Below are 72,089 nucleotides of genomic sequence, written 5' to 3'. Positions count from 1 at the left end.
AAAAAAACTTGCATTCCAGTTTATTTTGGTCCATGATATGGGTCCAATAATGGTGTAGTTGGATGGGGCTTGAAAATACCTTTCCAACGATATATTATAAGCCCAATTCAAATAAATAATGAGGAAGTTATGGCCAAAATACTAAATTGGGCTCGAACTGGATTTTACCTACGACCCAATGATCATATGGAGGGTCCAAAGGTTTAATCCTATTCCTAAACTAAATAGGATTAATTAGAACCTTCTATAAGTTTCTAAAAGATCTTAATTATCCTTTTTGAAAAGATAAAATTAAAGAATTTGAGTTAAATAAAAACTTTCCTTTTTTAAAACTTTCCTTTTTCTTAAATCCTAATTCTATTCGAATTTAAAGACGTTCAAAGACAGTCAGATTTTATTTTCGTGCCTCATAATCTTTATCTAATTTTTATATGGTTGGATAGATGTTGAAATTATCTTTCAAATGATATATTATAATATTAAATCCGAGCTATAACGAAAAAGATATGAATGAGATACAAAACTCTATCCAAAACTGACACCGTCCTACTATTTCGGACATATCTTTTAATATACAAAATATTTTAATTTGATTCTAATCGGGTTAGAAAGTAGAGTTCAAGAGCTTTCCAACGAAATATTATATGCCTTATTTGGACTTCTAGATCAAAAGATATGATAAAAACAAAATCCGCAAAAACTGATGTCCATCGAGTTTTATTTCGATTTGAATTCGAATTCTTTTCTAATTCTTCGACTCTCTTTTTTCCTATAAATAGAGGTCATATCTCCCCTTTTACAATCACCAACTCTCATCAAGAATTTCTTGATTCTCTCCTTTCTAGCCTAACTTTTTACAAACAAAATTCCTCATACATAGGACTAGACAAACCTAGCCATGTTCGAAGTTACCTTCGCCCTAGACGTGAAGGTTTTAATTTCTGAGGATTTGGTCCCAAATCTCTATTTCAATTATTTAATTTAATTGTTTTTTATTATTTTCCTTGAAGTTACTAACGTGTGTATTTTGTTATTAGAAAGAGATACGAGGCATCCAAGTAAGTTCTTTAATTGTTTGCATTGATATTATGATATATAAATCATGTCTTGGTTGTTATTATGATTCCTATTATCATGTTTAGGGTGACAACAATAAGTTCCTAGTATCATGTTTAGGGTAAAGAATATAATGTCAATTATGATTCCTGCGATGCTTCCTATTTTCTTCCTAATATTTTTGTTAGTATCATGTTAGGGCTAAAGCTTAAATTATTTTTGTTTAGTGACATGCCAGGGTTTGTTATTAATCTTGTTTGTATCATGCCTAGGATCTTGTTATTATTATGCTTTAACATGAATATTATGATTATTTTTATAATTGTTATTCTGATTATTATGTTGCTTGATTATATTTATTGTTATTTCTTGATCACGCCTTTTATGCATGTTTAAAGGGAATTGGTACTTGTAATCACGCTTAATAAGATAATTAATAATCTTGTTTAGGGTTAATATGATTATAATTCAAGTGATCTCCAATAATAGAATTATTTGTGCATTAATATTCAACCAACATAGATTAAACAGGTTTAGAGTTAAACCTATTGATTGCCTGTTAGTCAGAAAGCGCACATGAATACGATCCGAATAAAGTAGAGGCCTATTATTAGGGCAGGTTCAATCTCTTTTAGGTTGGATTTGTACCTTCATCCCCAAACTACCAGTCATGGTTCTAGACCTATTGGAGTTGACTTGCTTATTTTAGAACGATTCTGAATCGATCAACTGTCAAGAGCCTATATTGCCTTAAGTACGTTCTTGTTAATGTGACACTGCTAAAGATGTTTGGAATACTAATCATGCCTATGATTTAACCTTTGTGAGTTTTCATGTTAGGGAAATGTTTGTTTATAATCAAACATTCTTGACTCATGGTTTAGACAACTATGTCATTCAAATAAATTTGCAACTACTACTTTTTACTTTGAATGTGAGTCTTTTCGTGTGTTAATAGATTGTTTGCTGATTATGGAACACAATAACCACTTATTTGTTCCATCCTTAGCTCAAAGGGTCTTTAAACAAAGCATATGACCCTACAACTGATATAGCTCTTCTTGCTTCATTCTAAGCTTATAAGTCATTAGCTTAGTTTATCTTCAATAGTTTAGAACTGTCCCTTTTTTCCAGTTTTTTAAGGAAAATAAAGGACTGGCAGCTGCTATATTTGGTTACCCCCGTCGCGTCGTTCGCTTTCAGCTTATAAGAAGTATATAATACTTGTGAAGATAATGACTTCGTAAGTTAGTTAGAGTAACATGAACTCTTTAGTAGAAATGGAATCTTATTCATTTTCTTTGTTCCTCATTTCCTATAATTCTTATCATACTTTATCTAATAATCTTTCATAATCATTTCTGTAATAGTCTTTGACTTTTATAATTTGTTAGGCATAATTAAGCATCTAATGCACCGTATAACAAAGTTCCATCTTTATCTTTAATTCGGTACTTGAATTAATACATTAATGAGTTGTACTCACTACTGTTTAAATCGAAAAGATATGTTGGTTGTCAGTCATTGACAATTTTGAGTTTCCAACTCAATACTTCATGTTTATAAAAAAAAAAAACTTAATATTTTGAACACATGATGTCTAACCGTCCTTTCGGACTTATTAAAGACATTTATGAGAATTGTACTTTAGAAATGCCTTTCCTTTCTTTGAGAATTAAACTATTCTCAAAGACTTCCCTTACTAATCATGGAAAACAATAAAGTTTGATTTGGAATTCTACAAATATTAGTGAAAAGTATACCCATTTATCAAGAAAATAACATAATAAGTTTGAAATTTAAAAGCATTTTGATGAGTGGCATTTATGCCACTCTTTTATTCTTTTTCTCTAAGGATTCTCCCCTCATTGGCACTTGTTTGACCCGTTTTCTAAGCAGTTTTACCTAGTTTTGTTTCCTCCTCTATTCGTTTCTCCTTTATCTTCCCTTTTCTTAGTCTTCTCGCCTTCTCTTTATTTGGATTTTCATGCTTTTGTTTTGTAGGTATTTTGTGCCGAAAGAAAGAGGATTTCAAGGAGCCAAGAAAACCATTCAGCGCGGGATGCTGTGCGGTTGTTGCGCGGGCGCGCACCCATGGCTGTTGTGCGGCTTCTGTGCTAGAGAGTTTGCGGCTTTTCTTGTGCGGCTTCTATTGTGCGACCTATTGTGCGGCTTCTGTGCGAGCAATATGCTATTCTTGATAAGGAGGGAACATACCCTATTATTGTCAATGCTACCCTAGATGGTCTTAATTTTGAAAAACTTCTTGATGTTTTGAGAAAATACAAGGATGTGATAAGGTATAGCATTGATGATATCAAAGGTATTAGCCCTTCATTATGCATGCATCGTATTCATCTTAAAGATGATCATTCCACCTCCATTGAACCTCAAAGAAGGTTGAACACCAACCTTCAAGAGCTTGTGACGAAAGAAATTTTGAAACTACGTAAGGCGGGCATCATCAATGCTATCTCCGATAGCAAATGGGTTAGCCCAGTTCATGTAGTTCCAAAGAAGGGTGGAATGACCATAATTAAGGATGAAAAGGGAGAGGAAATCTGCACCCGGATGGTGACCGGGTGGAGAATTTGCATTGATTATAGGAGATTGAACAAAAACACCAAGAAAGATCATTTTCCTCTCCCTTTCATGGACTAAATGCTTGAAAGGCTTTCTAACCATGCTTTCTTTTGTTTCTTGGATGGGTACTCCGGATTTTTCCAAATCCCTATCCATCCAAGTGATCAAGAGAAAACTACTTTCACATGTCCATATGGGACATTTGCATACCGAAGAATGTCATTCGGATTATGCAATGCTCCCTCCACTTTTCAAAGATTCATGACTTCCATTTTCTCTGAGATGCTTGAAAAAGAAATTGAAGTTTTCATGGATGATTTTTGTGTTGGTGGCTCGTCTTTTGACACTTGTCTTTTTAACCTTGAAAAAGTTTTGAAAAGATGTCAAGAGACGAGTTTGGTTTTACATTGAGAAAAGTGCCATTTTATGGTCGAGGAGGGCATTGTCTTTGGCCATAAGGTTTCAAAAAATGGCATCATTGAGGTTGATCCGACCAAAGTTTCGGTGATTGAAAAGTTGCCCCCTCCTACTTCCATCACGGGGGTACGAGCTTTTCTTGGGCATGCCGGTTTTTACCGGAGGTTTATCAAAGAAATTTCATCAATCGCCAAACCTTTGACCGAATTACTCAAAAAGGAGGTTGTTTTTAGCTTTAATGAGGCTTGCCTTGAGGCATTTCGTAAGCTCAAGGAAGCTCTCATTTCTTCTCCCGTTGTGCAAGCTCCGGATTGGAGCTTGCCTTTTGGGCTAATGTGCGATGCTAGTGACTTTGCATTAGGTGTCGTTCTTGGTCAAAAGAAAGAAGGGAAATCATTTGTCATCTACTATGCAAGTAGGACTCTAGATGAGGCTCAAAAGTATTACACAACAACTAAGAAAGAGATGCTTGCGGTAGTGTTTGCATTTGATAAGTTTTGGTCCTATCTAATATGCTCAAAAGTTATTGTGTACACGGATCACATCGCGGTGCGATATCTCATGACCAAGAAAGAAGCAAAGCCTCGCTTGATCCGTTGGGTTCTCTCTCTCCAAGACTTTCACATGGAAATGAGGGACAAAAAGGGAACGGAGAACTATGTAGCGGATCATTTGTCTAGGCTACCTTTTGAGAACAAGGAGTATGTACCGATTAATGATGAGATAGGATTTGAGGCTCTCATGGCTTTGGTGTCAACTTGTACCCCTTGGTACGCGGATATATCCAACTATCTTGCGTGTGGAGTCGTTCCCCCGGAGTATTCTTCTCAACAAAAGAAGAAGTTTTACAAGGAAGTGAGAAGCTAAGGTACTTTTGGAATGACCCATACCTATTCAAGCAATGTGGAGATGGCCTTTATCGGAAGTGTATTCCAGATAATGAAATTCAAGGAGTTCTTGAGCATTGCCACTCACTACCATGTGGAGGACATGGTGGTGTTGACAAAACAGTGGCAAAAATCTCTCAATCTTTATTGTGGTGGCCGCCAATGCATAGAGACGCCCACCAATTTGTTGTGCAATGTGATAGAAGTCAAAGAGCGAAGGCATTACCAAGAGGGATGAAATGCCCCAACAAAGTGTTTTAGAAGTTGAACCCTTCGATGTTTGGGGGGTGGATTTTATGGGGCCTTTCGTTTCTTCTTGTGGAAATCTATATATCTTGGTAGCGGTTGATTATGTGACGAAATGGATTGAAGCCATACCCTCACCTACCAATGATCACAAGGTTGTGCTTGAGCTGCTAAAGAAGATCATTTTTCCTAGGTTTGGAGTTCCGAGGGTGCTAATTAGTGATGGAGGCTCCCATTTCGCCAAAAAGCAATTTGAAGCTCTTCTCAAGAGGTATGGCATTCATCACAAGGTTATATTACCTTACCACCCTCAAACTCATGGACAAGTGGAGGTCTCGAATCATGAAATCAAAAATCTTCTTGAAAGGATGGTGGACAAAACAAGGAAAGATTGGTCTCTCAAACTTGATGACACACTATGGGCTCTTAGGACGGCGTACAAGACTCCAATCGGCACGACCCCCTAAAGGTTGGTTTATAGAAAGGCTTGTCACTTGCCGGTTGAGTTAGAATACAAGACTTGGTGGGCCATCAAAGAGCTCAATATGGATTTATTGTTGGCCGGTGAGAAGAGATTGCTTAAGCTCAATGAACTTGAAGAGCTTAGACATGATGCTTATGAGAGCTCAAGGTAATAAAAGGAGAAGACCAAAAAGTGGCATGACCAACATAGTCGAAACAAGAACTTTAAGGTTGGAGACAAGGTTTTGCTTTTCAACTCAAGGCTTCGTTTGTTTCCGGGCAAAGTCAAATCAAAGTGGTCGGGTCCTTTTGTGATATCAAAGACTACTCCTTATGGCTCCTTTTAGTTAGATGCGGATGGTAACAAGTTTATGGTTAATGGTCATCGGTTAAAGCATTACTTTTTCAAGGAAGAAGTTGGTATCATCGAATGTATAATGCTTGATGCTTTGGATCCCAAGCCTCCCACTTGAAGAATTTTCCTCATGGTCAAGCTAGTGACCTCATAAAGAAGCGCTTCCCGGGAGGCAACCCGAGTTTCTAACTCCTTTCTATATATATTTTTTAAATATTTCGATTTCACTTTCTTTTTTGAATTTGAGTTTTATTTTTACCCTTTTGGTTGATAGGTGTTTGGATGATGGAGTAAAAGGTTTTCTATATCGAAGATGAGAGGAAAAAGAAATTGAAGTTTGCTCTACGCGACCCTGTGCGCGACTACTGTGCGGGCGTGCAGTGTAAAGTGTGCGGGTGCACAGCCCTGTATGAACCCGCACACTTTTATTTGAAATTGGAGATTCGAGACAGAAGGTTTGAACGACCTATTGCGCGACCTCTGTGCGGGCGCGCAGGGAAGAGTGTGCAGGCGCGCAAGCACTGTCAGAACCCGCACACTTTTATTCAAAATTGGAGAATTGAGGCAGTGAGTCTGCGCGACCTAGTGCGCGACCCCTGTGCGGGCGCGCAGAACTCCTGTGCGGGCGTGCAGAGCTGGGAAAATCGGGTTTCAACCTCTTCTTCCCTAATTTGCCCTCATATTTTCACAAACCTTATTTCAGGCTCTCTTCTCTCTCCTCACAACTCAAACGCTAACCTTCCAATTTCACCCATTTCTCACAAATTCCATTGATTTTCCTTCAAATCCATCAAAAAATTTCACTCTACTCACAAATTTACCCACTTTCTCTCTCCAAAATACCCAAAAATCCTCCATTTTCATGGTGTGCAAGCTTAGTTGAAGGTGGTGTTCTTGGGGATTCTTAGTGGTGTGCAAGCTTCTAATAAGTGGTATAACTTGAAATTTTCTATTTTATTGCTTAGTTTCACTTGTTTATGAAAATTTTTTAGTTATTAAGCATGGATTAGCTTGAGTGAGTTGCATGTGATTTTGATTTTCTTTGCTAAGTATTTGTTGGTTGTTAGTGTGATATTTAGTGATTTTGGGACATTGTTGTTAACATTATTCATTTGGAAGCTATTTTCATGAAATTAAGTTGAGCAATTTTGTGTTAGTATTGATGATAATGCAACTATTTTCATGAAAATTGCTTATTATCATAATATATTGTGATTGAGTGCTTTGTTGTTGAATCTAGTTGTTTTTGGAGCTATATTTGTGTGGTTAGTTGTTGGTACTAACCCTTTTGCAGATTGTTAAGGCTTGGGTTGTTGTTGTTGTTGTGTTTCAATTATTGGTTGAGTTCGAAGGGAGTTCTCTTTTGGTTTGGTTGTTTGTATTTCTTGAGGCCACAATGAACAAAAGAAAGTGTAGAAAGGAGCCCAGGTTGAGGGTTGAGGAACCGAGTACTTAAACTCAACAAACTCAAGCTCAAGTACCAAATGTTCCCCCTTGATTGAAATTCTTGAACAAGGTCCATGCTACTTTCTTTAATGACCTTCAAGGACGAAAGCTAAATCCCTCGAGACACTATGATCAACGCTCCATGAGAGCTTTGGGGATTGACGATGACATAAGGTCGCTCCTTGACAACTTAGGGATGAATGAGTTCATCAAGCATCAATTTCGAACATATAAAGAGCCCACCTTCGAATTCTTGGCCTCATTTGAGAAGGAGCCTTATGGGAACAACGACTTCCATATTTCCTTCCAACTATTCAATAACCAGCACACTATGACTCTTAGTGATCTCAATACATTGTTGGATTTAAACCCTGAGGCGGACCTCCTTGCCCCTTCATAGAGCCTATTCCCAGAGTACGATGCATTTCGCTGGTGGCAAACGATTAGCGATTTTGAAGAGTTCAACACTAGGTATTCGGTGGCCAACCATATTATCCACCCTGTTCTCCGTATCCTTCATTGTATTCTGGGGTTTGCAGTGTTTAGCAAGCAAGACTTGAGTAAGCTCTCGCACGAAGAGCTCTTTACTTTATGGGTTACTACTAGGGAGGAGTTGAGAGGGCGACTCAACATGGGGTACTGGTTCGTCATGTGCTGCGAGGCAATCAAGTCGGGTCACAAGACGGGAAAAATTTCCCTTGGTGGGATGATCGCAAGGATTGCCAAGAAGCTTAACTTTGAACGCTTCTTCCCCTCATGCACTCAAATTGGGTCCGACAAGGATCTATTCATTAACATACACCAAATGAGAAGGTCGGGGTTCCTCCAAGGAACTTCAGATGCCAATAATTTTCATGCTAGGATTGTTAACCGCGAGCACCATTGTATCTTGCCTTACCCCAGCCGTACATCCTTGGAGCGGAATGTTAGGAATTTATGGAAAATTCCGCGTGACAATGGTGTGTTACCCATTGCTTTGGGTAGTGCAAGGAATATGGTAGTCGATTAGCAACAACAACAACAGCAACAACAACATCATCAACAACAACAACAACATCAGCAACAATAACAACAACAACAACATCATCAACAGCAATAACAACAACATCAAGGCATGAGTAGCCTTAAACAACAAATGATGAGCATGCAACTTGGCATGCAAAGCCTGATAGAGAACCAATAGGGTATGTTTATGCAAACCCAAGCTCTCTATGGTGCGGCCGTGGATAGGGGTTAGGTTACCCCCCAGTCAATTACCCCTATTGGCCCTCAGTGGCAGGGTTCGCAACCTACTTGGCCCTATTGGCAAGGGCCCTCCTCTCACGGTGTTTCCTGGCTAGACTACCCGACGAAAACCGGGTACGATTATCGTGGCCCAGGGGGGGAGCGATTTTAGGGGTGACCCCAACTATCCATATGTTGACCCTACCCACCCTTCCCTTCTTCAGCTTCCTGCCCCTTTCGACCCGTTGCCTCAATGGCAACAAGACTTCTTTCGAGGTCACTATGGTTGGCCTCCGGGTTTCACCGGTGGTTGGGTACCTCACGGAATCCCTCCGGACGGTTTCTCTTACGACACCGAGGATGATGGAGATGATAACGAAGCCGGCCCTAGTGGCCACTAGCCCCCCTTGTTCTTTATTTCTCCCCTTTGCCCCCCCCCAATGTTTTAATTTGGCGCACCGCGGACGGTGCATTGTTTTAGTGTGGGGGTGTGTGTAAGAAGCAAAGGGATGTTTTTTTTATAGTGTGGGGGAAGGCTTGTCATCATGCTAGTGTGGGGGGGATTTCATTGTAGGTGGTAGAGCTCTCATGGTTCGGTTGGCTTTATCATGTCTTGATGTTGATTTATCTTCTTGATTGTGATGATGATGTCTCTTGGTGATTTTGATGAGCTTTTACTAATGAATTTTCAAGTTTTTGTGTAGGTGATGGCGCTCCTATGAAGAAAAATCCAAACTCCCGATAGTTCAAATTTCCCTTAATCCAAATTTTTTTTTAGATTGTTTTATTTTATTTCTATTTCTTCATTTTGTTTAAAATATTAGTTTGCTTCTTTGATTTTTAACTTTTTAATTTATTTTTGTTTTATCTTAGTCGTTTCTTTCGTTTTGGCTCACTTTTCAAGCTTGGAAATGGAGATAGAGGAAGTTAAGGGGCAAATCGAGCCCCCTCAGTGAGATTGCATAATTTATCTTGTCTTCATTTCAAGCGGTGTTTGGTGAGACCTTTCCTCTCTTTTATTTTCTTTTTCTTTATGTGTTTAGCTTAGGTTTAGCTTAGGAAGAAGTTGAATGGTTCGAGGATGTTTGCTTTTGGTTCTATGGAACCTGGGATCGTTGATGTTGTTATCGAACGATCACTTATATGACGATTGGGATTTAATTGGATTATATACCTCGTATGTGAACCTTTTTTTATTTCTTCCTCCTTTTATTTTGGTTCCGTTTCCCCCTTTTTGTGTTACAAGCATAATTATGACAATTTGAAATGATTTTGATTTGTAATTTGCTCACTCTTTTGGATTGGTTTGCCTCTAGTGACGATGTGTCTTTGAATTCTTATCTTCCTAGTTGATGAGGGTTTACACGGTTTGAGAATGCTTTGGGTTGAATTAGACACATTGTAAGCTAAGGTATCACGGTTTAGAACTTTTGAGGACGTTTGAACCCCTAGTTCACGGGAAAGTGGTAAGATGGTGTTAGTTGCTCTTTATGGTGGATAGGATTCCCCTAGTTGGTATTTTCTATATCTCTTAGGCCCTGTTCTTTTGAGCTTCTGGGTAGAGCAGAGCAGATTTCAGCAGAGCAAAGCAAAGCAGAGCAGATTTCAGCCGAGCCGAGCAGAGCAGAGCAGATTTTTTTATTATTATTATTATTATTATTATTATTATTATTATTATTATTATTATTATTATTATTATTATTATTATTATCATTATTATTATTATTATTATTATTATTATTATTATTATTATTATTATTATTATTATTATTATTATTATTATTATTATTATTATTAATACTACTACTACTACTATTATTATTATTATTACAACAACTACTACTATTATTATTATTATTAAATATTAATTATTATTATTATTAAATATTAATTATTATTATTAATATTATTATTATTATTATTATTATTATTATTATTATTATTATTATTATTATTATTATTATTATTATTATTATTATTATTATTATTATTATTACTACTACTACTACAACTACTACTACTAATATTATCGCATTATTATTATAATCATTAAATTTTTAAAGTTAAATATTAATTATTATTATATTAATTATAATTATTATTAAATATTATTTAATTATTATTATTAAAAATTAATAATTAGTATTATATTTAAATATTAGTCATTATCTTAATATTAATTGGTATTATAAAAATCAATTATTGTTATTATAATTAATATTATTAGTTACAAATATTATTATTACTGTTATTATAATTACTATTATTATTACTATTATTATTATTATTATTAAATATTAATTATTATTGTTATTATTATTATTATTATTATTATTATTATTATTATTATTATTATTATTATTATTATTAATAATAATTATTAATAATTTATTATTATTATTATTATTATTATTAAATATTAATAATTATTTTTTATTTTTTTTATTTTTTTATTAAATGTCAATAATTAATTATTGTTATTATTATTATTAAGTATTAATTATTATTATAATTAAATATTAATTATTTATTATTATTAAATATTATTTATTTATTTATTATTATTATTATAAAATATTAATTATTATTATAAAATATTAATTATTATTATTATTAAATATTAAATATTAATTATTTATTATTATTAAATATTAATTATTATTATAATAATTTAATATTAAGTATTAATTTTAAGTGGAACAGAGCATGGCAGAGCAGAGCAGAGCAGATTGAAGCAGAGCAGATCAGATTTCAGCAAAGCAGAGCATAGCAGAGCAGAGCAAAGCAGATTTCAGCAGAGCAGAGCAGAGCAAAGCAGCTCTAAAGAACGGGGCCTTATCCCGTGTGAGCGTCATTTGTTCTAGCCTTCATCATTCTTGTGAGCGGCATTTAGGATCCTTAACTATGCATATCTTAATCTTTGTGTTGGCGTCTAGCTCCCAAGATCGTGATCATATAACTCTTGAGGAGGAAGAGGGCATTTCTTCTCATTTTTCTTCGTTTTCTTTGTGTTTTGTTACAAATTTGGTTTTCATTTTTACATTCACCCTCTTGCTAACTAATTTGAGCCTTATTTCCCCTTTCTTGACTTAGCCATATTACAAACCTATCGGCCTATGTTCTACCAACCCTTAGCTTGTAGTTAGTGAAGCATTGGCTTGTGAGGTTCGAGTTTGATAATGTTGAAATTGAGCAAGAAAGTTGCGTAATTTTGTTCAAGTAAGGTTTTGAAAGATTATTCATGAAAAGTGTATGCAAAAATGTTTGGCAAGAAAGTTGAAACTCATGAAAACCAAGCAAAAAAATTAAAAATAAAAAATAAAAAAATATGAAAAAGATTGAAGTAATGTGGTGTGGTTTGTTTTGAAGGGTTGTAAGTTTGAGAATAGGTTCAATTCTTAGGATGTTCTTGAGAGATGGCCACTCTTATGCTTCACTTAGGAATTGCCACCAAATTTTTCAAATTGTTTCCCAACCTTAACCCCTAGCCATGACTTTACAACCCTACTTAAGACCCTTGGATTTTAGAGGGGCGTGGTTAAAGAACGGTGGAGGGAGATAGATTTCAACCCTATGGAGAGAGTATGCATAGTTGAGATGTTGGGATGACCTTATGATTCCACATAAAAATTTCTTTTTCCGGTTCCCTCTAGGAATCGTGAGGAGCTAGCTAGGGGATGAATTGAAGCTAGTAGAGAGAACGCGGAACGTCTTGGTTGGGGCTAGGGCAGAGAATGAAATCATTAGTTCTTTATGCTTAGCTTAGGTTTGTCTTTTTCAACCTTAAGCATCTTGGAACGTGTTTTCCCTCTTTAAATTGAGAAAGATAAGTATTCTTTGGTGCATTTATTTGCGTGTGAGTCCAAATGGAGCATTTCATTACCTTGAGGCTTCATTGGTTTTGCTAAAACCTTGTCATGTTATGTTTGTTTTGTTTGTCTTTTTGTTCCAGTTTTCCTTGCTTAAGGACAAGCAAGAGGCAAGTGTGGGGGATTTTGATGAGTGGCATTTATGCCACTCTTTTATCCTTTTTTCTCAAAGGATTCTCCCCTCATTTGCACTTGTTTTGCCCTTTTTCTAAGCATTTTTACCTAGTTTTGTTTCCTCTTTTCGTTTCTCCTTTATCTTCCCTTTTCTTAGTCTTCTCGCTTTCTCTTTATTTGGATTTCCATGCTTTTGTTTTGTAGGTATTTTGTGCCGAAAGAAAGAGGATTTCAAGGAGCCAAGAAAAATGTTCTGCGCGGGATGTTGTGCGGCGGTTGCACGGGCGCGCACCCATCGCTGTGCGGGAGCGCAGCTATGTCAGACTCCGCGCAGCCAGGCTGAAGAAACAGAGCCAAACAAGAGAGTTTACATGACCTATTGTGCAGCTTCTGTGCGGGCGCGCATGATTTCCATGTACCCTCAAAGTTGCGGCCGCGCACTATGCTGAGAGGGCGCACACTTCTGCTGCGCGGGCGCGCACCGCTGGGTTTCTGATTTCTTTGCGCTTTGTTATTCAAGATTCTTTCTTTTGGGGGAGCCACATATATTTAGACGGGACTCTTTGTAATAAAGGACACTTAGTACTAATTCCATAGAACATTAGCCTAATCTAGAGAGAGAAAGTAGATTGTTATTCAAGAATCCTTTATTGTATTCAACTTTTCGCAAGTTTTAATCTTCAATCAATCAAGCAAGAATCCAAGTTTTTGTCTTTCATTAATCCTTTCTTTAGTAATCTCTTCTCCTTTCCTTTAGTATTATCTATTTGTTTTATTGTTGCTTATTCTTGTTAATCTTATTAGTTCATCTAGTTGTTATTGATTTAATTGATTTTAATCATGTTTTGTTTTGAGTTTCTTGAGTTTATTTCTAGTTTTGATATTATGTTTAATCTCCCTTCTCTAGGCTAAACTTTTAGCTAGGGGAATGGGGTGGAAGATATGAGTTGATATTGGATGAATGATGATGGTTGGATTGAACTTATGCCATAAATTGATGAATGACATGATTTTTATTAGCTTGAGATTATTGTTGCACTCTATTTGATGTTTTCTAGTTTAAATGCATGAAAGTGATTTGAACTAGATTAAGATCATCTCTATTTTAATGATTGCATGAGAATGAGTTATTAAAGTGGAGTTTTTTATGGATTGTGCTTCTTTATTCTCTTGATTTGATTGTGACTAATAGGATGCATGAGAATGTTCCTTATTAGTGTATACCTCTTTCATTGATTTGCCTAGACTATTGCATGAGAATTAAGTGTTTAGGTAGAATCTTGTGTTCTTTGGCATGTGTTTAATGATAATCATCATTATTCCCTTCTTTCTAATCATATTGGACACCCCCGTATCCCTAGCGTCATTTTCCCTTGATTTTAATCATCATTTTCTTGCTTATTTGTAGTTTTAGTGTTCTTACTCAACAAAAACAATCCCCTTTTCACTCCTGCATTAGTGATTATTGATGTTGAATTAGTGTGCTTCCCTAGTGGTTTGACCCTTTACTTGCCACTAACTAGTTTAGTGTAGGTTTAGGTATTATAAATGATTAATTTGATTAAGGTAGTAGCTTAACGACCTATCTAACCCTTGATCACATTTATGCAAATTTTAAATCTTATTAAGCGTCTTATCAACACATTAAATTTGTCCCCATTTGGAGAGATTAAGGTGATTCCAAGATCCAAAGAATCAATGAGTAATTAGGCATGCTTTAGCTTGTCTTAACACTCAATATTCTAAGGTATGAAACTCTTTGCAAATGGCTCCAAGCCACTCTTGGCTATATAAATTTTCTCATCTAATGTTGTCTCAACAACTTATCCATTTTTCCACGACATGTTAGGACTCCATCACTAATATCATTGAGTATAACCAAAACTAACTTGCATACCTGGTATGCCTTACGTATCAAAGGGAATAATAGTGATGCCTCACTTTAGCATATCCCATCACTACTCTCAATAGGTCGATAAGTGTTGTTTTGGAATGGAAAATTTTACTCAATATTTTAGGGACCTAGGGTTTCTATATTGGTTGATTTAAGTGAATTGAACTTAATTATTTATCGGAACATTCGAAATCCTAATCATGCATCTAACATATAATTCACATATATATAATCTTAAGTATATATCGAAAACATGAATAAATGATGCATTTGGCAACTAGAGTGACCCCTTGAGCCTTCAAGTCTTCAAGGGTCGTCTTTTGCAACTTCATGGCTTCGTCTTCCAAGAACTTCCGTCTTCAAGACATAAGCAAAATTATGCAAACACTAGTATCTACAATTAGGACTAATCTAAATATTAAGGTACAAAAATACTCAACGGTTCGCAGACTGTATTTAGATTTACAAAAATACATAACAGAACGCAGTCCGTATTTTCTATCCTAATCGGGCCCCACTAGTTGCCATTTTTAACCTGCGGAAGAATATACATTCCATTCATCCATTCACTATTTTTGAATGGCCCATGCATTTTTTACCAATAAACAAGTAACAATGCACAAACACGCTTAAACTAGTAACTAATTTAGAATGTTAATCCGATTAATGCGCCTAATTAAATCTTGTCAAAGTTGTTTAACCGTTTATGTAATTTAACACAATTAAAATTAAAGCTCCCACTAAATTCTGCATCCATCCGAACTAATCCAATTAATTAAGCATGTAAACCCAAAATTTTTCTAATGCCGCTCAGAAAAGAGGCCTAGCCTCAAAATTTAATTAAAATAATTGTAAAAAAATAAAGTAAATTAATTAGAATTATTAAAACGGCAAAACAACAAAATTAAAACCGAGATAAATAAATGTGTGTCGGGTTGGCCAAGGCTATCAGCTCCAGCTCTCGTAACCACGCGTATGATGGGAACTGCCTAGCAGCTCTAGCCATGCGAGTCGAGGAGTTGCTAGGTGCTTCTTTGTATCCCTCACATTACGGCGCGCCAAGGCTACAGCTACTATGCTGCTGCCGCACCACGACCTCTATCTCGCACACCCTCTTTCGCACCAAGTTGCGCACACATGCACTCCCTCACTCCTCGCACCACAGCACGCAGTAGCCACGCTTGAGGTGTGCGGTGCGCACCAAGCACACCAACCCCCTTGGCAGCCACATGTGGGCTGCTTGGCACCCCGACTGGCCGAGGGTGTTGTGCCTCGGTTGCGTGTCACACTCTCGGGATTAAACCCGAGTTTTTAAATGACTTTAATTAGTTTTTTCCAAATTTATTTTAGAATATATTTAATGAGAAAAAATAAAAAATTATTACAAGTCCAACTTAAATAAAATTCATCAAAGTAAACAATACTAAAATTATTCCCAAGAACTATTCATTAATAAAATTGGTTCAACTTGGTGCAATAAAATAAATAAGGGCAATACTCACTATTAATTTAATTAATTTAAATTAATCATGAGATTTGACAAAATAAAGGGGAGTTGGAATTATGAACATAAAATTCAAATAAAGATTCCAACTTGTGAATCCTTGAAAAATTATATCTTCCAATATGAAGATAAATGAAATTTCTATCACAAGGTTCAAACTTTATGATACTAATCAACTTATTACACGATTAAATCAAAAGTTCAATAAAAAATTCATGGAATTTAGCAACTCAAAGTTCCAACCACTTAAAATAATTAAAGATTGGATCTTTAGTACTTAATGCAAATTTTTCACACTTAATGCAATGGATTTGCAATTATGTGAAAATTTTAACTAATCTTTCAAGCACTAATTACTACCAAGTAACCATGCTTAAAGAGGTTCAAAATTGCAGAAACATTAAGGAAAGAACCATATACATAATCACCATAAATTTTCCATTAAGATTGAAGGTTAGAAAGAGTTAAATTTTTCATCAAAACAAAACATCTCTCGAAAAAGGTACTTCTCGTCAGATTTTAGCCTAAAACATAGGCTAAAAGGGTGAAAACATTTCCAGAATGCCTTTTTCACCCGAAATTCACTATTTTTGGACGAATATCTAGGTTATGGGCCATAATCAGCTTTAAAACGGGTTTAAAATTAATAAAAACGAGCTAGTAATCTAATTAGCAACATAAAACTAGAAAAATAAAGCCATAAAAACACCTTGAAATTTATAATTAAAAAATAAATGAGCAAGACTCTGATACCGCTATTGGGTTTTGATGAGTCCGACTCATTGCGAAAAATAAAACCCGAGCCAAGATCACACTCACAATTAATAAAATCAAAAGACATATAATTAACAAGAATTGAGGGAAGACGAAAATAGCTTTAAAGCATGCTTCGCTCGTACCCCGAGCTCTTACTTGAGAAAGCTTGAGTCTTGCAATGGGCGAAAACCTCCTACGGTATTCACCCGTAACACTACCCTGACTAGGTCTATTGCTTGGAGGTTAGCTAGCCAAGCCCGACCAAACTACTCGAGTAATTATGAGTTTAAAGGTTTACTCAATGGAGATGCCTTTTCTAACTCTTATTCAAGTGAACAACCCCAAGGTATGGATTGGCTATTTATAAGGAGTGTTTCCTTGTGAATTCCGCTCATCTTTCAATGTGGGACTTTTTCACAAAAAAATCCTACATGGATAGAATGTTGAATTCAATCCTTAGTTAAATAAACCAAAGAATAACTATGTAACAAGTGTCACATGGTTAGGTGAGGACCACTTCCTCACTTCCCCCTAAGCTACCTCACATGCATTGTGACCAAACCATGTGGCACCCAACCTTGAGCCCCAAGTTGTGTTCGGTTTGGCCGCCACCTTTTAGCCCACATCCATGACCCGTCACCCGGGTCCGCACCTTTTACAACATGGCGTTTCCACTTGGTGGCTACAACGTGGCGCGCTGCCACTTGGTGGCTTCCACCATGTGCTGCCACATGGCGCACTTCTATTTGGCGCACTTTCCTAGCCTTTCGCGCGGCTAGGATTTTTACTTGTTACTTAAAGCATTTTCCTGTGTCGCCAATTCCTAAATTTTGGCTCGACTTTTAAGATTCGGTTTCGACGCTCTAAGCTCGAAATCTAACGTCTTTGTTCACAATACTCGAGTAACTTATTTATTACTTTCGGATTAATTTGTCGAGTCGGATCATTAGTTTCTTGGGTGTGACCCAAAGGGTTCAGTCAAGATTAAGTTGTAATATTAATTACTCATTAATATTATTGATCGAAAGCGGCCTCCACCTAGCTAGGCATTTCGATCACTTGACCTCACTGAATAATTAGCTTTATAATAATTCTGAACCCTCTATCGGAATAATACACTTGTTTGAAGGACACCATTCTTATAAGAGCGGGTCAACTTTAAAGTTTGACCTTGTCAGGAAGAGAGTTTTCACCCTCCAAGAGATGCTGATGGAGGCAGAGAGTTTTATTCAAGCTACATACCTATGTTCGTCTAGCTATTAGTTAGACTTCAAAAAGTCAAACAAACAAAAAGAGGGGCGTTATGCTCAGCTGGCTCAAAAGGCAGAAGAGAGAAAAAAGAGAAATGAAGTCTGGGCGGGTTATGACTCTGATCAGCTGACCCATAAGAGAAAGAAAGAATTTAAACCGTATGTTCTACGGTACGAGTTTAATAAAGACTATTACTCCATCCTCATGGAGATAAAGGACCGACTGACTATCTAGAAGACCAATCCGATGAAGAGTTCCATCCATTCACGAAAAAAAAAACTGCCACTTTCATAAGGAAGTTGGCCATGACACCAACGACTAGTATAGCCCACTAGTAGAAAAAATGCTATTTGTAATGCCTTATTTGTCATCAATAATTTTGTATTAGTTAACTAATTAACATTAGCTATGTAAATTACAAATAGGATAGTATTTGTAACGGACAACATAATGTTGGTTACAAATACATCTTAGTTGTAACGGACAACATAATGTTGGTTACAAATACATCCTATTTGTAACGGACAACTTATAATTGGTTTCAAATAGGAAGGATAACTGCCTAAAGCCCATAACTCCCCAAAACCAAAATACCATAGATATAGTCGCCACCCCCTTTGTTTTTTTCTTATCTTTATTCTCCCTCCTTCTCCCCTCTCTTCTTTCTCTCACCTCTATTTTCTCCTCTCAAATCTCTCTATCCTCCTCCCTTCTTTCTTTCCCCTCTCTCCCACTCTTATTTCCCTTAATATCTTCACTATTATCTCCTTCACGAGCATCCACGAGCACACACCGCTACCCACAAGCCGTCCACAATCAAGCTTCACCATTTGTTTTATTTGAATTTCTAATTGAAACTATTTTTTGATGTAATGTGAATTTTAATTTATATTTTATAGATAATTTTATAATTATATATTCATTTTGAATTTTTGCAAATTTTTGTGTATTTATTTTCTATTCATTTTCGATTATTTTTGCTTAATTTTTCGACAACTATATTTAGATTTCGTATTATGTGTGTTTATTTACTTGGTATTTTATTTGTATGGTAGATATATTCTTTTTTTATGCGTTTAGTGGCGGTGTTTGGTGTGTGTTGGACTGTTGGTGTTGTTTATGGTGGTCGTAGGTGGGGAAGATGGGGTACGGTTTAGGGTGGTGGATATGTGGGTGTGTGGGGGAAGTGGGTCGGGGCCATACGTAAAACGCGATTTCTTGTATTGTGTGGCGGCCTGGTGTGGGTAACAGGGTAAGGGCTTGGCGGGGTTAGGAATTGTTATTCCCCAGAATATTCACCTATTTATTTTTATCTTTGTTTTGGTTGTTGAATTGAATAATAATAATAATAATAATAATAATAATAATAATAATAATAATAATAATAATAATAATAATAATAATAATAATAGTTACATCGACCTAGCCTTTGCTAGGTATTTTTTTAATATCGAAAATGAGCATTTGTAACCAACAATTGACATGTTTGTTACAACTAGGTACCTATTTGTAACTCACATATCAATTGTGGGTTACAAATATTTACCTGTTTTTAATGAACATATTAAATGCCTATTACAAATACATAACTATTTGTAACTAACAATTGAATTGTTAGTTACGAAAATATACCCATTTGTAAAGGACAATTTCCGTTACAAATGACAGGACTATTTGTAACCCCAATACTTGTAAGTTGTAACAACCAATGTTGGTTACAAAAAGCCGACGTTAGACCATCTGGCTGACAAGGGGGTGCTGAAATCTTACATCTTGAAGTCAAAAGCGATTGTCAAGACGAATCCTGCATAGTCATTCAAGACTGTCTAGCTTGCTAGTAACTCGGACACTAACAAAGGGCCAGTCTACATCATAGCAAGCGGATTCTCGAGTGGTGGCCCAACCATCCGGGGCACCAAGGATCATCTGAAAAAGATGATCTATATTGTTGATGAGGGGTAGGCATCTGCTAGCAGTACCTTCCCAGACGTCCTCATCACTAAGAAGGATCGGGATAAAGTTCGTCGGCCGTACGATAACCCGATCGTCATTAAATGTAAGGTCGCCAACCAAGTGGTTGGTCAGATCCTTATAGACACTAGTTTCTCCTCTAACCTCATCAGCTACAAGTGTTTGTCCACGCTAAAGTACAATCTGGACAATCTGCGCGATGTCTCCCACCCTCTTGTTGGTTTCGGGGGAGTAGTCATGCACCCAGTCGGACAAATTTACTTACCCATCCGGCTAGGGGAATTGGGAAAAGGGCAGCATATGATCGTCTTGTTTTTAGTGGTTGAAGAGCTGAGCGCCTACAACATTATTCTAGCCGTCCTATTCTGAACGGGTGCAACATCGTCATCATCCAGCTCTCATGTTGCTAAAATATGAAAAGGATGATGGCTCTATTGGCTCCCTTAACAGAGATCAGAAGACGGCAAGGGAGTGCTACCTCTAAGACGTCAAACCAACGGTTACACCAGACGGTGTGAAGGAGCCAATAGACCTTGACGATGTCAAGGACTCTGACTCAGCCCCACCATCATCCGGAAAGAAAACAAAAGCTGATTAGCTGGTGGAGGTGAAGAAAAAGGAATAGCAATCACTGATTGGGGAACGGTCAGATGAACTCCATCCCCAGCCGACTGGAAATCACATTGATATTCCTTTGAATGACATCCGTCCAGAGCAAACTGTTAAAATGGGGATGACTGCTTTTGAAAAGTTGGGTGCATACATGCACCTTTTGTTAAAGGAATTTGATATGTGGCATTTATGCCACGATAAGAGTTCATTCTTATGAGTTTTCCCCATACTTGTAGCTTGTTTGTGCCCCTTTTTCTTTTCTTTAGTTCTCCTATATTTTGTCCGTCTTCTTTCCTAGTTTTACCTCCTTTGTGTATTTTCTAGTTTGGTTTTCTTGTTTGTGATTTGTAGGAACCATGGTGTTGAAAGTAAGAAGCCTTGGGCCAAGGAGTTAATGATGCGTGCTAGCTGGAGAGGCCGCGCATGGTTAACGTGCGGGCGTGCAGAATTGTGAGAAGGCGGGAAAAGGAGGAGTTTAAAGTGCTAAACAGGGTATTTTATGCGAATGTTGCGCAGCCACTACACGAGCGAACATCAAATAACGTGCGGGCGCGCAGCCTTGTCAGAACCCGCGCAGCCAAAGTTCAAGAAGCAGAATAAAACTAGAGAGTTCTGCACGTCTGTTGTGCGACCATTGCACGGGCGCACACTCTCCTGTGCGGGCGCGCATAATTGTGTGCGAATGCGTATTTGAGGGCTTCACTTCTCCGTACCCACGAAGTTGCGGGCGCGCATTATATTGGGAGGGCGCGCATTACACCTTTGCGGGCGCACAATATTTGCGTGTGGGCGCGCACCGCTGGGTTCTTGCTTTTTATTCGCCTTGTTGCTTAAGTTTCTTTCTTTTAGAACTCCTGTATATATAGTATGTACTCTCCTTTTGTCGTAATTATATTACATAAGTTTAATTTTTTTAGATTTTTAGCTTAATTTAGAGAGATAAACACCATTAGTTTTGGAACAGAGAGAAAGTTTGGATTATTCCATTGTTGAGCTTGGATTTGAAGAAGAAGCTTAATCAACCTCTTTGTAGAACTTCAACTTCAATGAATGAGCATTTCCTTACTATTTTCTCTTTACTTTGCTATTTGATTTTGTTTTAAGATGCTTTTGTTTTGCTAATTAATCACTAATCATGCTTTTTCTTGTTAATATCAATTAAATATGTCCTTCTGTTCATACAAATTTAGGCATTTATATATGTTCCAAAAAAGTGTATTAGGCATACCCTATTCTTCCAAATAACAATTTACACTTAACAGCAATTACTCTATTTGATTTGGCATTCATATGCCTAACTGTATATTTTCTGCACAAGTGTTACACACATAAATTCTGTGAGGAAAATCAAATAATTAGGATTTTTCTATTTGAACAACTATAATCAAAAAAATAAAACATAAACACATTCATAAATTAGAATCTATTCATTCCAACAAAAAAAATCCATATACCAATTAAATTTCAATCATTTTATTCACAAAATGTAAACTTCATTAAGTTCACATAAAAATAACAATAGTAACTTGTTACAATGGCAAGCAAATCAACAACACATTGCCATTCATATCTAAGCACAAAAAACATATTGATTACCACATACTCATAATAAATAAAAATCTTAACAGTTTCTTAATCTAATTCACTAAAAAATAAATCCATTGACCCGAAGTTATCTTCGTATCCCTTCACAATTCTAGTTTCTCAGACAGTTTTAACCAATACTTTCAGCATTACTCTTTGGTTGTCTCGAAGAGGATTTTGCATTGTTTTCTTTTTTTTTGAAAGTTGAGAGTTTCACTCTCCTTTTTTTAAATCCCAGTTACTCAAACCTTAATCAAATTCCCATGAAGATTGAGACTTTCCCTTTCCTTTTTTACCATCCTAGTTACTTAGATTGTCTTCTCGAATACTTTCAGCATTACTCTTTGGTTGTCTCCAAGAGAATTTTGCATTGTTCTCGTTTTTCAGAAAATCCCAACTCCCATTTTTTTCTTCATCGACACACTCATCATTACTCTTTGGTTGTCTCCAAGAGGATTTTGCATTGTTCTCTTTTTTCTTCAAGTCCCAACTCCCATTCTTTTCATCAACATTATTATCATCTTGTTCCTCTATAGCATCTTCTACACCCTCATCAACAACATATTCCCCAACCTCATCATCAGCATCACCTTTTTTTATTTCTACGTTAGCATCGCCATTTTCCTCTTCTACATCACCGCCATCACCACCATCTTCATCCAATTCCTCCATATCATCATTTCCACCTACAGTATTATGTTCCACAAGACTTCCTCCATCACTATCGTCATCCCTACGTTCTTTTAAGTCTTGAGCAACACCAACAATTCTACCCACAACACTTCCCTTGTCATTTTGAATAATTATTTCTACAGGAAGAACATTTTCAACAATCGGCCCAATTATGCCATCTGCTATCCAAGCCCTTCTCCTATCCTTCCCTTATTGCCAATATAGCTCTGCAACACACTGCTCCCTAACCCGATGTAGTCGCGATAATAAAACCGCAGCTTTTTGTAATTTTAGCGCGTGTTCAGCTCTGATGTTGGCTAAATCTTCAACATTAGCCTGATCTTGCCTTCGGATGTCTTCCATCTCAGCACAAACAGCAAACAGCATCAAGCTGTGCTTCTAACTCTCGCAATTCCCCCCTATCATACATTTTAAATTTACACAAAAAAAGTGTAAATGAAAAAATACTAATTAAGAAAAAGAAGCGCTTAAAAGGGAACTGATGAAAAATAAAAATTGTAATTTTAAAGCATAAAACTTAGGAAGAAAATTGATGATTTACATAGAAAATTTTGTAAACAAAGTGAAATAAAAAGGCAGCCTTGATTCTTTGAACAGAAATTAAAAGTCTTAAAGCAAATAAGAGAGAGAATTAAAAGGAAAACATAAAGGAAAATAGAGGAGAGAGATAAGTGCAGAGGAGAGAGAAAATAAAGGGCTACATTATGCCGCCAAAACCATTTTCTTTACATAGAAAAAAACAACAAACTATATTAAAATACAATATAACATATAACATATATTACTCGGACATGAATTGTTAGTCACAAAGTATTTTTACAAAAAAAAAAAAAAAAATCTTTTTTTAACAAAAAAAAAATCCTAATATAATTTCATATACAATGTATCTGAAATTAAAGGATCTAATAACAAAAAAAAAAATTGTCAATCCTAATGCACATCACAACTCAACAATTTTAACATTAATTTTTCAAAAAATGTGTTCACACTTTGCTTTTTTCAAACCATATAATTCACATTGAAGACACTAACATGCTTAAAAATAAATTTTTATACCAATATATATAGTGTAAAACGACTTGAAAAATATATCATGCTATGTAGTGTACACCTAGTCCACAACAAAACACTCACCTAAGAATAGACCAATTTATTAACAAATCAAATATTAGCCATTATATTTCAACGAAGTATAAATAGCGAGAAACAATTAGAACATGTTAAATTTATATTCCAACGCAAAAAATACAATCAATTAAAAAAAAACCCCCGAATTTGTCCATTTTAACTAATAGTAATTAACGCAACCCACACCACTAAATAATATTTCACTATTGAAATAAAAGGTGTCAATATTGTTGACATTAATTTGGTAACCTTTGGCAATAAACCACTCTTACACTTGTTTGTTAATATTTAATAAAAGCATAATACATATCATACATAAGTAAGGTGAGTAAAATATTTTAATTAACCAAATTCAGAATTTTTTTTTTTTTTTTTTTTTTTTAAAAAGCAAGCCTTTTTTTTTGGAAAAATATTTTTAAATTAATTATACTTTGGGAATATGTGTAATGTAATTAAAATACCTTGGAATACCTCCTTGTATCACCCTTTAAACACAAAAATAATATGTTTGTATATTGAGATACGATCTGGTCATATTTTCATTGTAAATACGATTAACATATTATCACCTAGAATTTACCTAATTTTTCAAAAAGAAGATGAAAAAGTTTTTAAATTTCGAGTGAGTCATTTAAATTTATAAGTCTATGTAAACTTATAAGTCCTAATATTATTGTTTGGGCCAGTTTTAAAAAAAATTCTTTCATTTAATTTTAAATAAGCCTTATGAATTTTGGCTTCTTTTGTACGCATGCAACAATATTTTAAATAATCCTTATGAAATCTCAATTTGTTTTTTTTCATCTTGTATCCTTTTTTCCCCCCTTCATTTTTCAGAAATTGCATTTGGGTTTTCTCTCATCCTGTTGTTCTATCCGCGTTGGAACAGCACCATTTTCAAAGTGTGTTTTTTTGTAAGGCTTTGTTTAAAGGTGTGATCTTTACCTTTTTTCAAAATTGAATTGTTTGATTGATCATCTTTGATTTGATTTTATTCTGTTTATTTATGTTAGTATAAATTATTTTGATATTGAATTAGTGAAATTGTTTATTTGTTGTTATAATGTATATAAATTCATTGCTGTAGTTTAGTTTAGAATTTGTGCTAAGTAAGTAGAATGATTGTTAACTTTATTTTGAATTTACGTTGTTGATTTATGTTATAATTTAGGGTTTTGATATCAAACTAGTTAAATAATTATTTGCTGATAAATTGAGTTATAAGTTGATTGGCAAGGCATCTTTTTCTATTTGTTTAGTAGTGCAAATGAGGCAAAATTGATAGTAGGGACTTTTTTTTTTTTGAATCGAGACTTTTTTTTTTAAAAAATAATGTTTATAAATAAGTTAACTTTGGAAATACTTATAATTAAAACACCTTGAATTTTTAAATGAATTACTAAAACAACAAAAAATGTTGATTGTTATTAGTAATTAACTCTACAAAAGTCTAAATCATTTTAATTTGAGCATGCTCGTTTTTTGAATTGCTGGATTTTTTTTTTGTTTTTTTTTTCTTCTGTGTATTAACTTACTTGAAAGTTTGTTCAATTTTAGAATGGAAAATAAGAATATCAGGTCAGCTTCCTATTCTGCAGTGCCTACAACTGTTCCTTTGCTGGTTATGCCACTTGGATGCAGTTACATTTCTTACGTTGTCGTTTAAAAAATTTGCAGACTCGGAAGAGTGAGTTGGAGGAAGAAAAGGCAATATTGCACGAGTCGATGCTGCGGGTGGTTGAAGATATTTTGCAAACAGGTAGAAGAATGGAAGAACTTCAGGCTGTTGTTGATGCTGCTGGGATGGATGGCCAGCATTGTTGTGAAGAGGCTAAACAATCTGTGTAAGAACAAAGTTCAGAAACAGTTAATGGTCGTCCGAAATGGTATCAGGGTAGGAAGTGTTAATGGAAAGACAGATTATGGGTGAATATTTGCCTAACCTTGTTTTTTTATAGGGGGAATTGAAACTGAGTTTTTGTGTACTTCTATTGGTACAAGAATTAATAATGTAATATGTTTTAGTTTGCTGTTCTGTTGATAAGTGTAAATTTTATTAGGAGAATTCGACCTTTGGGTCAACCCGACTTTTTAGTAGGTTGAAATTTTTTAAAAACCAATAGACCAATTTAATAACAACTAAAACACCAGCCTGTGCTTTTCCAAAACCATAAAATTCATGTTCAAACACAATTATGCTAATAACATAAACCTTATGGATTAATCTGAAAGGTCTATCACACTAAAAATCCTCAACTTTCAATAACTCAATCTAATAACAAATAGGACATTTCATAAGAAGACATGTGTTCCTTGAGCTAATTGTGTTAGTGAAATCTAAGAACAAAAGATTCAGCTTCTTAGTAATCACTTCAAAATGAACATAACTAATGTGATTGACCATTTCTTTCACTATAATTTTTTGTTTCTTTTTCTTAATTACCATTACAATAAGAAATATTTATTTTAAAGTATTGCTAATACATATAAATTAAATACACATATTAATCTAATGTATGAGGACGGTTGCTCTGTTGTGGAAAAAGGAGTTTGAAGAAAAGTGCTGAACAGAGTGCAAGAAACATATGATACTGAGTTGGCTAGCTAACATATCACCCATGATGACTTAAAAAGGATGTCATACTAACAACCTAAATTTGATAACAATGTAAATAATACAACACAATCAGAAAAATCTAATAACAAATAAACTACCAGTTTCTACTTTTCCCGAACCTTATAATTCACGTCCAAGACACTATCATACTGAAAATGAATAGCATATAACAATAAGAAAAAATATATCATGCTACATATATTTCACCCAATCCACAACAATAAGCCTAAATTAACAATACACCAATTTAATATCAAATAAACCATCAACCTGTGCTTCTCCCAAACCATAAAATTCATGTTTAAGACACTATCATGCAAAAAACCTGAATTTAGCAACAATATAGATAGCATAGAAAAATCAGAAGGATCTATTATGCTTAGAACTGCACAGCCAGCCCACATCATGAACATGATTACATATACAACATGAAACAATCACAGGATCTAAATAATTTAAAGCCTTTATTCTAATAGTCTATGATTTAAGTTTCATTATTACGATAAATTAAAATTCACGTGATAGAAATGCATTAGTTTTAAATTCACCATGTTTTAAAATATGAATTCACACGATGAAAATGCATTTTCTTTAATCCGGTCCTGTTTTAAGTTTAGATTATGGATTCAAATGGTGAAAATGGATTTAATTCTAATTGGCTCTATTTCAAGTCTTGAATTTGGATTCACATAATGAAGATGCATTTTTTTTTATAATTAACTATACTTAAAGTTCAATTATATCAGTGAGTTGCACTCTTATTTCGTACCTTTTCTTTCACACGCAAATAATTGTTGTCAAATGGCAATGGATCACTGCATAACCCTATGATTTAATGGGTAGCACTCGACTTCCCTACAACTCAATGAGTGACACTTGGAATGTAGTTCCCCTTGTATTTCATTTATAAAAGGAAGTGCACTCCAAGTCTCACTTATTGAGTAATGGAATACTTCTTCAAACAATCTTTCCTGCAGATGTTTCTCTGCTAGTTCATTCTCCTCAATCTCCTTACCCTCCTCACCTACTTCTACCTCATCCACTATATTGTCCACAATTTGTCAAGGAATTGCCACTTCATTTATTTTGTTGACATAACACCTAATCCTGACACGAAACAACAGTATACAATCAAGACAAAAATGGTCGATCAATCAATTTTAATATTAAAAGATAAAGATCGAACCTTAAATCAAAGTCCTTTATTCCATTTTTTACATCAAACTCTCTTATTATATTTTGAACATCAAACATAAGACAATGAATAACACATGCAAGTAAAAACTAATCCAATTTATAACTAATGACAATTAACAAAACTCCACTTCAAAAATATCCCAAATTCAGAATTTCAAAACCAAAATAAAAACAAAAATTAAAAAACCCAAGGATATCAACTAATTCCATGAAAATTTATGTTTTGAACGAAAGCAAACTACTCCAATTTCAAAAGAATCACAATTGTCAGCAAACACAACATAATAACTATCTCAAATATAGAGTTTTACATCCGAGATTTCAAAATCTAGAGTTCCAATCAACCAATCTCATGAAAAATTGTTTCTTGCGTGAAAGTTAAATACTTGAAATTCAAAATTATCTAAACTAACAACAAATAGAAAATTAAGTCAAAGATACACCCAAATAATGAATCATCAAAGATCAACAATGAATGACATATGCAAGTAACAAACAACTCAATTCATAACTAAAACCATCCTAAAACATCGAAACCAAACAAACAAACAACATATGCAAGTAGACTCACACACTAAAATCAAATAAATAACATAATTAGTAAAAATTTCAACCAAATATATGCTTGCATAAAAAAATCAGGTAAACACTTGGTATCTCAAATGAAATAACTTCATAACATGTCCAAGTAAACTCACACACTAAATTTGTAAAAATAACATAACTAAAAAAAAGTTACATCCAAAATCTGCTTATATAAAATAAAATCATTTATAAACACCAAATTCAAACAAACAAACAACACATGCAAGTGGTCTCACACACTAAAATCGAACAAATAACATAATATATAAAAATCTCACCCATAAATATGCTTGCTTGCAAAACAAACTTAATATCTTCAGAGATTAAACTCAAACACTAAAATCAATTAAATAACGTAATTAGTAATAATTTCACCCATAAATATGCTTGCATGAAAAAATTCTGAAAAATTCAGTTAAACACTTGATGTCTCAAATGAAATAACACCATAACATGTCCAAGTAAACCCACACACTAAAATTGTAAACATAATAAATCTTGTAAAAATTGCATCCTAATATTTGCTCATATAAAATTAAACCATCTTAAAACACCAAAAATTAAACAAACAAACAACATAAGAAAGTAGACTCATACACTAAATTCGAACAAATTACATAATATATAAAAATTTCACCCATAAACATGCTTGCATGCAAAAACAAACTTAGCATCACAAAAAAAATGAATAAAACCATATAAAAATTTCAAAATCAAACGAACAAAGAACATGTCCAAGTAAACCCACAAACTTAAATCGTATAAATAACATAATTAAAAAAATTACACTTATAAATTTTCCATTAACCAACTTCATAAAATAATGAATGCTCGAAATTTTCCCAAATTCATAATTTCAGAACAAAACAAAAATTGATGAAATAAAAGCACAACATGTCCAAGTAAACCCACAAACTTAAATTGTAAAAATAACTACAAAACAAAAAATGAAATGAATAAATAACATGTCCAAGTAAACCCTCAAACTTAAATTGTATAAATAACATAATTTTAAAAAATAAATCCATTAACCAACTTCATAAAATATTGAATGCTTGTAATTCTCCTAAATTCAAAATTTTAGAACCTAAATTTTAAAAACCAGAATTCCCATCATCTCATATCATGATAAATTGTGAATTGAGTGAATGTTTTTTCTTTCATGTTTTCTTTCACGTTTTCTGATATCATGATAAAAACTAAGAATCATAATGTAGGTTGCTTATGTTTTAGATATCTTTACAAAAACCAGAGTTCCCATCATTTAAACTAATAAATAATCCATGATTCGGTTGAATGTATAATACTTCAAATTCAACATAATATCAAATAGTAGCAAATAGAAAATTAAGTCAAAGATACACCCAAATAACAAATTATCAAAGTCCAACAATGGATATCACATGCAAGTAAAAAATAACCCAATTCATAACTATTAGCAATTAACAAAACCAGCCTAAAAATAATCCAAAATTTAGAATTTCATAACCAATGAAATAAACCCAAAAATCCCATCAACTTATATCATGAAAAATTGCGAATTGGGTGAAAGTAGAATACCAATTCAACAACGATAATAAAATCCAAGTAATCGCAGTGCTTGCATGCAAGTTAAACAACTAATTAAATTGTTATTGACAGCAAAAAACGGAAACACACTTATCAGGATCAGAATTTAACAACCAAAATAAAAAACCCAGAGATCCGATAAACTAATTTCATGAATAAAAATGATTTCGGCAAAAGCATAATACTCCAAATTCGAAATAATCTCGAATTTCAGCAAATAGAAAAATCAAAGTCGTTGAAAGCAAAAAACTGAAAACCCAATTGGCAAAAACAGAAATTTAGAACCAAAATTAACAACCCAAAGATCCCATCAACTAATCTCACGAAAATACGTGATTTGGGCGCAAGTAGAATACTCCAAATTCGACATAATTTCGATTTTCAGCAAATAGAAAATTCACCAAAAAAAAACCCCAAAAACGAATTATCAAAATTCAAAATATATATCAATCAAACCCATATTTACAAAGCTCGCATGCAAATTAAACAACTAATTGAACACTATTCTAAAACCAAGAATAAATACTTACCGAAAATACTTCACATTAATGCGTGAACAGCAAATTCACGAACCACAAAATTAAATTCAGATAAAAAAAAAAGAAACAAGAATGATTGTTAGACCAAAAATGAAAGCTGGACCAAAAATGAAAGCTTGAACAAGAAAAAAGGAAGTGAAAAATTATAAGAATGAAAGCTGGAGAAAGAAAAAAGGAAGTGAGAAATTATATTCAGATGAAAGAGAAAGAATAGCTGATAAAGTGAACGTTGGAGTAAGAAAAAGACTAAAAGAAAGACTTGTTGTAAGGGCATTTTCGAAAATCTGAAAAAAAGGGGGAAATTTCGGTACACCACTATTCCTTTTCAAGTTACTGTTCACTTTCAAAGTTTGGCCAAAACTCTTAATTTTTTGCCAAAAATCTTAATCTCTCCCAACTTTCCACTTTTAAGAGTTGGAGATATAGGTCATATCTCCCCTTTTTTTAATCATTAACTCTCATCAAGAATTTCTTGATTCTCTCTCTCTTTCTAAACTACCCTTTTACAAACACAATTCCTTATACATTAGCACTAGACACACCTAGCCAAGTTCGAAATTGTTTTTGCCCTAGACGTGAAAGAAAGAGGTACGAGACATCCAAGTAAGTGCTTTTATTATTTAATTGATATTTTGATAAAGAAATCATGTTAGGATGTTTTATTGATTCCTATTATCATGTTAGGATGTTTTATTGCTTCCTAGTATCATGTTTAGGGTTAATTAATATTCCTAATATCAAGTATGATTAAAAGGGTGCTTCCTATTTTCTTTCTAATATCATGTTAGTATCAAGTTAGGGTTAAAGCTTTGATTTTTATTGTTTAGTGACATGCTAGGGTTTGTTATTAATTTTGTTAGTATCATGCCTAGGATCTTGTTCATAATATTATGCTTTAACATTATTATTTTAATTGTGATTATTTTCATGATTATAATTATGATTATTTTTAATTATTATTGTGGTTATTATCATGTTGCTTGATTATTTATTGTTATTGCTTGATCACGCCTTTTATGCATGTTTAAAGGGAATTTGTACTTGTAATCACGCTTAATAAGATAATTAATAATCTTGTTTAGGATAATTTGATTATAATTCAAAATATCTCCAATAATAGATTTATTTGTGCATTAATATTCAACCAACATAGATAAATAGGTTTAGGGTAAACCTATTGATTGCATGTTAGTCAGAAAGCGCACATGAATACGAGAAGAATAAAGTAGAGGCCTATTATTAGGGCAGGTTCATTCTCTTTTAGATTTGATTTGTACTTTTATCCTCGAACACCAGTCATGGTTCCAGACCTATTGGTGTTAACGATCTCTTGGATCGTTAAGGGGTGTAACCTTCACCCTGTGAACGATTTACAAGTTCCTAAAACTTGTTGGCGACTCTTTTTCTCTTATTTCCTTCCCTTTGGACGCCACCATACTTTAGTGTACGATCACAGTGGGGTTCAAATTTGGGGTAATGCTTGAATTATTCCCTACAGTTTTTGGTGACTCCACTGGGGAGGATTTCTATTTTAATTTCTGAAATTTATTTCGGCAATGATTTAGAATGAGTTGATGAGACTCTAAAAGTTCTAAGTATTTCATGTGCGTAATTTTTATTAACATAATTGTCATATGCATAAAAAAGGTTCTCATAGGAAATACCATCTGTAATGAGTCAAAAACATAGGATTTTTACGCGTAGGAAATTTGTGGAATATCTTTCACAACTAGAATCGAAATAATGCTGCGAAAAACTGGAAAATTTAAGAACACAGACAGCTTCTGAGGTATGTAGGAACTGGTGTCTATAAAATAGAGCCCGTCGTCAAAGATATGGCTCTGTTGCCAAGAAACAATTCTGTCGCCAGGCGATAGGGCTCATATCCCGGCGACAGTCCCGGCTAGCGGTGCGTTCTTCCAATTCCGAGGCAGAAATATTCGTTCTTATTTCGACCAGTTCTTGCACTGTTGGCTCGATTTTACTTCCTTATTGTGTTTTTCTCACTTTTCTGAAACCCATATGTGTGCTACATATGGACATAAACCTCTTGGAATTTATGCTCCATCTACCCGATTGAACGCTCTAAGCAACAGAGGGTACATCCGAGAATGTTGCATTCACCAACCAAGGAAGCGAGTTTAACTCGCGGGGTCCCATCTACACGCTCCAACCCTTCCAACGGTAAGGCTTCCGCGCAGTGCATCCGGACTCATAACCATGGACCCTCTTTGACTAACCCATATTCCGAACATTAGAGAACTAGAGCCATGGTTAGGTTGCATACTCATTGCATTATATTGTGCCTACTTGACTACTTGTGCATTATTTGTTGTGCATACTCTATGTGTTTTTCCTAACTGTTTGTTTGACTTGTGTTTAAGCCTAAATAAACTATTTAATGACTAAAAGGACTTTGCTTAATTAATTGGTTAATTAATTTGATCTATAAATATGTCTAAAATCGAGTCATAGTTCCTTTGAGCCAACCCAGATTTTTATTCCCGTATACTGCACAAGCGTCAACTTGTTTTGGTCATAGCTGGAGTTCTAGAAAGAACTACATCTGTAGCCCCGAGTTTTATCTTTAATTTGGCGTTGGTTTCATCCCAATCAGAGTCACAGATAAAAAGTTAAGACTAAAATACCACAGCATGTCCAGTTTAATGCACATACATGAAGTCTTAACTTAGTCTTTGCTTGAGTCTAGTCACATAGTCTAGCCACATGGTCATGACACGAGCCTAAATATGTCACCTACACTCACTAGTCTTAGCACACACTTTGTATATGTCACCATGACCATGTCTTAGGTTCATGCATGAGTCGTTTTTCGTCATTCAAGTGAGGGCTCCAATCTATTCCCATTCTCTTCCACATTCTCTTCCATGTTGAATAGAGCTTGAGTCAAACTAAATAATAAAATACTTATCTCTAATTTCCCTTTCCACTGTATTTAGTTAAGGAGAAAAGGGAGATTAATCAAGGAAAACACTTTCGTTCAAGTTCAACTTTTTGATAAAACAGTCAGTCAAAAAAGAGAATCTAAGAAGATGATGCCAAGTCAAGAAGAAGTCAATGATCTTAAGAAGCAAATGGTTGACGTAACTGAGATGTTGAAGGCTTTAACCCTTCAAATCAATGACTCTGTGAAACAACAACAAATGGAGCTCATGCAAGAACGATTGAGCAAAATATCTAATGACTATAGATTCCAGGGCATTAGCTCACAAGGGGTCTTAGTGGACAAAGATCTTCTTCCATATAAGTTCAATGCCAATGACATCCCTAAGTTCCAGCCAACAGATAATCCTTAGTTCCACTTAAGGGCATTCGAGACCATAATGAACATTAAGGGGATTGATAGGAAAGTCTTTCATTCCTTGTTTTCTTTATCTCTTGAGACCGTTTGTCAACAATGGTTCTTTTTCCTTGATGACAAAGAAAAAATCACTTCTTGGGATTCCATAACAAACGCTTTTGTAGATAGATATAAGTGTAACATCCAAGACAAAACAGATCACAGACAACTTGAGATGTTAAAAAAAAAAGAAAACGAAGGGTTCACTTCTTTCTTCATCAAATGGAGGGAAACTTCTGCTAATATGGTTAAGGTTCCTATCGAAAAAGAGTCTATAAGGATGTTCATCAAGAACCTTTAAGAAAAATATGCAAAGCACTTAAAATACCAATACAACTTGAATACTTTCAAGGATGTGTATAATATAGGCATTAACATTGAAGTTGACCTTCTGAAAGATAATAGTGCGAGAGGAAAAAAGAACGACCATCCTTCTTCTTCCTCTCCCAATAACGAAGTACATACTACGAACACCTCTAAACCACGAATCCAAAGATCAAAAAGAGTTTTCACTCCACTTGGTATGAGTTATGAAACAGCGTTCGAAAAGCTACACCACAAAGGACTAGTCATGCCCATTGGACCAATTCAAGATCCCGCACCTAAGAAGAGATTACTTAGTTGGAATCCAGATAAACACTGCAAGTACCATCGAGGTAAGGGTCATACTACTGAGAGCTGTTGGAAGTTAAAAAAGGTCATCCAATATCTAATTGATAATAATAAGCTTCCCATACCTCTAAACGGAAAAAAGTCCAAGCGATGATAAAGCATAAAACACGAGGCGAGCTTTAACGACAAGGTTTCGTGACTTTTTTTTTTCATTTTTTCCATTTTCCAAATAAGTCCAGCAATAGGCACCTTTTTATTTTCCTTAGATTCTTATTTTTTAGGAAATTTTAGAAAATAACACCTCAAAAAAACCCAAATTTTGATTAAAACACCACAATAATTTTTTTTTTTTCATTATAACACCATATAAAATTCCTAAAATTTGATTTCACCACCACATAACGGATTTGTAGATGAAATCCGTTAGTGGAGCCCATAACAGACACGTGTCAATAACTTATTGGTTTTAAAAAAATTATAATTAAAAAAAAGAAAAATTAAAAAGAAAAAAGAAAAAACCCTAAACAACCTAACCCAGCCCACTGCACCACCGACAACACCTGTACGTCCCCCACCACAAACAGCCTAACACAAGCCGTCGGCACCCCTGCCCCACCTAAACCGGCGAAACCCTCTCCTCCCCCTCCCCGAAAACCACCGCAGCTTCGCCTTGCCTCACAGCTCCAACAACACCAAGTCGAATTCGTACTTCCCAGCCACTGAAATAGCTACTAGCGGTCGAGATCGGCTACTTTAGGGTCGAATTTGACCACTTCGGCCCTAAACTGGCCGATTGCAACTGGAAGTGGCCGTTTTCGGTGGCAGCTAGGGTAAAGGGAGTTGCGGGATGGGTTAATCGGTGCGTCTGGTGGACGATAGGCTTTTTAGGGTTGGTTAAGGAGGATGGGGGTGAACGCCAGTGGTGGGCTTGGTCGCTAGGCTGGGGTTGGGTACAGTGTGCTGCGTCGTTGTTCAAGTGGTCGGCTGGGTGGATTTCGTCAGTCGAGAGTGGTCGAATGGGGGAGCCGGCAGTGGGGGTTAGGGTGACGGTGGTGGGGCTAGGGGGAATCGGCACCGGTGGTGAAGGTGGTGGCTGGGTTAGGGTTTTTGGGTTTTAATTTTTTTTTTTAATTTTTTCATTTTTTTAATCCAATAGATTACTGCCACGTGTATAATGTGGGGTCCAGTAACGGTTTTTTGGATGGCGTTAGCAATAGGTGGTGATATAAAATTTCGAGGTTTTTTGTTGTGTTATTACAAAAGTTTATTTTGTTGTGGTGTTATAATCAAAATTTGGGTTTTTTTGTGGTGTTATTTTCTAAAATTTCCTATTTTTTATGTTTCTTGCATATGATCATAGCATTGAAAAAAAAAAATCATTATCGAACTAAGCACAAGGTATACCAATGATTTGAGGCACCCCTTGTAGCCACATCATATTACCTTTAACCCTTCAAATATACAATCTTTTCTTGATAAACCACTTTGAGCCTCGTCTAACGATAGACCTTTCTTTCTTCAACCTACATCTACCTAACCTTGGGATGGGATGGTGTGTAACTTAGGCAATTTCAAAAGCTTGAGTGATTTTAAAAAAAAAGCAATAAAAAAAAATAAAAGTGTATAAAAGGGCAAGTGTTCCAATGTCTTTGATATGAAAATATCTTTGATAAGAACACGTCTCGAATTGCGTATCTTATCGAGTGCAAGGTACTGTGCCTAAGAAACATGAATGCCAAGTGAGTGATAGACCGCATGATCGAGATTGCCCATACTTATAAAAATAAATGCTTAAACAAAAGAGAAAGCTAAAAATAGAGTAGAAAGCCTCAAGCATAAAAAATATAAAGATTCAAAAGCAAGGTTGCACACCTTGGGGGTTTTCTAGGGTCTTGAGTCTTTATCCCTTTCTTCTATAACCTTTAGCCTAACCACGTTACAACTCTTAAAAAGACCTTTTTGAGGTATACACACCTGTGCGAGGTTTGGCTAGAGCTACGTTCGGCCTGATTCCTAACGGATACAAAGGAAACCTCACATTGAGGTGCGGCTGTAATAAAAATCCATTCATTCATATCTACTTCCATAAATGATAATGTCAAGGGATCCCCTATGCTCATCCCAATATACTTAGAGCTAGACTTGCGGGTTTGATCCCTACATTGTTAGCCTACATAGCCTAAGAGTCACCATCTTTTGGCTCTTCTCAAAATAATATCTTTCCATACACCTAGCCCTTGCGGCCTAACCTAAGTGTCACTTTCACACACTGTACAGATACATGACCAAATATACTTCCCTTAGGAACCCTTTGTCATGAAATCTTAACACAACGTTGAATAATGCCTTGTCATATCAACATCAATCATCATTACATCACAAAGTATGAAGTACTTAGCCTCCGCGCCTATGTTACCTAAATACTTTCATTATCGAGTCAACTAGGATAGTCTAAGATGTTACAATCCTTGTATTGTGAGAGACAACGTTAACGGATTAAGCTCATTCAACATGCATCTTCAAAAAACTTCACTTCGATTCTTTTTAGGAGAAAGTCGGTACCCTCCACAAAAACATTCCCAGATTTTTTCAAAATACCGCGAATGAAAACCTGACTCCAGCGTCAGACGACAAGGCTGTCGCCTGGCGACAGAGCAAGAACGCGGCGACAATATGTTCTGTCGAGCGCTGGTGCCGCGACGAGATGCGTGGTTCCATATTGGATTATGCGGACCTCATATGGCAATTTCGGGTTCCTTGGTACACCAGTTAGCCTCTATAAGCAAATTGACATGATTAGTAGTCGGCTCGATTACAATCGCAGTAAGTGATTGACCTGACGACGATCGTCTCACTTAGTTAAAGCGCCTAAGCATTAGCTCATTACAAGCACCAAGGCATATGTTCAAAAGCAAGTACTTATAAGACAATTTTTCCAAAATTGGATTGTCATCCCCAACTGACAATATTTCCAAAATATGGATTGTCGCGTATCTTTTTCAACGACTATTTTTCCAAGATTGGATTGTCATCTCTGGCAAAGTTTCCAAGCGTGGATTGTCGTGCTCCTTCTCTGTTCGGCAATTTTTTCCAAGTTTGGATTGTCATCGCTGACAAGTTTTTCGAGATTGGATTGTCATACACCCAGTCCCCTATGGCAAAATTTCCCAAAGGATTGTCGTAGGTCTCTAATCATCATAAATTTCAGCAAAGGTTCTCAACGTAGATTGTAATTCATTTCAGTAAGTGGCAAATTTTCCCGAAGTGGATTGTCGATCGACTCGTTTTTGTAAATGTTCCAAGACTCGGATTGTCAATTGTGGAAATATTTTCCTAAAAGGATTGTCGCATAGCATTTACAAAATTCCAAAGTGGATTCCTTTCAAGAGTTGCATTCTGTAGACACCTAAAAATGTCTCCCCAAAACCAAACCCGATGATGAACAATCTTTCATCGCCATTATTGGTCGGGTTCAGTATTTAATCCCGAGAGTACTTAAAAAATTGTATTTAATTAAAATTAATTTTTTAATAGTCCATGGATCAGTCTTAATGTTTAGTCAAAGCATAGTTCATTTTTAGTTTCAGCCCAAACTTTTTTTTTATTTTATTATTTTGTCCAAAACCTTTTATTTATTATTTTTTTTATTATTTTGGCCTAATTAATAAGTATAAATCAGAAATGGCCCGAAATTATCAATCGACACTTAAAAATGCTGAACGCAATTAGGGTTAAAAATGAATTTAGACGGAATAACGGACAACAGGTTCCCGCGTCACGGCAGTAAGCACCGTGTCACAGGATCCAGTGCCGTGCCACGGTGGGATTCCCCGTGATACGGTGCCTGTGCTGTGACACGGGGCAATTCCATGTCCTTTCCGAGTAAACTCTTCACGCGTTTTATTTCCCGTACCCTAAATATTTCCCGCGTCACACACCTGTCCACCGTGTCACGGGAATTTGCCCCGTCTGACGGTGCCATGCACCGTTTCACAGTGCTCTCTGCCGTGTCGCGTTGCAATTTATTTGGGTTTTTATCCTTTTAGGGTTTCGTGTGTTCCCTCAGCTCATTTTTTATCCCCCTCATTTTTAATGTAAGTGGCATCAATTAATTCTCTTTTTTTTTTTCTCTCTTCTGTGCTCTAGCCTAAACACTAGCCTACCCTTCTTCTTACAAAATTTCCTCTTCAAGCACTCCAAGGAGTCCATACTTTACTTGTGCTTCTGTCCTTATGCCAAGGTGTAAAAGGTAGAACTATTTGAGGGTTTGACCCCAAATCTATTTAATTTAATTTATTTTAATTTAATTTAATTATTGTTTTATTATTTTTCCTTGAAGTTAATAACTCGTTTATTATTTTATAGTTGCAAACAAACAAAATCAAAGTAAGAATTATGTTCCTTTTATTTCTATTATTTTTCTAATGATTTTATATTGTTGGATTTATTGTTAAATTGCTTCCAATATTAATGTTAATTCTATTGTTATTATGATCACTATATTGCATGTTAAAGGGAATATGTAATTGAAAATCACGCCTAATAAGATAATTTGGACGACCGGTTTAGGTTCCTTTTTAATATTGTTGTTTAATCAATTGATCACAAATTTTATAGAATTATATGTTGCATTAATATTAAACCAATTTAGCTTAATAATAGTTTGGAGCGAATTGAATCCCTGTTTGTATGCCTCTGAGATCGCAGGAATCACTTTTCAATATAAGAATCGAGTAGAGGCTAATACGAGCGAATGTGACTCCATGACTCACTTCGTATCATCATCCTCTATCCTCCTTTCGTGTTTCCGAACCATATGGAGTTAGTAATCTCATGGATTATGAATGGGGTGTAACCTTCACGGGTCAATCGTTGTTGCCTATCGTTGTCCCTTTATTTGTGGTTGCCTTTTATGATCCGTGAACGGTTTATAAGTTCCTTAAAAACTTGTTGGCAGCTCCCTACTTTCCTTGTCCTTAATCGTAATGTCAATTCCCTTTTCCTATGAGTGTCAAGAATATTCACAACATGCTTTAATGTAGGCGCACTTCGAGCGACGCCTACAATTTGGCGACTCCACTGGGGACGATTCTTGGTTATTTATCAATTTGAGTGATCGATATTTAATTAAGATGAGTGGATGAGACTTGAAAGATTCTTGAAAAATATTTCAGTGATTAATTTGGCTTTTTTGCATAAGCATAGACAATTTTACGTCGCATTTAGGACAGTCCCATAGGAAAAATTAAATAATTTGATTGCGTACTAGGGAAAACAGGGCACCAGTCAGATTTTCTGAGTGCCACGCCACGTCATATTCTGCCGTGTCATGGTGCAGTACACCGTATGACGGTGTGCAGCATCGTGACACGGTGTTGTATGCCGTGTCACGACATGCCTTAAATCAGTCTGGTGGCTTATTTTTTCTCTCACAGTGAACTTCCTTTGATTTTTTTGAAAAAACATGTGTGTTCTACATACGTCTTAGCCCCGAGGAATTTAAGCTCCATCAACCCAAAAACGCTCATGGTAATAAGGGTTCATCTGAGTTATTAAATCCACCCAAACCATGGAGTCAAGTTCGATTTCATCATGAACTCGCAGAGCCGCCCGTTAGAATACACCCTTAAGGGAGGCTGCCTTGCTAATGCGTCCAAACTCTTAACCATGGTACCCTTTTTGACACCCAAAGCTTGACCAATAGTTGAAAATAGATCTTGACCTTAGGTTGCGAACTCTTTTTACATCATCGGGACTAAATGCTACGTGGTTTATTTGGTGCTAACCCTCATGTGTTTGCTATTTTTGTTTGACCTATGACCGAGGGTTTTTATTTCAATATAGTAATTAGTACAGACTTAAAACTTGGAAATTACGCAAATTTAGGCCTGGAATTGCGCACCGTGTCACGGCAGGTCTGCCGCGCCACGGTGTGCAATGTTGTAACACGGTGCTTTGTCCTGTCTGACGATGCACCGTACCATGTCGCGACAGTCAGCACCGTGACACAGTGCCAGGAGGATTGTCCAGTAAGTCTATTTTGGTCTTTGTGCATGCTTATGTGGTTCATATGTCTTGTTTGGTGTCCTGTCTAGCTGTACGGTCATAACACGTGTCCACGACCTTCACTTAATCACTCACATGTCGTGTTGACACACTTTTCCGTTAGTCGTGCACCATTTCATGACCGTACTTTAAGGTGGTCTTGTGTCGTCTTTTTTTTTTTTTTTTTTTTTTTTTCTGGAGTAAGTCGGATGGTATCCTCCCATACTTTTTTAAAAAAAAATAAAGTAAATTTCAAAATTATAATTTTTTTTTCTTTTTCGGATGGGTCAAGGTTAAGCTTAGTCATTAAAGGTGTGTTTGTTTCGATGTCACAACACTTGGTCAAGAAGAAGGGGTAGATTGTTACGGTTCGAGTATATACCTCAACAACCTCTTATACAAAAGAGGCGTACAAGGAAACCACCACAGTCATCTCCACAAAGTCCGTCTCCAGTTTAGTTTCAACCAATGGCTACTAAGGGAGATATCGAGAACATCAATAAGACCATTGAAATTTTTTCTAACATGATGCAAACACTCACCACCAAAGTCCACACGGTAGAGCAAGACAATCAAAACAATGTCACTGCCGCTGCAATGGACAAGATCAAAGAATAGATGAGTAAGATCTCTGAAGATTTCACTTATGTTGAGCAACCTGTCACCTCTTCGTCCATAAGGGACAAACTTCCTGAGAAGTTTTCCACTGCTGACATTCCCATGTTCAAGCCTACTGATAATCCGCTGTTCCACTTGAAGGCGTTTTCTGCGACCATGGCTCTTAAGGGATTAGATGTGACACTCTTCCCTACTGTGTTCCTTCATTCCTTGGAGCATGCCTGTCAACAGTGGTTCTACTCTTTAGAATCCAAACATGTTGCGACCTGGGAGGATGTTACTGAAATCTTTATGAACCGTTACAAGTGTAACATCCAAGCCAAGACTTCTTAACGTGAACTCTCTATTCTTAAACAGAAGGAGAATGAAGGCTTCACTACTTACCTAAGCAGGTGGAGAGAAAAAACAACACTCTTGGTGGATCCTCCCAATGAGAAAGAGATGGTTCGCCTGTTTATTGCAAATCTGACACATAAGTACAAGCAACACTAGAAGTTTTTTCCTTTGAATACCTTCAAAGCTATGTACGATATTGGGATCAATATCGAAGATGAACTGATGAAGACTGCTGGTAGCAACAATAATAACAACAATACTTGGAAAAACAAGAAGAACGACACTCCTTCTTCTTCGTCTTCCATGCCCAATAATGTTACCAACAATGTCAATATCAATGATGTGCTAGATCTTAATGCTCCCCCTCAGAGATTCCAATGGCAAAGGAGGGTTTACACGCTTTTAGGAATGACTTATGATGCTGATTTTGATCGCTTGCATAGTCAAGGACTGATTATGCCAATTGGACCCTTTCCAGAACCTCGACTAGAGAACAGAACTGCTAGCTATGACCCCAATGCTCATTGCAAGTTTCATCAAGGCAAGAGTCATAGTACTTAGAAGTGTTGGAGGTTGAAGGATGCGATCCAAGACCTAATTGATGTTAATCAACTTCCTATCCATCTAGGGGGTAAGAAACCTAATATTCAAACTTGTCCTCTTTCTGATGCTTTGGCTATCATGGGAGATGAAGTCTCTTTTGATCCGTTGATGAGTGGCATTTATGCCACTCTTTTATCCTTTTTCTCTATGGATTATCCCCTCATTTGCACTTGTTTGACCCTTTTTCTAAGCATTTTTACCTAATTTTATTTCCTCCTTTCGTTTCTCCTTTATCTTCCCTTTTCTTAGTCTTCTCGCCTTCTCTTTATTTTGATTTCCATGCTTTTGTTTTGTAGGTATTTTGTGCCGAAAGAAAGAGGATTTCAAGGAGCCAAGCAAACTGTTCTGCGCGGGATGCTGTGCGGCTGCTGTGCGGGCGCGCACCCTTGGTTGTGCGGGCGTGCAACCCTGTCAGATCCCGCGCAGCCAGGCTGAAGAAACAGAGCAAAACCATACAGTTTACGCGACCTATTGTGCGGTGGCGAGGGGAAAACTAGGTCGTTATCTAATCTTCCCTCGGTCAAACTAAATTTATAAACATTTAACAAACCTAAATACGAGTATAGAGGCAAGTCAAGGGTCGAACCCAAAGTAACGGTAATGTTCAAGCACTTTCAATTATGCGCCAAAGCTAGGTCGAAGACGAAGGTAAAAGAGAATACTAACAACTAACAAAACAAGTAACCAAGGAAATAAAACACTAGGAACGGGGATCAACAAGTAATCATGTCAATTGCAACAACTTGGGAAGAGCATGCCAATTAAAGGTTGTGAGGACTAAATGATAAGAGCAATCAATAGGAATCAAAGAACTATCTCCTAATTGTTAAGCTAGGGTTCACTATGAATAACAAACTAAAAGAATCACAATCAAAACCAATTGATAATTGCAATTCCTAAATCAATTGTTCATGTCATTAGAAATTACAATGCAATCTAGCATAATTCTCAAGGCCAAATTGAATTACACACATGCAAACCTTCATTAATCACTTTAATCTCAACAATAAATCAACACAATTCCAAAATTAATCACAATTAATCAATCCTACAAGTTTCACCCAATTCCTAGCCAACAACTACTCAAACAACATCATCAAATCAACTATCAACTATAGAGAACAAGAATCAACAAAATATCAAGAACAATTACTCTAATCAAATATCAAAATCAAACCAAACAAACATCAAATTAAACAAAGCAATTGATTGAGATAGAGTTTAGAAATGCTCATTGATAATCAAGAAGATCTCCAACACAATTGTCACACTTGCATCTTCAATCTCTCAATCACCATTGAAAATCCTCACTTTCTCTCTCTAAAACTACTCCTAATCTAGCCTAATCTAGAGAGAGAAGCTCTCAACCTAATAGAGAGAAAACTATTCTAAAACTAAAGAATTACATGAATAAAGAATAAAGGAAACCAAAAACTATATAAACAAAAGGAGAAAATAAGCTTAAAATCGTAAAAGACCCAGAAACCCGCGCCCGCGGAGAAATCGGCCGCGCTCGCAGAGGGGAACGAACACCCCGATAGCCGCGCCCGCGGCCTAAGCCTGCGCCCGCGGGGCCAAGGTTCGCGCCCCTCGGGGAGCCCTCGGGACAACCGCGGGTGTTTACTGCCCAAATACGGCAGTTTTGGAGCTTCAGCAACCCCCCGCCCGCGGCAGTTTTCCAGGGCCAACTTCAGAAGGCTGTAACTTCCGATCTAAGAATCGTATGAAGGCGTGCGACCTATCATTGGAAAGCTATTCAAGTCTAGTTTCCAACCCAACTTGAATCACCCTAATCCTTTGTTTTCCTTTGTTTCAAACTCAAATTCAATTCCGAAAAGTGCATATTGATCCTAGTGGGTGCTATTTTCAATTCCCATGCATATAACCCGCGACGTACCTACAAAACATGACAAAGAAACGGAGAAGCAAGAGAAATAGCCGAGAAATGAATAAAATGATAAGAAAGCCATTAAAAGCATGCATTTCTCTAAACTAACACAAAAACACGCGAATTGAGCATTATTCTCTAAAAACACGACATAAACGACTACAAAGGAGCATAGAAATATAAAGAAAACATAGCCTAAAGGTGCCATAATTGGCACGGATCATATTATTTTGACAAGTGGAAAACTAGGTCGTTATCTAATCTTCCCTCGGTCAAACTAAATTTATAAACACTTATCAAACCTAAATACGAGTATAGAGGCAAGTCAAGGGTCGAACCCAAAGGAACGGTAATGTTCAAGCGTTTTTAATTATGCGCCTAAGCTAGGTCGAAGACGAAGGTAAGAGAGAATACTAACAACTAACAAAACAAGTAAGCAAGGAAATAAAACACTAGGAACGGGGATCAACAAGTAATCATGTCAATTGCAACAACTTGGGAAGAGCATGCCAATCAAAGGTTGTGAGGACTAAATGATAAGAGCAATCACTAGGAATGAAACAGCTATCTCCTAATTGTTAAGCTAGGGTTCACTATGAATAACAAACTAAGAGAATCACAATCAAAACCAATTGATTATTGCAATTCCTAAATCAATTTTTCATGTCATTAGCAATTACAATGCAATCTAGCATAATTCTCAAGGTCAAATTGAATTACACACATGCAAACCTTCACTAATCACTTTAATCTCAACAATTAATCAACACAATTCCAAAATTAATCACAATTAATCAATAATACAAGTTTCACCGAATTCCTAGCTAACAACTACTCAAACAACATCATCAAACCAACTATCAATTATAGAGAACAAGAATCAACAAAATATCAAGAACAAATACTCTAATCAAACATCAAATATCAAAATCAAACCAAACAAACATCAAATTAAACAAAGCAATTGAATGAGATAGAGTTTAGAAATGCTCATTGATAATTAAGAAGATCTCCAACACAATTGTCACACTTGCATCTTCAATCTCTCAATCACCATTGAAAATTCTCACTTTCTCTCTCTAAAACTACTCCTAATCTAGCCTAATCTAGAGAGAGAAGCTCTCAACCTAAGAGAGAGAAAACTATTCTAAAACTAAAGAATTACATGAATAAAGAATAAAGGAAACCAAAAACTATATAAACAAATGGAGAAAATAAGCTTAAAATCGTAAAAGACCCAGAAACCCGCGCCCGCGGAGAAATCGACCGCGCCCGCAGAGGGGAACGAACACCCCGATAGCCGCGCCCGCGGCCCCAGCCTGTGCCCGCGGGGCCAAGGCCCGCGCCCCTCGGGGAGCCCTCGGGACAACCGCGGGTGCTTACTGCCCAAATACGGCAGTTTTGGAGCTTCAGCAACCCCGCGCCCGCGGCAGTTTTCCAAAGCCAACTTCAGAAGGCTGTAACTTCCGATCTAAGAATCGTATGAAGGCGTGCGACCTATCATTGGAAAGCTATTCAAGTCTAGTTTTCAACCCAACTTGAATCACCCTAATCCTTCGTTTTCCTTTGTTTCAAACTCAAATTCAATTCCGAAAAGTGCATATTGATCCTAGTGGGTGCTATTTTCAATTCCCATGCATATAGCCCGCGACGTACCTACAAAACAAGACAAAGAAACGGAGAAGCAAGAGAAATAGCCGAGAAATGAATAAAATGATAAGAAAGCCATTAAAAGCATGCATTTCTCTAAACTATCACAAAAACACGCGAATCGAGCACTATTATCTAAAAACACGACATAAACGACTACAAAGGAGCATAGAAATATAAAGGAAACATAGCCTAAAGGTGCCATAAATGGCACGGATCATGCGGCCTCAGTGCGGGCGCGCTTGATTTCCCCATACCCTTAAAGTTACGACCGCGCACTATGCTGAGAGGGCGCAGACATCTACTACGCGGGCGCGCATATGTCGTGTGCGGGCGCGCACCGCTAGGTTTCTGATTTTTTTGCGCCTTGTTGCCCAAGTTTCTTTCTTTTGGAGGAGCCACATATATATAGACATGACTCTTTGTAAAAAAGGACACTTAGTACTAATTCCATAGAATATTAGCCTAATCTAGAGAGAGAAAATAGATTGTTATTCAAACATCCTTTATTGTACTCAACTTTGCTCAAGTTTTAATCTTCAATCAATCAAGCAAGAATCCAAGTTTTTATATTTCGTTCATTAATTCTTTCTTTAGTAATCTCTTCTCCTTTCCTTGAGTATTATGTATTTGTTTTATTGTTGCTTATTCTTGTTAATCATATTAGTTTATCTACTTGTTATTGATTTCATTCATTTTAATCATGTTTTGTTTTGAGTTTCTTGAGTTTATTTCTAGTTTTGATATTATGTTTAATCTCCCTTCACTAGGCTAATTTTTTAGCTAGGCGAAGGGGGTGGAAGATATGAGTTGATATTTGATGAATGTTGATGGTTGGATTGAACTTATGCCATATATTGATGAAAGACATGATTTTTATTAGCTTTAGATTATTGTTGCATTCTATTTGATGTTTTCTAGTTTAAATTCATGAAAGTGATTTGAACTAGATTCATATCATCTCTAATTAAATGATTGCATGAGAATGAGTTATTAAAGTGGAGTTTTTTTTTGAATTGTGCTTCTTTATTCTCTTGATTTGATTGTAACAAATAGGATGCATGAGAATGATCCTTATTAGTGTAGACCTCTTTCATTGATTTGCCTAGACTATTGCGTGAGAATAAATTATTTAGGTAGAATCTTGTATTCTTTGGCATGTGTTTCACGATAATCACCATTATTCCCCTCTTTCAAATCATATTGGACCCCCCCGTATCCCTAGCGTAATTTTCCCTTGATTTTAATCATCATTTTCTTGCTTATTTGTTGTTTTAGTGTTCTTACTCAACAAAACAACAAAAACAATCCCCTACCGTCATTTTCCCTAGTGATTATTTATATTGAATTAGTGAGCTTCCCTAGTGGTTCGACTCTTTACTTGCCACTAACTAGTTTAGTGTAGGTTTAGGTATTATAAATGATTAATTTGATTAGGGTTGGAGCTTAACGACCTATCTAACCCGTGATCATCCGTCAATACTCATTCAACCTATGAATGAACCTTTGTCAGAAGTTGTATTTGTCTCAAACTATGAAGAAGTAAATGGAATTTGGGATAGTGACGATGAAGACGTCTATCTAAAAGATATATCCTGTTTCTCTCTTGGCACAAGTGAAGATTTTTGGGGAGACCTTGAGGTCAAAGTCCTCACCAGAAGTGGACAGTTGCAACAGCTTAGTCCACCTCCACCTCCACCGCAATCACAACCAATAGTTGATCCCATCGACCTTGTGAACAATGATGTGGTCAAACAATTACAAAAGACCAAGGTGGAAATGAATGTATGGAAGCTTTTGGCCACCTCTCACGAGCATCGAAAGGCAGTGATAAATGCTCTGGTGAAAATAGGAGTTGATAATCAATGTGTGCCCACTCCGTACTGCAAAGAAGCTGGGCATAAAGAATGAAGAATTGACTCCCTCTACTCAAGGGATTCTTGCTTACGATAATACTAGCCGTCAAGCTGTGGGTACTATCATGATAAATATAACTACTGGAGCCATTGAACATCGCACCAAGTTTCAGGTGGTGGACATTAAGGCTTCTATAAATCTGCTATTAGGTCGTCCTTGGCTTCATGAACTAAAGGCGATCCGATCGTCGTTGCACCAAAAGGTGAAAGCTATAGTTGGAGGGGTTCCAATTACCATTGATGCCTCCCCCATGCACATTCAAGTTATCGATACTCCCATCGTCCATGTTGATCATAACGAGGAAGATGAAGATCTCTAGGGGTTTTTGATGGATGATGTTCTCATGATCAAAGAAGAGGAGAAGTGTCACCTCGACTTTGATCCTTATTCAAACACCAATTTCAATGCCATTATAAAGAAGCAAGGGCATTTCCCTAGAATGACCCTCGGACTCAAAAAGAAAATGGCTGAACTTTGGGGCCATCCTAGTGCACTTAAGATGGATACCTTTGGCTTGGGATTCAAGCCAACAAAAGAAGATGTGAAACAAGCTCTCCTTAAAATGAAGTCTCGCAATAATGCTCGAACCATGAAGATGGAAATGGCCATGGACCCATATCCCTTCACTCTCAATGGCCAGTACATCAAAAAAGGGGAAAACTTCCCATGATATGAATTCTCTGAGCCTTTCGTACACAATGGGAAGCGTGAGCCAGGTTTTGAGATGTTTCTCGATTGTGACTTCGTCGATGAAGGCGATGAGTTCTTCACAAATGAGAAACCAGCTAGCCAAAGCTCTGATGTTATGAATATTAATATCCTTTTTGGACTAGAAAAGAATGAATCCAAGCCTGTCTGCAATGATGATTTCAAGCTCATTCAAGCTGTCATATCAAGCAAGGATTGTGACCCCTCTGAGTTAATCATCCATGCTGATAATGTTTTAAAGGGATGGCGCAAGACAATGAAGATCACTACGCCAAGTGGAGAGAAGTTGGAAGTGACCGCTGGCGAAGGTCCTATGTTTGATGAATATGAGTCGTCTGGATCCGAGTCCGAGTCCGAGTCTAAGTCTATAGACGAGTATTCGGGATCTAATGCCGACCCCCTTTCTGCTATAGAGTCTAATGCGGAGTCTCTTGTTGAGTCTCCTCTTTCTATCCCAAATAATTTCGTCGAGGTCGCAGCTGACCTTGCCCTCCTTGATGTAATGACCAATGAATTCAATGAAATGAGTACCTTTTCTTACGATGTGTGTCATTCCCCTAACCTTGATCAATATTGATTTGCTAATGATAAAAATGACAAAGAAATAATAAAAGCAATGAAAGAACACAAAAATAAAACAACAATCATTGAAGATATAGAAACAGTTAATATTTCCAATGATAAAAATATCAAAGAAGGAAAAATTGGATTAACACTAAGTTAAGATGAACACAAAGAGCTAATTAACTTGCTTAGTGAGTTTGTTGATATATTTGGTTGGTCATACCAAGATATGCAAGGAATTGACAAGGATATAGCTCAGCATACAATACCACTCATTCCAGGTATGAAGCCTGTGAAACAAAAGCTGCGCTGTGTGCAGTGAAACCGGATGTGGCTCTCAAAATCAAGGAAGAAAACAGAAAGCAATTGGCTGCAGGTTTCATCAAAGTATCCAAGTATCCAGAATGGATAGTAAATGTGGTTCCAGTTCCGAAGAAGGATGGAAGGGTTAGAAGGATGTAAGGGTCGATAACACAGCAAACCATGCACTCCTATCATTCATGGACGGCTACGTCGGATATAATCAAGTATTAATGGCCGAGGAAGACATGGAGAAAACCAAATTCATCACGCAATGGGGTACATATTGTAACACGGTAACACCATTCGGGTTGAAAAATGCGGGTGCCACCTACCAAAGAGTGGCCACAGCATTGTTACGTGATATGATGCACAAAGAGGTGGAGGTCTATGTTGATGATATGATCGTCAAGTCAAAGGATCGCCCAGACCACATCATTGCACTTCGGAAGTTCTTTGAAAGACTCCGCAAGTACAACATGAGATTAAATCATGCAAAGTGTGCATTTGGAGTCACGTCAGGCAAACTACTTGGGTATGTGATCAGTTCTCGAGGGATTGAAATAAATTGCACAAAAGTCAAAGCAATCATGGCCATATCACCACCAAAGTCAAATCAAGACAAGGGACAAGAGGCAAGTTTCAACGACAAGATTTCATGATATTTTTTCTATTTTTTTATTTACCGCTTCCCCTAATAAGTCTAGCATAAGCACCTTTCTATTCCCCTTAAATTTATTTTGTATGATCATTATTTCTTTTCCTTTAATAAAATGAGCATTTTATTCCTTACATATGATCATCGCATTGTATTTAAAAAACAAAAATTCATGTCAAACTAAGCACTAGGTATACTAATTATTTGAGGCACCCCTTGTAGCCACATCGTATCACCTTTCACCCTTCTAATTTACAATCCTTTCTTCATAAACCATTTTAATCCTCGTCAAACGATAGACCCTTCATTTTTTCAACCCATTTCTACCTAACCTTGGGATGGGATAGTGTGCAACTTATGCAGTTTTCAATATCATAAAAAGCATGAGTGAATTCAAAAGATTAAAATAGCAAAAAAAAAAAAAAATAATACTAATAAAAGTGTACAAAAGGGCAAGTGTTCTAATGTCTTTGACATGAACATGTCTTTGATATGAACACGTCTCAGATAGCGTCTCTTTTCGAGTGCTCGGTACCGTGCCTAAGAAACATGAATGTGAAGTGAGCGATAAACCGCATGACCGGGATTGCCCACACTTATAAAAATAAATTAAATGCTAAAGCAAAAAAGAGATATAAAAAAGAGTAGAAAGCCTCAAGCATAAAAATATAAAGATTCAAAAGCAAGGTTGCACACCTTAGGGGCTTATCTAGGGTCTTATGCCTTTTATCCCCTTCTTCTTCAACCTTTAGCCTAACCATGTTACAACCCTTAAAAAGACCTTTTTGAGGTATACACACACTTCAAGCTTCGGCGAGAGCTACGCTCGGCCTGATTCCTAACGGATGCGTAGGCAACCCCACATCGAGGTGCGGCCGTAATAAAAATGCGTTCATATTCACATTCACACACTTACACCATGATCATATCAAGGGATCGATCTCCTATGCTCATCCCTATCTACTTCGAGATAGACTTGGGGCCTTGATCTTTACATCATTAGCTTACCCAGCTTAACAGTCACCACCATTTGACTCTTTTCAATATATTTTCCACACACTCAGCCCTTGAAGCCTAGCTTTAGTGTCACTATAACACACACCACAAATACATGACCAAATATACTTTCTCTTAGAAACCCTTTGTCAGGTAATCTTAAAATAACGCTGAAGCTTGCCTTGTCATGTCAAAATTGCTCATCCATCATCATCGCATCACAATGTACGAAGTACTTAGCATCCGCGCCTAAGTTACCTAAATACTTTCATTATCGAGTCAACTAGGATAGTCTAAGATGTTACAATCCTTGTACTATAAGAGACAACATTAACGGATTAAGCTTCTTCAACATGCATCTTCAAAAAACTTCACTTCGATTCTTTTTCGAGTCTTTCTTTTTCAAGAGAAAGTCAGTACCCTCCACAAAAATGACGGAAATTTTTTGCTTTTTTGCATTTTCGATTCGCACGATCACAATACAATGCACACACGGGTAATGAGTCACACGTGTCATTTCACTTCGAGTCGAGTCAACCTCGAGTCAATCACAGCGAGTCAAGTTTATTTATTGAGTCGTGTCAAGTCAATGAGTCTAGCTACATTAAACCTTAGTTCAACCCTAAAATAATTAAAGAAATTGGCAAAGTCCAATAGTCAAAGATAAATACAGGTGCATCCCAGCGGCAGCAAGAGCAGAATAGGGAAGACCCGACTCTAGCGCCAGATGACAACATCTAGCGTCTAACAACAGATTTCAGCGCCTGGCGCTAGATCCCAGCGTATGGCGACAGAGCGAAATCGCGGCGCAAGAGGCATTGCAGCAGCGACAAAACGCTCAACCACTCAGAGAAGTTATTTCAACCTCTTTCAGCAGTTTCGGATTCTTTGGTATGCCAGTTAGCCCCTATAAGAAATTTGACATGAATAAGTAGTCGGCTTGATTACAATCGCAATAAGTGATCGACCTGACGAAAGATCGTCTCATTAGCTTAAAGCGCCTAAGCATTGGCTCATCGCAAGACACCGACATACTGGTTCGTAAATAGCAGAGGCACCAACATACTGGTTCATAAACAGTAGAGGCACCGACATACTGGTTCATAAATAGCAGAGGCATCAACATAATGGTTCACAAGCAACAAAAAGCGCCGACGTACTGGCATAGCGGGAGCAAAGTTCAAGCGAGCTTTAAAGATCGACAAGCGTTGGTCTTTAGAAGTTTTCTTTGGCATATTATCACAACAAACATTCATATCATCAAAGCTCTTTTGTTCAGAGACGCGTGTACATATCATCAATCTCTTTTGTTTAGGGACGCGTGGACATATCATAAAAGCTCTTTTGCTCAGAGACGCGTGGGCATATCATTCAAAAGCTCTTGGTTTTAAGACGCGTGAACATATCCAAAAAAGTTCTTTTGTTCAGAGACGAGAGAACATTAAAAAGAAAGATGGCAATCCCTAGCTTGTGGAAGGTTGTCACAACAACAACAAATGCAACAGCAGCAAATCGGTTACCTTCAGAGACATGTGCTCGACGGTGCAAGATATGCGTTTCTTAAATCTATTATCCGTTTTAACTAATGCTAGTTTTTCAGGTATCGGCGTTACAAGAATAATCTAGGATCGCAGAACGTTCTGAATCATTCTCCGTCCCTATCGATACTTTGACTTTTGTTTTCGGAACTTGCATTTCTCCAAACTTAGTCAAAGTAGGGGCTTCTGTAGACACCCAAATGTGTCTCCCCAAAACCAAACCCAGCAATGAATACCTTTAATTTCATTTGATTATCGAACAAAGAAAAAGTGTGAAAAGTCTAGTGATGAGGATGTTTTTATTAAAACATCTCTTATTTCTGTTTTTGAAAATATTTATTTTCTTACCTTATTTATGAAAAACGTGCATTCTAGTTTAGTTTGATCCATAATAAGGGTCCAATAATAGTGGTTTTTGATGGGGTTTGAAAAGTCCTTTCCAACGATATATTATAAGCCCAATTCCGATGAATAATGAAAAAGTTATAGCCAATATACTAAACTCTGCCCGGTATGGTTTTTATACTAAATTGTGCCCAATGATCTATAGGGTGGCCTATTATTAATTATCATTCCTAAAGCTATTAGGAATGATTATAGTCTTGTAGAATACTCTAGAAGGTTCTTTTAAATCCTAATGGAGTTAGGATTGATAATTATGTTTCAAAGAGTTTGAAATTGAATAAAACTACTCCATTTTAGAATCCTTGTTTTGTATGAAGTGGAATATATTCATATTTTATTTTCGTGCCTCATAATCTTTATACAAAAAATATATGGTTAAATAGATCTTGAAATTATCTTACCAATGATATATGATAATAGTAAATCCGAGCTATAACGAAAAATATATGAATGAGATATGAAACTCTATCAAAACTTGACACCCTTCCACTATTTCGGCTATATCTTTTTATCTACAAAAGATTTTAATCTGATTCTAATTGGGTTAGAAATTAGCATTCAATAGCTTTCCTACGATATATTATATGCCTTATTTAGACTTCTTGATCAAAAGATATGATAAAAACAAAAAATGCGTGAAAATGATTATTAGCGCCTAACGACAAGCATTAGCGCCTGTCGCTAAGACTTGGCGCCTGACGCTAACCTTTAGCACCTGGCGCTAACCTTTAGCGCCTAGCACTAATTGTGTTTTATTCTCGTTGAAACTCTGATTTGTTTTTTTTATCCATCCTACTAATTTTCTCTGTAAATAGCCTCTTAAAATATTGTTTTCAATCATCAATTCTCATCAAATATCATCAATTCTCTAATTTTTTCAATCATAAAATCTCATTAAGAATTTCTTGATTCTCTTTCCCGCTTTTCTAACCGTAGCCTTTTAAAAACACAATTCCTCATACATTAGCACTAGACACACCTAGCATAATTCAAAGTTGACTTCGCCCTAGACGTGAAAGGTTTTAATTTCTGAGGGTTTGGTTCCAAATCTCTCTTTCAATTATTTATTTTAATTGTTTGATTTATTATTCTCCTTGAAGTTACTAACGTGCGTATTTTGTTATTAGAAAGAGATACGAGGCATCCAAGTAAGTGCTTTAATTGTTTGCATTGTTATTATGATATAGAAATCATGTATAGGTTGTTATTATAATTCCTAATGTCATGTTAGGGCATTTTGATCTTCTTTGTATCATGTTTAGGGTAACAACTATAATTTCTAATATCAAATATGACAATTTTGATTCCTGCGATGCTTCCTATTTTCTTTCTAATATTCATGTTAGTATCATGTTAGGGCTAAATATTTGATCTTTATTGTTTAGTGACATGCTAGGGTTTGTTATTAATCTTGTTAGTATCATGCCTAGGATCTTGCTATTATTATTATGCTTTAACATGAACATGATTACTTCTATGATTCATAATTATTTTAATGATTATTATTATTATTATTATTATTATTATTATTATTATTATTATTATTATTATTATTATTATTATTATTATTATTATTATTATTATTATTATTGTTATGATTATTATTATGTTGCTTGATATTTATTGTTATTGCTTGATCACATCTTTTATGCATGTTTAAAGGGAATTGGTATTTGTAATCATGCTTAATAAGATAATTAATATGATTATAATTCAAGTGATCTCCAATAATAGTTTTGTTTGTGCATTAATATTCAACTAACATAGATAAACAGGTTTAGGGTTAATCCTATTGATTGTATGTTAGTCAGAAAGTGCAAATGAATACGGTCAGAATAAAGTAGAGGCCTATTATTAGGACAGGTTCAATCTCTTTTAGGTTGGATTTGTACCTTCATCCCCGAACTACCAGTCATGGTTCCAGACCTATTGGAGTTGACGATCTCATGGATCGTTAAGGGGTGTAACCTTCACCTTGTGAACGGTTTACAAGTTTCTAAAACTTGTTGGCGACTCTATTGCTCTATCTTCTTTCCCTTTGGACGCCACCGTACTTTAGTGTATGATCACAATGGAGTTTAAGTTTGGGTAATGCTTGAAATATTCCCTACATAACGACTATATTTTTTTTTTGGCTTTAAATTTGTTGCTTCCTTCCACATTTCTCATTTCTTATTCACCATTCTTCATTCTTCTTTTCTCATCTTTTCTTCTCAATTTATTTTTATTTTTTTTTATTTGGCGTCCCCGGCCACCGTGCCACGAAGCCCAGCAGCGACGCACTGTCAGCCGTCACCGTGACGCGGTGCGCAAGAGCTCTCTCTTTTTTTTTCCGTCTTCGCTGCTTTCGCCTGAGCTTTACTGTGTTTGCTGCTGCTGCCGGAGCTCCGCCACCGCCCTAGAATCACCATGACATGGGAAACCTTCACTGTGTCGCGGCTTTTAGCCACCATCTCACGGTGGTTGCTGCTGTCGTATTTTGGGTTTTTCGAGCTTTTTTAGCTCAAATTTCTACCAAATTCACTCCAATTTGTTGCTAACTTCCTCATTTTTTATTTCTCACAAGGATCTATGTAAGTTTCCTTTGCTTTGTCTCAAAATTTATTGTAAATTCCATATTTGCTTGAAACCCTAAAAAAATCAAATTGGGGGGTTTTTAATTTTAAGCTTCCATGTCCAAATTCTTGCAATGAATTGACTTATATATGGATGTATGTGTGTTTGTGAGCAATTTGAGATCAAGTTTGTGTGTTTTGGTGAGTAATTGAGCAAATCACCATTTATGGTACTACTTGTGTGAAATGGTGTTCTTGTTGTTCATTTTGTTCTTTTGCACTTGAAATGATGATATATTGGGTATAGATCTTGTAAATATGCCATGATGTGCCAATTTATCATTCTTGTGCAATTTTGAAACGTTTTGTTTTGTGTATGTACTACATTGTCATGGAGAACATAGAATCATGCAATTAGGAGAACATAGTATTAGTTCGTCATGGAGAAACTAAATACTAGAAACGATTCCATTATTTTGCTAATTTTTAGCCTTGAGGTAAAAATTTTGCGTATAATAGAAAATGCCACTAAAGGTAACTGTTAAGCCGCTTTTGAATAAATAACTTCGGAAATTATGCTAAGCATTTAGATTTTTATTTTTGTAATAACATGCCTAGGCAACGGGATCGCGATCTTCCTACTCGTGGACGGCGTCAGGCTTTTCGGGAGGACACTCCTACAGTTCCTTAGGGCATGGACGAAGATGCCCTAGAGACTGAGCCTCGCCCTTCTTCGAATAGGGGCAGGTGGGTTCCACCTCCGTGGTCTCCAGATGAGTTTATTTTCTGCCGTGAGAACCACGTTTCTCACCGTCCACTTGCCGGCATAGTCGACGGCACGCCGCCAACATGGATCCGGAGCTGGAGATTTGGTTCCTCGACTTCATGGGATTATCATGAGGTATCCTATTACGAACGCCTTTTGGGAATCTGCTGGTTTAGTATATTTTTATTCGGCGGTCGTAGGGTTTCGCAGCCCCTGAGGTTGTCGCCTGACGGTCGTTCGTAGACCTGGAAAACGGGTCATTCGAGTCGGGTATGGGTCGGGTCATTCCGGGTCGGGTCAAATTCGGGTCAGCAAATGTTCAGGTCGGGTTTGGGTCGGGTCTGGTCATTTCGGGTTTTGGGTCAAGTTCGGGTCAATAAATTATCGGATCGGGTCGGGTTTCGGGTCAACTTTGGGTCGGGTCGAGTTAGGGTCGGGTGAAGTTCGGGTCGGGTCATTTTAAGTCGGGTCAGTTTTTGAGTCCATTTATTGGGTCAAGTTCGGGTCGGGTCAAGTTTGGGTCGGGTCATTTCGGGTCGGGTCAAGTTCGGGTCGGGTCATTTCGGGTCGATAATTTGAGTCAAGCAATTAAGCTGAAATTAGTAGATTTGTAATTTTTATACGGATTAATTATTAGTTTTGTTTTTTTTTTTTTGAATAGGAAATATAGTTGTTTGTGTTAATATCATTGTTATTGTTGTCATAATAATAATAATAATAATAATAATAATAATAATAATAATAATAATAATAATAATAATAATAATAATATTATTATTATTATTATTATTATTAATTTATTATATATCCAAAAATAGAAAAAATCATACAACCTACAAACAATTAGTGGGTCGATAATTTGATTCGGTAATCAGGTCAATTATGGTCGATTATTTCGGGTATCGGGTCAAATTCGGGTCGGGTCACTTTGGGTCAGGTCATTTCGGATATCGGGTCAACTTCGGGTCGGGTCATTTCGGGTAACGAGTCAATTTCGGGTCAGGTCCATTTGGGTATCGGGTCAACATTAGGTCGGGTATAATCGGGTCGGGTCAACTTCGGGTTTTGGGTCAGGGTCGGGTCAACTCCACGTCGGGTCGGGTCGGGTTAATTCGGGTTTCGGGTCAATTTCGGGTCATTATTTTCGGGTCAATTTCGGGTCATGGGTCGGGTCATCGGGTCTGGGTCAGGATTGCCAGGTCTAGTCATTCGCGCATTGTTGGAGTATTTTTGGGATACTACCAACACTTTTCACTTTGCTTGGGTGGAGATGACAGTGACCCCTCTGGATTTTAGCATGATCAACGATCTACGCTTCACCAATCAGGTTTTCCGGCAATTTTCTTACCTTAGTTGGGGGCGGCCGACGTAGCATATTTGTTAGGTCTAGTCGTTCAGCAAATCAGGTTTCAGCCGGTGACTCGAGGTGGTCCTAAGGGCGGGCAATCAGAGTTGGCTTATGTTTTGGCCCGTTGCTTTGACAAGGATGAGACATCACCTGAGCAGGGAGTGCGGATCTTCATTTTGATTCTCATTTCCATGACTCTTTCTCCTGATAGGAGTTCGCTTGCGCTCGTTTGCTATCTTCTTTTTTTAGTCAAGATTAGAGAGATAGGATCCTTTAGTGAGGCCAGCCTTGGATTTGTCGATCTTCTCTTGTCACTACGTCATGGCTGGAGGCAGCTGAATGACCAGGCCCCCGTCACTGTCTACGGTTTATGGAGAGTCGTAGAGGTGACCATCTTTCCTCTTCTTGTTTTGTTTTAATCTGTTTTACTCATTTGCTTAGAGACTACTTTTCATTGCAGCTATGGTTCTATGAGTACTTTCCGGGATTGGCCCCTCGACGGCGTCGTGGGGCGGTCCATGACTTCCCTGTCGGAGCTAGTTGGTGTGACTGAGGCGAGTCACGAGTGGAGTCTGTCCCTACGCTGCGCGGGCTGCTAAACCGAGGCACTTCTTCTGTTGGTGTAAAAATTGATTTTTTAGCCTGTTATTCTCTACCTTGACATTATTTTCGGCATTTCATTGCAACTTTTTATGGTTTTCAGGTTGCTATTGATATTCAGTATCGGCCTTGGGCTGGGATGACTAATCTTCCCGAGGCCTTGCAGCTTTCGGCGTACCGTACAGTTTTTGTTTGTATTGGACGCTTTATTTGGTATCTTGGGGAGCATGTTGTTCATCATAGTGATGATTGCTTTGTGGTGCCCTTTCCTGCACTGGAGTCGATGTTGGACTCTCGTTCGCTTTGGGAATTGATAAATAGGGGAGAGCGCTACACCTTTCCTTGGCAGGAGCTTGTGCGTATTTGTTTATACTTTTGTTGATGACACTTGACGCTGCTTATGCGTCATGATTCAATTTATACATTATTCACAGTTTATGCATGTATTAGTGTGTGCTTGAGACTCATTGTGTGTGATTGTGTATTTATTAATGACGCGAAAAAAAAACGTAAGTGGAGGGTACCGACCTTCCCCAAAAGAAAAAAGAAAATAAAAAGAAAAAGGGGCAAGTTTTACAACTCCTCCAAAAATAAGAAGGAAAAATAGAAATAAGCATGGAAATAGGACAAGTTTTACAACTTTTCAAAAGAAAAAATAACAGGCAAAATTGGCCTCAACACTCTGAACTTTGGCTTGGGTGCACTCAACACCCTGAACTAAGAAAAATAGCCAATACACCCTGAAGTATTAGCATGGGTGCACTTAGCACCATACAAGAAATTTTCCGCCAAAAGTGGCCGGATTCCGGTAACTTTTTTTTTTTAATAAATTTTTTTTTTAATTTTATTATTTTTATTACATTATTATTATTATTATCATTATTATAATAATTATTATTATTATAATAATAATAATAATAATAAAATAATAATAATACTAAAAATAAGAATAAAGTAATAATAAATAATAAAAAATAATAATAAATAATAAAGATAAATAAGAATAAGAATAAAGTAATAAAATAATAAATATAAAAAGAATAAAATTAAAATAAATAAAAATAAATAAATAAAAATAAAAATAAAAATAAGATGGAGAATTTTATTAGGAATGAAACTCTCGAAAAACAGAATTAAAAGATAAACGGTGAAGATAAAAATATAAAAATCCGGATAAAAATAGGTAGGGTAGAAGGGATTATATTTTTTGCACGTTTAACAAGCTTTTGTTTTTGCAAACGGTAGGGTAGGAGATGCTTGTTTAGAGTTTGTGCTTGAACATGTTGAATAAGGGAGATCTCCTATGCCTACGTGCCTTAGAGAAATGCTGCGCGGCCTTGACGAAGCAAAAGCTGACCGGAAAGCCGTCAGGAAGGGCTCTCTAGTATTGTTGCAGGTAAAAACACGCTCTGAGTAGCCCCCGTGACACAAAATAGGCACCGTGTCACGATGCATGTCTGCCGTGACACGGTGAAAACTGCCGTGTCACGGTGGGTTTCTGCAAATTTTTTTTTATTTTATTTTAAATTCTTCGACTGATTTTTGTTTTTATTTTGCAGATTTGGTTGATGGAGCGTTTTGAACTGTTTGAAGCCCCCGACGATATTGAAAAATATGGTCCCAACGATCTAGTCCGCAGGAAGAAGAATTACTCCGCGAACATGTCATATGATGATTGGAAGAATTTCTTTGCATAGAGAGAATTTTCCATTCGATGAGTGGTGCCTTGGTGGAGGCTTCCTAGGATGGTTGGTACGAATGATACTCCGTATTGTAGCGTTCCTAGTATCTCAAAGCTGACTTTTTATTGCCTATCTCGATTGATGCGACAATATGGACTTGAACAAGTAGTTCCACGCTATAACGATACTCCTCGTGAAGTATCGTTGCATGAAAGTAATATTCACAAGTATGAGGCTTATTGGGTTGGAAGACCTTTTTGGCCGTTTGTGCATGTAGCCAAGCTCCTCCTCACTTATCTAGTGCATACAAGGCATGGTTGAATCCTAGAAGTAGAAGGGATTGACTTGGATCACGCAACTTTGATGTGAAGGGCCGTCTTGGAAGTAAGAGAGTGCCTCCTAAAGATCGTCTAGGTCCGAGAACACAAGGAATTGAGTTTAAGACTCCTATAATGCCTAAAAAGAAGAATTATGTGAAAGGAAAGGGTAAGGAGAAAATGGTTTATAGAGAAAAGCAATCAAAGAATTCTAAAAAAGGTGAAAGGGGTAAAAGTTCGACTAGGGTTGTGACGATGCGGGCTACAAAAGACACATTAATGGTGAAGGCCGATCTAGTTGAAAAAGAGAAGGAGGTTCCTAAAGTGAAGAAGGATTAAATCAATATTGATTTGCTTACATGATTTATAATTTTTATTTTTAAAATAAGGCGCATGATGCCAATAATTGTAGTCACATTTATTTCAATAATAATAGCATATTTATTTTCGCCTTAAATAAAAATTACAATGACTTTTTTTTTTTTTATATATATATCCGAGTCAAGAGTCGTACGCAATGGAAGAATAATAACAAACGTCGAACAAATAATAGAATTCGCAAAGCCTGCGCCATGGAACAATTCGCAAAGTCTGATTCCCCCCCTTTTTTTTGTTTTTCTTTTGGAATTGCACTGTGCCACGGTTGAAACTGCCGTGACACGGTGGAACTCCCGTAGTGCGGCAGATTTCTTTTTTTTTTTGTTTTTTTTTTGCTGGAATCCCACCGTGACACGGTGGAATTCCCCGTGGCGCGGCAATATATTTTTTTTTGGTGCAATTCCACCGTGGCGCGGCGAAAGCTGCCGTTTGACGATGTAAGCTGACGTGTCGCAGTGGATGTTGAGCTGGCGCAATGTATGATTTTTCTCGCTTTAGCTCCATTTTGTTGTTTTGTGTGTTACTTGATCGACGGAGGAAGGATTTTATTTTTTTAAGGTGGTCGGGCCCCCTTGAGGGGTTGCCTACGTGTCCTTAAAAGGAATCAGGCCAAACGTAGCTCTATCGGGTCATGAACCCATGCAACTAGGCATAAAATTTCTTGAGTTGATCCAAGTTGGTTAAATTGTGGAAACCGTTACCATCCATATCTATCAATTGTGCCGCTCCGCCAGACAAAATGGATTTAACGATGTACGGACCTGACCAATTTGGTCTAAATTTTCCCCTTGGATCCAACACAATTTTGCGAAGTGCCTTAAGCACCAAGTCACCTTCCTTGATGTTCCTAGTTTTGACTTTTTTATTGAAATTTAGTGGCATACGTTGTTGGTAGGTTTGGACATGATGCAAAGCTGCCAAGCGTTTTTCGTCAAGTAGGACTAGTTCATCATATCTTATTCTAATCCAGTCGACTTCATCTAGTTGGCTTTCCCACGCGATTCGGAGAGAAGGAATTTCAAACTCTATTGGTTGTACAGCTTCAACTACATAGACCAAAGAGAAAAGGGTAGCCCCTGATGATGTACGAACAGAGGTTCGATAACCCCAAAGGGCGAAATGTAGCTTACTTGGCCAATCTTTGTAATTTTCCGTCATCTTTTTTATGATAGTTTTCACATTTTTGTTGGCCGATTCAACCACACTATTTGTTTGTGGTCTGTAGGGTGATGATTTGTTATGCTTGATATGATATTTCTTTAACAGTTCTGCTTACTCGGCTTGGAAATGCGTCCCATTATCACTGATCATTTCATGAGGTACCCCATAGAGGCATAGGATATTTTTCTCAATGAATTGAGCTACATGTTTTGCTGTTAACTTAGCATATGAGGCAGCTTCGACCCATTTGGTGAAATAGTCGATTGCTACGAGGATGAATTCATGCCTCCCTTGTCCTGGTGGCGTCATCTTTCCAATGATGTCGATACCCCAAGTAGAGAAAGGCCATGGAGAAGTATATGTGTAGAGAAGCGACGGTGGAACGTGCTGTAAATTTGCATAGACTTGACATTTCATACATTTCTTGACGTATTCGTGACAATCTCTTTCCATAGTATTCCAATAATAACCTTATCGTTGAATCTTCTGGACTAACATGTTAGCATTCATATGCGCTCCACATATGCCGGCATGAAGGTTTTCCATGGTTTATTGTGCTTTTTTCTTGGCTATGCATAAGAGATTTCTCCCTAGTGCAGTTCCTTGTAGAGTTCTCCCCTGATGAGCACATAATGTGAGGCCAAGGGCCTCAAATCACGTCGTTCCCTTTTATTTGTATTAGGAGGGTATTCTCCTTTTGTCACGTAGTTAAGGATATCTATATACCATGGTTCTTCATCTTATTCTTGTTCATCATCAAGTGCGTGATGCTAATTTACAGCACGTTCCACCTTCGCTTTCTATGGTCAATGTCATTCTAATTATGTCTATTGGAATTTGCACCATTGATGCTAATTTAGCCAGTGCGTCAGTAAATTGGTTTTCTTCTCTAGGCAAGTACGTATATTCCACTTCATCTAGTTGCACCGTAAGAGTTTCCAGATGAGCTTGATACGTAGGGAGACTTTCAGCTCTCACTTTTCATCTCTTAGAGATCTAGTTAATAATTAGTGACAAATAACCATAGATTCTGAGCTTCTTAATTCCCAAGGCCACACCTGTTTCTAATCCCAAGATGCATGCCTCGTACTCTGCGACATTGTTGGTGACATCAAAGTCGAGCTTCATGGAAATTGGGATATTCTCTTCATTGGGTGATACGAGCAAGACCCTTACACCACAACCTTTTTGGTTTGAAGCTCCGTCAAAGTAGAGCATCACAGCTATCATCTTCGGTCATGAGTAAATCTTCGTCAGGGAAATTGTACTGATCTTCTTCTTTCTCAACTTCTTCTAGCAGAAAATCTGCTAAGAAGTCAGAAACAGCAAAACCTTTGATGGCTTTTTGTGGTACAAATTTCAAGTCAAACAGAGCAAGGTTGACTATCCACCTTGATAATCTGCCATTGAGTGTTGCTTTTTCGAACAAGTATTTGAGAGGATCCATCTTGGACACGACATACACTATATGAGTGAGCATGTAATGTCTTAATTTCTGTGCGGCCCACACAAGTGCGAGACACAACTTTTCAAGTGGTGTGTATCGTGTTTCATATCCTTAGAGCTTCTTTCTCAAATAGTAAATTGCATTCTCCTTGCTTTCGATCTCTTGTGCTAGCATTGCCCCCATCGTTTCTCTTGTGACTGTAAGGTAGAGTCGAAGAGGAAAGGCATGTATTGCTGGTGCTAGCACGGGTGGGTTTGCCAGGTACTCTTTGATTTTGTCGAAAGCTTTTTGGCAATCATCATCCCATGTGATTGGGACATTTTTCTTAAACTTCTTAAATATAGGTTCACATATCGCCGTTAGTCTTGATATGAACCTACTTATATATTGCAGCCTTCCAATGAAGCCTCGAATTTCTTTCTCATTCTTGGGTGGTGGCATGGCCATGATCGCTTTGAATTTTGTCGGATCTATTTCAATCCCTCGAGAACTGATTACATATCCAAGTAGTTTGGCTGATGTGACTCCAAATGCACACTTTGCAGGATTTAATCTCATGTTGTACTTGCGGAGTCTTTCAAAGAACTAGTGAACTGCAATGATGTGGCCTTGGCGATCTTTTGACTTGACGATCATATCATCAACATAGACCTCCACCTCTTTGTGCATCATATAATGTAACAATGCTGTGGCTCCTCTTTGGTAGGTTACACCCGCGTTTTTCAACCCGAATGGCATTACCGTATAGCAATATGTACCCCATTGTGTGATAAATATGGTTTTCTCCATGTCTTCCTCGGCCATTAATACTTGATTATATCCGGCGTAGCCGTTCATGAATGATAGGAGTGCATGGTTTGCTGTGTTATCGACTAGAATGTCAATGTGAGGTAGAGGGAACCCATATTTCGGGCTTGCCTTATTGAGGTCCCGATAATCAACACACATTCTGACCCTTCCATCCTTCTTTAGAAATGGAATTACATTTGCTATCCACTCTGGATACTTGGATACTTTGATGAAACCTGGAGCCAATTGCTTTCTAATTTCTTCTTTGATTTTGAGAGCCACATCCGTTTTCAAACGGCGCAGCTTTTATTTGACAGGCTTCATACCTGGAATGAGTGGTATTGTATGCTGAGCTATATCCCTATCAATTCCTGGCATATCTTGGTATGACCAAGCAAATACATCAACAAATTCACTAAGCAAGTTAATTATCTCTTTGCATTCGTCTTGACTTTGTGTTTATCCAATTTTACTTCTTTGATAGTCGTATCATTGGAAATATAAACTTTTTCTGTATCCTCAATGATTGTTGTTTTGTTTTCATGTTCTTCCATTGCTTTTATTATTTCTTTGTCATTTTTATCATTAGCAAAGCAATAATGATCAGGGTTAGGGGAATGACACGCATCATAAGCAAAGGTACTCATTTTATTGAATTCATTGTTCATTACAACAAGGAGGGCAAGGTCAGCTGCGACCTCGCCGGAATTATTTGGGATAGAAAGAGGAGACTCAACAAGAGACTCAAGATTAAACTCTATAGCAAAAAGAGGGTCGGCATCAGATCCTAAGGACTCGTCTACAGACTTAGACTCAGACTCGGACTCGGACCCAGACCTAGACGACTCAGATTCATCAAACATAAGACCTTCGCCAGCGGTTACTTCCAACTTCTCTCCACTTGGCGTAGTGATCTTCACCGTATTGTGCCATCCCTTTGAAATATTATCAGCCTAGACGATTAACTCAGAGGGTCAAAATCCTTGTTTGATATAACCGCTTGATTGAGCTCGGAATCGTCATTGCAGACAGACTTGCATTCATTCTTTTCTTGTCAAAAAAGAAGATTAATGTTCAGATCATCAGAGCTTGGACTAACTGTTTTCTCAGTTGTGAAGAGTGCATCGCCTTCATCGACGAAGTCACAATCAAGGAACATCTTGAAACCTGGCTCACGCTTCCCATCAGGGACGAAAGGCTCAGGGAATTCATCATGAACTCGCAGAGCCGCCCGTTGGCATACACAGTCAAGGGAGGCTGCCTTTCTAATGCGTCCAAACTCTTAACCATGGGACCCTTTTGACACCCAAAGCTTGACCAATAGTTGAACATAAATCTTGACCTTAGGTTGCGAACTCTTTTTACATCATCGGGACTAAATGCTACGTGGTTTATTTGGTTCTAACCCTCATGTGTTTGCTATTTTTGTTTGACCTATGACCGAGGGTTTTTATTTCAATATAGTAATTAGTACAGACTTAAAACTTGGAAATTATGCAAATTTAGGCCTGGAATTGCGCACCGTGTTACGGCAGGTCTGTCGCGCCACGGTGTGCAATGTTGTGACACGGTGCTTTGTCCCGTCTTACGATGCACTGTACCATGTCGCGACAGTCAGCACCGTGACACATTGCCAGGAGGATTGTCCAGTAAGTCTATTTTTGTCTTTGTGCATGCTTATGTGGTTCATATGTCTTGTTTGGTGTCCTGTCTAGATGTACGGTCATAACACGTGTCAACAACCTTTACTTAATCACTCACATGTTGTGTTGACACACTTTTTCGTCTGTCGTGCACCATTTCATGACCGTACTTTAAGGTGGTCTTGTGTCGTCTTTTTTTGTTTTTTTTTCTTTTTCGGATGGGTCAAGGTTAAGCTTAGTCATTAAAGGTGTGTTTGTTTCGATGTCACAACACTTGGTCAAGAAGAAGGGGTAGATTGTTACGGTTCGAGTATATACCTCAACAACCTCTTATACAAAAGAGGCTTACAAGGAAACCACCACAATTAGCTCCACAAAGTCCGTCTCTAGTTTAGTTTCAACCAATGGCTACTAAGGAAGATATCGAGAACATCAATAAGACCATTGAAATTTTTTCTAACATCATGCAAACACTCACCACCAAAGTCCACACGGTAGAGCAAGACAATCAAAACAATGCCACTGCCGCTGCGATAGACAAGATCAAAGAAAAGATAAGTAAGATCTCTGAAGATTCACTTATGTGGAGCAACCTGTCACCTCTTCCTCCATAAGGGACAAACTTCCTGAGAAATTTTCCACTGCTGACATTCCCAAGTTCAAGCCTGCTGATAATTCGCTTTTCCACTTGAAAGCCTTTCTACGACCATGGCTCTTAAAGGATTAGATGTGACACTTTTCCCTACTGTGTTCCCTCTTTCCTTGGAGCATTCCTGTCAATAGTTGTTCTACTCTCTAGAATCCAAACATGTTGCGACCTGGGAGGATTTACTGAAATCTTTTAAACCGTTACAAGTGTAACATCTAAGCCAAGACTTCTTAACGTGAACTCTCCATTCTCAAACAGAAGGAGAATGAAGGCTTCACTACTTACCTAAGCAGGTGGAGAGAAACAACAACACTCTTGGTGGATCCTCCTAATGAGAAAGAGATGGTTCGCCTGTTTATTGCAAATCTGACTCATAAGTACAAGAAACACTTGAAGTTTATGCATTTGAATACCTTCAAAGCTGTGTACGATATTGGGATCAATATCGAAGATGAACTGATGAAGACTGCTGGTAGCAACAATAATAACAACAATACTTGGAAAAACAAGAAGAACGACACTCCTTCTTCTTCGTCTTTCATGCCCAATAATGTTACCAACAATGTCAATATCAATGATGTGCTAGATCTTAATGCTCCCCCTCAGAGATTCCAAAGGAAAAGGAGGGTTTACACGCTTTTGGGAATGACTTATGATGCTGCTTTTGATTGCTTGCATAGTCAAGGACCGATTATGCCAATTGGACCCTTTGCAGAACCTCGACTAGGGAAAAGAACTGCTAGCTATGACCCTAATGCTCATTGCAAGTTTCATCAAGGCAAGAGTTATAGTACTGAGAAGTGTTGGAGGTTCAAGGATGCGATCCAAGACCTAACTGATGCTAATCAACTTCCTGTCCATCCAGGGGGTAAGAAACCTAATATTCAAACTTATCCTCTTTCTGATGCTTTGGCTATCATGGGAGATGAAGTCTCTTTTTATGCATTGGTGAGTGGCATTTATGCCACTCTTTTATCCTTTTTCTCTATAGATTATCCCCTCATTTGCACTTTTTTGACCCTTTTTCTAAGCATTTTTACCTAGTTTTGTTTCCTCCTTTCGTTTCTCCTTTATCTTCCCTTTTCTTAGTCTTCTTGCCTTCTCTTTATTTTGATTTCCATGCTTTTGTTTTGTAGGTATTTTGTGCCGAAAGAAAGAGGATTTGAAGGAGCCAAGCAAACTGTTCTGCGCGGGCTGCTATGCGGCTGCTGTGCGGGCGCGCACTCTTTGTTGTGCGGGCGCGCAGCCCAATCTGAACCCGCGCAGCCAGGCTGAAGAAACATAAACAAAAAAAATAGTTTACGCGACCTATTGTGCGGCCTCTATGCGGACGCGCAACCTGCTGCGCGGGCGCGCAGGTTTATAATGCGGGCGCGCTTGATTTCCCCGTACCCTCAAAGTTACGGCCGCGCACTATGCTGAGAGGGCGCAGACATCTACTGCGTGGGCGCGCATATGTCGTGTGCGGGCGCGCACCGCTAGGTTTATGATTTTTTTGCGCCTTGTTGCCCAAGTTTCTTTCTTTTGGGGGAGCCACATGTATATAGACAGGACTGTTTGTAAAAAAGGACACTTAGTACTAATTCCATAGAATATTAGCCTAATCAAGAGAGAGAAAATAGATTGTTATTCAAACATCCTTTATTGTACTCAACTTTTCTCAAGTTTTAATCTTCAATCAATCAAGCAAGAATCCAAGTTTTCATCTTTTGTTCATTAGTTCTTTTTTTAGTAATATCTTCTCCTTTCCTTGAGTATTATCTATTTGTTTTATTGTTGCTTATTCTTGTTAATCATATTAGTTTATCTACTTGTTATTCATTTCATTGATTTTAATCATGTTATGTTTTGAGTTTATTTCTAGTTTTGATATTATGTTTAATCTCCCTTCACTAGGCTAAAGTTTTAGCTAGGGGAAGGGGGTGGAAGATATGAGTTGATATTGGATGAATGATGATGGTTGGATTGAACTTATGCCATATATTGATGAAAGACATGTATTTTATTAGCTTGAGATTATTGTTGCACTTTATTTGATGTTTTCTAGTTTAAATGCATGAAAGTGATTTGAACTAGATTTAGATCATCTCTATTGTAATGATTGCACGAGAATGAGTTATTAAAGTGGAGTTTTTATGGATTGTGCTTCTTTATTCTCTTGATTTGATTGTAACTAATATGATGCATGAGAATGATCCTTATTAGTGTAGACCTCTTTCATTGATTTGCCTAGACTATTGCATGAGAGTGAATTGTTTAGGTAGAATCTTGTATTCTTTGTCATGTGTTTCATGATAATCACCATTATTCCCCTCTTTCAAATCATATTGGACACCCCCGTATCCCTAGCGTCATTTTCCGTTGATTTTTAATCATCATTTTCTTGCTTATTTGTAGTTTTAGTGTTCTTACTTAACAAAACCAACAAAAACAATCCCCTAGCGTCATTTTCCCTAGTGATTATTGATATTGAATTAGTGAGCTTCCCTAGTGGTTCGACCCTTTACTTGCCACTAACTAGTTTAGACCCTATGAAGAGAGTATGCATAGTTTAGATGTCGGTATGACCTTATGATTCCACATAAAAATTTCTTTTTCCGGTTTTCTCGAGGAATCATGAGGAGCTAGCTAGGGGATGAATTGAAGCTAGTGGAGAGAACGCGGACCGTCTTGGTTGGGGTTAGGGTGGAGAATGAAATCATTAGTTCTCTATGCTTTGCTTAGGTTTGTCTTTTTCAACCTTGAGCATCTTGGAACATGTTTTCCCTCTTTGAATTGAGAAAGATAAGTATTCTTTGGTGCATTTATTTGCATGTGAGTCCAAATGGAGCATTTCATTACCTTGAGGCTTAATTGGTTTTGCTAAAACCTTGTTATGTTATGTTTGTTGTGTTTGTCTTTTTGTTCCACTTTTCCTTGCTTGAGGACAAGCAAGAGGCAAGTGTGGGGGATTTTGATGAGTGGAATTTATGCCACTCTTTTATCCTTTTTCTCTAAGAATTATTACCTCATTTGCACTTGTTTGGCCCTTTTTCTATGCATTTTTACCTAGTTTTGTTTCCTCCTTTCGTTTCTCCTTTGTCTTCCCTTTTCTTAGTCTTCTCGCCATCTCTTTATTTTGATTTACATGTTTTTGTTTTATAGGTATTTTGTGCCGAAAGAAAGAGGATTTCAAGGAGCCAAGCAAAATGTTCTGCGCGGGATGTTGTACGGCTGTTATGCGGGCGCGCAGCCCTGTCAGAACCCGCGCAGCCAGGCCGAAGAAACAGAGCCAAACAAGACAGTTTACGTGACCTATTGTGCGGCCTCTGTGCGGGCGCGCTTGATTTCCCCGTATCCTCAAAGTTACGGCCGCGCACTATGCTGAGAGGGCGCAGACATCTACCGCGCGCGCGCATATGTGGTGTGCGAGCGCGCACCGCTAGGTTTTTGATTTTTTTGCGCCTTGTTGCCCAAGTTTCTTTCTTTCGGGGGAGCCACATATATATAGACAGGACTCTTTGTAAAAAAGAACACTTAGTACTAATTCCATAGAATATTAGCCTAATCTTGAGAGAGAAAATAGATTGTTATTCAAACATCCTTTATTGTAATCAACTTTGCTCAAGTTTTAATCTTCAATCAATCAGGCAAGAATCCAAGTTTTCATCTTTTGTTCATTAATTCTTTCTTTAGTAATCTCTTCTCCTTTTCTTGAGTATTATCTATTTGTTTTATTGTTGCTTATTCTTGTTAATCATATTAGTTTATCTACTTGTTATTTATTTCATTGATTTTAATCATGTTTTGTTTTGAGTTTCTTGAGTTTATTTCTAGTTTTGATATTATGTTTAATCTCCCTTCACTAGGCTAATTTTTTAGCTAGGGGAAGGGGGTGGAAGATATGAGTTGATATTTGATGAATGATGATGGTTGGATTGAACTTATGCCATATATTGATGAAAGACATGATTTTTATTAGGTTTAGATTATTGTTGCACTCTATTTGATATTTTCTAGTTTAAATGCATTAAAGTGATTTGAACTAGATTTAGATCATCTCTATTTAAATGATTGCATGAGAATGAGTTATTAATGTGGAGTTTTTTTGGATTGTGCTTCTTTATTCTCTTGATTTGATTGTAACAAATAGGATGCATGAAAATGATCCTTATTAGTGTAGACCTCTTTCATTGATTTGCCTAGACTATTGCATGAGAATGAATTGTTTAGGTAGAATCTTGTATTATTTGGCATGTGTTTCATGATAATCACCATTATTCCCCTCTTCCAAATCATATTGGACCCCCCGTATCCCTAGCGTCATTTTCCCTTGATTTTAATCAGCATTTTCTTGCTTATTTGTAGTTTTAGTGTTCTTACTCAATAAAACCAACAAAAACAATCCCCTAGTGTCATTTTCCCTAGTGATTATTGATATTGAATTAGTGAGCTTCCCTAGTGGCTCGACCCTTTACTTGCCACTAACTAGTTTAGTGTAGGTTTAGGTATTATAAATGATTAATTTGATTAGGGTTGTAGCTTAACGACCTCTCTAACCCGTGATCATCCGTCAATACTCATTCAACCTGTGAATGAACCTTTGTCAGAAGTTGTATTTGTCTCAAACTATGAAGAAGTAAATGAAATTTGGGATAGTGACGATGAAGACGTCTATCTCAAAGATATATCCTGTTTCTCTCTTGGAACAAGTGAAGATATTTGGGGAGACCTTGAGGTCAAAGTCCTCACCAGAAGTGGACGGTTGCAACAGCCTAGTCCACCTCCACCGCAATCACAACCAATAGTTGATCCCATCGACCCTGTGAACAATGATGTGGTCAAAAAATTACAAAAGACCAAGGTGGAAATGAATGTATGGAAGCTTTTGGCCACCTCTCATGAGCATCGAAAGGCTGTGATGAATGCTCTGGTAAAAATAGGAGTTGATAATGATATCACTCCTCAAGGACTGGTCAACTTTCTCACTACTGAATTGCTAAGTACCAGCAATTTGATTTCATTCTCTGAAAAGGATCTGCCCCCGGAAGGGGACCAACATAACAAGGCCTTACACCTCACTGTGGTGTGTAGGCATATAAATGTCCCTATTAGCGTGGTTGATAATGGCTCTGCAATCAATGTATGCCCACTCCGCACTGCAAAGAAGTTGGGCATAAAAAATGAAGAATTGACTCCCTCTACTCAAGGGATTCGTGCTTACGATAATACTAGCCGTCAAGTTGTGGGTACTATCATGCTAAATATAACTACTGGAGCCATTAAACGTCGCACCAAGTTTAAGGTGGTAGACATTAAGGCTTCATGAACTAAAGACGATCCCATCGTCGTTGCACCAAAAGGTAAAAGCTATAGTTGGAGAGGTTCCAATTACCATTGATGCCTCCCCCATGCGCATTAAAGTTATCGATACTCCCATCGTCCATGTTGAACATAACGAGGAAGATGAAGATCTCTGGGGGTTTTCGATGGATGATGTTCTCATGATCGAAGAAGAGGAGAATTGTCACCTCGACCTTTATCCTTATTCAAACACCAATTTCAATGCCATTATGAAGAAGCAAGAGCATTTCCCTAGAATGACCCTCGGACTCAAAAAGAAAATGGCTGAACTTTGGGGCCATCCTAGTGCACTTAAGATGGATACCTTTGGCTTGGGATTCAAGCCAACAAAAGAAGATGTGAAACAAGCTCTCCTTAAAATGAAGGCTCGCAATAATGCTCGAACCATGAAGATGGAAATGGCCATGGACCCATATCCCTTCACTCTCAATGGCCAGTACATCAAAGAAGGGGAAAACTTCCCATGATATGAATTCCCTGAGCCTTTCGTACACAATGGGAAGCGTGAGCCAGGTTTCAAGATGTTTCTCGATTGTGACTTAGTCGATGAAGGCAATGAGTTCTTCACAAATGAGAAACCAGCTAGCCCAAGCTCTGATGTTATGAACATTAATATCCTTTTTAGACTAGAAAGGAATGAATCCAAGCCTGTC

Source organism: Chenopodium album, chromosome 3 (assembly GCF_948465745.1).
Source record: "Chenopodium album chromosome 3, dcCheAlbu1.1, whole genome shotgun sequence".
NCBI lineage: Eukaryota > Viridiplantae > Streptophyta > Magnoliopsida > Caryophyllales > Amaranthaceae > Chenopodium > Chenopodium album.
The sequence above is the reverse complement of the archived record's forward strand: the minus strand, read 5'-3'. Positions refer to the sequence as shown.